The sequence below is a fragment of the Panthera uncia genome (genome assembly GCF_023721935.1).
Source record: "Panthera uncia isolate 11264 chromosome A3 unlocalized genomic scaffold, Puncia_PCG_1.0 HiC_scaffold_11, whole genome shotgun sequence".
Classification (NCBI taxonomy): Eukaryota; Metazoa; Chordata; class Mammalia; order Carnivora; family Felidae; genus Panthera; species Panthera uncia.
In genome coordinates this window covers 36,811,183-36,869,231 of record NW_026057578.1, presented here as the reverse complement: position 1 = coordinate 36,869,231, position 58,049 = coordinate 36,811,183, and the positions used below count along the sequence as shown (strand labels likewise).

The following is a 58,049-nucleotide window of genomic DNA, read 5'->3' as shown; positions in this document are numbered from 1 at the left end:
TACCTGACAGGTATGAGCTCATTGATCTATTCCTACCTGAATTAAAATAATTTTTTCTTGTGGGAATTCTCAAACATACACAAATGTAGACTGTACAACACAATGAAAGCCAAGTGTTCCTCACCTCGTTCAATGATAATGAACATTCTCTTCAGTTTTTTGTTTGGTGGTAATTCTCTAATAGCCTCAAATCAAATCCTTTTCTTTGACTGAAGGCAATGGGTTTCTTCTTGGTTTGGACTTGCTTTTCATTTTATTTCTTTATTTTTCTTTCCTTATCTTAGTACCTGAATGAGATTCATCCTTCTTTGTGTCATCCAGAATGATAGGATACGCAGATAAATAAATGCATTCATCCCACTGAGGGGTTTTCACAGCATTTGTGTTTGGCCACTTTTCTCCCTTGATTATTGCACAAATGTTTCCATTGTTAACCAGAAAGGAAAATGCTTCTGGGAAGAAATTGGAAAGATGACATCAATTTAACACTGCCTTTTGGGGTTAGCACAGAATGACAGGACAGCAGGAAGCAGTTAAAAAGCTTCCCCTGACAAGAGACAGAAACTAAATGATTCTGAGAGCCTCTCCCAATCAGGCATGGTATTGACAAGAGACCCACTCTGATAATGACCTATGAAAGACTGCATTCTGGACGCATGCAGTAATTTGTTTTTCTAACCAGGGCATCTTAGTGGGAGTTTGGGAAGACTGCACAGCCCTTGTGTAAATGGCAGTCACATGGCAAAGCCTGACAACTGGCACATGTAGGCTGTAAGAAGCCACTCATCTTTTCTTGTCTATGGGTCAGGGATTAGGTGTCTGGTGACATTCACCTCTTTGTTCCGACCTATCTTCATTACTGTGACAACATGGCACCTCTGGGCTCTTCCACCTGCTTTGTCCCTCCCTATTCCCCCACCGCCTGTTAAGTGGCCTTTTAGCTGTGAGAGGTGAACACAGTTCTGGTAGCAAAGAACTCCCTCACCTTTAACATCTTCATGAATGAATGTGGGGATAGCAGGCAGGAAATGAGATGGATTGTTCAAGTTCAAAAGCTATAGGTGGAGTCCGTGAGCAGCAGAGGAACGGTGCCTTTGAGGCAAGAAGGATAGAAAAGAAAGGATGAACACATGCATGCCAAGAAGACCTCTGGCTCCCCATGCAGGGCAGACTCCACCCAGCCTGAGGGTTGGGCACAGCAGAGCAGTAAGGAAACTTCAACACCATCTTCTGGATTCCAAGTATGTCTGAAGCTGCCATGAACCAGACGTGGCTCTTCCTGGTGAAGGACAAAGCTTGTACATCTTTCCAGCTGCTACATGGCCTGAGGGCAATACGTGATGCAAAGGAAGCCCTAGTTTCTGGCCTCACTCCTCTACTCTCAATGGTTGGTGGGTCTGGCCTGCACTCTGGGCTCCATTTGGAGGCCCAGAAGCTAAAAAGCCTCTAAGAAACAGACCTGAGAAAGTCACCCATGGGGCTCTCACAGAAAGCTTAGCAAACCCACAAAGACTCGTTACAGAGTGTGGGTGGTAGACGAGGGGGGTCTAACAGAGCCACCTCCTCTCCCTCTGGCCACCTGTCACTACTGGACATCACTCACTCACTCCACCCAAAGAACTCCTTTCCTTCTTCATCCAAAGGCTTTGTTTGCATCTCAGAGAAAATGGGGAGGCACCAGTGTACTTTCTCTCACCCCCACCCCCCATTCTGACCCTGTACTATCTTGTTTCTAGTCCCATTCATGCTCACTTCTGAAGCTTTCTTGGAGGCCAAGGTGACTTGCATATATGGAGGATTTGGTGTTATCAATCCAACAACTGTTTACCTGAAAAGGTAGGTAGGTGTTTCTTTGCCCTTGTAAGGAAGGGCTTAGTTCATTTCCCACATGACTTCTGAACTCTGAATAAATGAAACATTAAAGAATGGCAATAAAACCTACCACGAACATCTACAAAACACCCCCAAACAGAGTGTTTTTGCACACCACATTGGTCTGTGCACTGTAATCTTACTGGAAATGGCAGTAGTTCAACCTGCTTGACTCTACTCCCTTGGAAGGTACATTCTTCCTGAATGCAGTTGAGGAGGGAGGAAAGGGGGATGAGATACTTTAACATGAAAAAGTTTGTCCCAAGAGGTGCTCAAATTCAGCCAGTTTTGTGATTGGGGTGAATGACAGAGTCAGTCTCTGGGAAGCCACCAGGTGACATGATTCCCACTCACACTGAATGTTACCTCCAACCCAAATTATGCCTATAGTCTGGAATTTTTACAAGGGGTAATGACACTCTTACTGGGTGAATGTGAAAATATTTAAAGTCTATCACAATTGTTCTATTTCTGTAATTCTTTCTTTATCTAAGGCAAATAAGCCTAAACAAAAGGAATGGCATGAGGTTTCTGATAAACCTATTTGTCAAGTAAATCTGAAATTTGAGGAAGGAGTGGACCGATTTAGCAACTCTTTCAGCAATCAAGACTTTGGTTACTAGCAGTAACCAAGTATACTGTCTCTGTAGGGAATGAAAGATCTGGGACACTCCAGTAGTTAAAATTTTCTGTCCTGTAGAAGAAAAATAGATACAAAGTGGCCAGGGCTTTCCTCCAAGAGCACTGGTGAGGGAGGGGTTCTTCAGAGAAGAAAGGAATGGAAGTAGGGTCAAGGGCACTGTCATATTCCCCCAAAGACCAGAGAGTACACAGCTGGCTTATGAATGTTCACGTGAGGTGACAAAGCACTGCTGGAAAGATAAGATAAGCAAATGTTCTGTTGATGAGGCCTTGGTGATATGGTCACAATATGCAGAGAAGATTAAGCAAGCCCTTGACAAACAGACCTTAGAGGAATACAAGTGATATGCCCATCCCACCAGCTGGTGGATTCACCCTAAACAGTCCTTTCTGCTGAACTTCCCCAGATCAAACACTGTGTGGTCCCATGGGAGAGAGGCTCCAGGTAGAAAAGCTGTGTGAGGTTTCCTGCTCACCTGAGTGAGACCCCATCCTTGCTCCCTGCTCCAACCAACCCTCTCCCTCCAGTTCCTTCTGGCCCCAAGGGATGGCTGAGCTGTTGTATCAACCTACGACTTCCTCTTTTCTTCCTGACCCTGAGGGCCTACCCAGTCTCTCTCCATCCACCTGTACCTGGAAGAAGCTCATGAACCATCTAAAGTTTCCTAGGGGTGTTGCTGTTAATGATAATGAAGAAACACACAAGAGAAAGGCTCCTTCCTCTCCACCTCCACAACCTTTTTTTGCTTTACTAGGGCCTGGTTTTCGGAGTTAAATCGTACAGCAATGCTAATGGGGAAGTATACAAGAGTGGAAGTGATTTCAGTGACAATATTACATCTAACAAGGTGTTGAAGGCTCCAGTTTGAGGAGCTGGAACTAGGGGATGAGATGTGGTCTGATGAGAAGACAGTTTTGCCTGGGGAATTGAGGCCAAGAAGCAACTCGTTAGAAGAACCAACCACGTGGTGAGGACCCTTGCCAAATGGATATTTGGGAAGTATATGCTATGAGTATGAGAAAGATTCCTCCTCCTCTCCCCTATGAAATCCTCATGTTCACTTAATGCCTTTGGGGATTGTGGATTCTCTGTGGGTAACTTCAAGTGGCACTGACTCTGAGGTCCTGGTTAGAAAGGAGCACAGGGTCTGCATGTAGGTACCTCCAACACTGATGGCATAAATGGCCCAATACGATACTCATCTTTTTATCCACAGCCCTTGCTACATGACTCTGCAGCTCTTCTCAGTAAAGAGGTAGAGTCTAATTCACCACCCCTTGCTTCTGGGTGGCCTTGTGACATCTTCTGGCCAACACAACGCAGAAGTGATGGTGCACAAATTCTGAGCCCAAGCCCCCAGAGGCCAGGCACGTTCCTTCCTGTTGTAGGTAATTCTCTTGTGCCTTGGCCACTGGCCTGAAACCACCCAGACCAGCTTGCTGGAGGATAAGAGACAATCGGAGCAAAGTTGCCCCAGGGAAGACAGCCAGTACCCAAATGTGAATGAACCCAATCAAGTATGTGTCGCTGCCAAGACAACCCACAGCCGTTCTTAGGCACCAGAGCATAAATGTATTGCCGTGCACTCCTGAGGTTTTGTGTTTGTTATGTGACACTTGTGCAACACAAAGCTGCCAAAAATCTATTTTAAGTATGCCATTGTGGGGGTCTGGTGGAAGATGAGAAGAAGAGAACAGAGAGTGAGGACTACAGAAGAGGCTGGGCACAGGGCTCTGTCAGGACCAGTGGCCAGGAATATCAGCCTGGAAGAGGAGACACTGCACGCTGAATGAACAGGCTGGCACATGTCTGAAGGAAGTGGAATGGTTACAGAGACAGGACTCAGAAGTGGGATTCCAAACATGGGCGGGCACCAAGACCACTTAATAAAGGTGATTAGAACTTAAGCAGGGGGCATGGTCAAGTGGACTAGAGATGGGACCAGGACATTGCTGAAAAAACTGGATCTTTGAGCTTTTGAGGTGCAGATGGAGGGCTGTGGGGGCATAGGGAGACTGATGAGAGCAAGAATAACAAGCAGAGGTCAGTGTCAAGCAGTCAGGGAGTCAGAGAATAGGCCTTCCGATTCCCCTGGTTTACTTTATCCACTAATGCTGACTGTGGCCTTGCTTGGGGCCAGTTCCAAGATTCATTGAGTTCAGGGCATATGCATGAGACTGATTTCTGAAAGTCTGTGGTGCCAGGGTCCCCAGCAAAGAGCAGGGTGCTGAAGCTAAATGTCCATGTGGGTGTAAGAAAAGGTTCCAAGAGGCTTGTTTATACCAGTGGTTCCCAAATTTTCATGCGCATCAGGATCCCCACACACCTGCTCTGAGCTTCAGATAAAAGTGACTGGTCCCTGAATGAGAATCTCTGGAGGGTGAGGTTCCTAAAAGCATATTTTGCAAAACAGAGAATCCAGCCCTAAACCAGGGACCAAAAATTAGCTGATGTCAGGGCCCTTGTCAAATGAGGCCCCAGCACTGCCTCAGGAGGTGAGCCCACAGAACGGGGGACATTCACAGGGAGGGCAGTAGAAAGGAGGTAAAGTGCCAGCAAGACTGTGGGGGGAGGCAGGCAAACTCAAATTCTCCTGGCACACCTGTGTTTACCTGAAGAAAGACAATTAGTGACTCCTTGTGACATTCACATCACTCATCAGGTCAAACCTCCTTTCAACATGCAACAAATAATTTCAATGCTAAAAATGATTTTAATCCCCAAATATTTGAAGAAGGGGTGATATCCAAAATTGTCTAAGATTGTAAGCCAAGAATAAAGAGCATATTTTGACTCTAGCAGAACAAATACAGGGGATTTTTTTTTTTTTTTTTTTTTACCAGCAAACAGACTCCTCTTGGAAAATGTTTTCAAAGGGTCTCTCACACACCTGTTATGTACTCCCAGTCAGCTTTTACACAGCAGTTTTGAGTAATTCTAACTGGTGTGCTAGAATCCATCTACATCATTTGTCTCTCATTAGCATGACAAAGTTGAAATACTTATTAGAAATTTGGTTAAAGTAAGAGAATTCCTCAACAATACAGCTCTTTGTAGCTCTAAATACTCCTTATCTATTGACCAATGACTTGAAAGAACAACAAAATTATTTTTTTTAATTTATTTTGAAAGAGACAGAGACAGTGCAAGTGGGGGAGGAGCAGAGAGAGCGGGAGACAGAGAATACCAAGCGGGCTCTACACTGTCAGCACGGAACCTGAAGCAGGGCTCGAACCCATGAAACTGCGAGATCATGCATGACCTGAGCCAAAACCGAGTCAGACGTTTAACTGACTGAGCCAGCCGGGTACCCCCAAAATGATGCTTTTTTAATTGTCTGCACTGACAACTTATGTGTGTGTAAAATGAAAGTAAACTGGTTCTCATAAGGGCACATATGAGGAAAATGCATAGGCTTAATTTGTGGCCCTTTAGACTTTGTTTTACTTAATCAACATATGACACTTCCTGTATGCCAGGTACTGTTATAAGTGCTTTAGAAATTTTAATTTACTTAATCATCATAATAATTATCTAAAGAAGGCACTATTATTATCGCCATCTTTCTTGAGCAAACAGGTTCAGAGAGGTTAAGTGCCTGGCTTGGAGTCACATGCAGCTTACAGTCGTGGTAGTCTTGGCTCCAGCGTGTTATTAACCAGTACAGTCTGTTGACTTTTTTCCCTTCCTTTTGTTTTTTTTAAATGTTTATTTTATTTTTGAGAGAGAGAGAGAGACAGTGTGAGCAGGGGAGGGGCAGAGAGAGAAGGAGACACAGAATCCGAAGCAGGCTCCAGGCTCTGAGCTGTCAGCACAGAGCCCGACGCGGGGCTCAAACTCACAAGCTGTGAGATCATGACCTGAGCTGAAGTCAGATATTTAACCGACTGAGCCACCCAGGCGCCCTCCTTTTCCCCTCTTTCTAAAAGAATCTTAGAATCAAGAGTGGGTATCTATAAATCAATTATCTACACAGGATGGTGGAGTCAAAACAAAAAAAAAAACAAAACACTTCTTCTCCTTTAGGATAAACGTAAGGCAAGACATCTTCACCAAGCCCTCGTTTAAGTGGATGTCACAACCACCACATTTGCATTACTCACAGCCTAGCCCTAAGTACTTCTGTTTTCATTCTGAGCTAGCCTGTACTTCCCAGAGCTCAGAAAGATGTTTCGAAAACACAAAATTGTGTTCTGGTCTATTTCAAATCTTTTTAATGTCACTGCTTCATTCTGTGATAAAAGCCAGGTAATTTAGCCTAGCAGATGGAAGTGTGTGTTCAGGTCCAGTTCATTAGCTGGCTCCATACGTGGCACACAGTTAGGTGGCTTCGTTCTCCCACATGTCTCTTTTCTTAAGCCACGTGGAGCTGTCTGCCCTTCTATCTGCTCTGCTGTTTTTCTAGAATTCCCTCCCCCCCTCCCTGCTCCCTCCAACTTGCATCACACCAAGCTTCACTAGATAATTCTAATGCATCCTTCAAAACCCAGCTCAAGCATCACCTCTTCTTCCACTGATGTGGATGCCCTTTGCAGTGCTCCTGTCGTAGCCAAGGCATTTCTCTCCTGCCCTGCACAGGCCTCTCCAAGTGTGAACTGCAGATAGCAGCAGCAGAAGCAGCAGCAGCAGATATGGAAGCCTGTTGGATGTGCAATTTCTCAGGCCCCACTTAAGACCTAGCAAATCAGAACTTCTGGGGACAGAGCCTGGCAATTCATGATAATTCTTGTGCATGCTAAGGGCGGAGCAGCACTGCCCTGGACCTTTTGAGAGCACACACCGTGTCTTAATGGGTCTCTCTACTGACTGGGATGAAGCAAAGGATCAATAAATGACCAATGAGTGAATGAACATTGGGCTAATCCTTTCACTAATTAAACCTTATGTCTTTCATCTAAGAAACACTGAATAGTCCCTTGATGCCGCCAAATGTTCTTAGAGTTGGAATTTGTCTTTAATTTCAAATTGGTTAAGGCTCAGGTGTATTGTTTGTTTTGGCACTACTATACAGGACACTGAAATAAACTTTAGAGCTGGTTAAGACAAGCACAAAAATGTATAGAATCTCTCTCAAAAGTACATTTTTATGTATTCTACTGTACAGCAGAAGGTGGTCCCCTCTGCTTCAAGCTTTAAAAGATTATTTGCAGCTTTCCTTAAATAGTCATCTTTCTTTAGACTATTTTTTGAATATAGTTTAGGAAGGAAAATGCAAATTGTACAGCTACAGTAAAGACTGCTACATATCAAAATATCTCATAGACTCTTCTGGTTTCTCACAACAGTCCTTATGCTATCTGTGCTCAGAAAGCTTTACTGCAGCACTTAATGTTAAAATTAGGAAGGCCACTAGTAGGACTTATTTTTAAACGTTTTTCGGGTACAATATCACTCCTCTAAAACAAACCGATGTAAGAGATGGTCTATTAAATATGAACTGCTTGCCAACATTATAAACACAAAAAAGTACCTTAAATTTTGAAATAATTTTCTGTACTATTGCTCCACAAAGTGGAAAAGGACACCATTCTTGAAGTCTAATACAGCCCCTCCCCCTCCTTCATAGCCTCTGACTGGTTACTACCGAAGCCAGCTTAAAGGAAAATCAGTCGGAGTAAACGGACATTGAAGTTCTGGTAGTCGAATGGGTAACTATAATTGTGCCCTGTATACAGAACTGTTTAAAGAACAGCTTTGACAAAGTAAAGAGCAGATGTTTTGTTTAACTATTTATCTTGAGGTTAAGAACTTTATAGACAGAGTATAAAACAACAGCATCTGCTAGTGAAACTGCTGTCCATTGGACATTTAAGTAAACAGGCAAATAGAAAACAAGGGTCATAAGGACAGTTAGGGTTGGCATAGATGGGAATTACACCTCTCCCACCACTCTCCCTCAAAATAGGCTCAAGAGAGGCAAAAGAGAGAGATGCCCAAGTTGGAAATGTACCCAAAGGTTCTTCAGCAACTGATCTATGCTGCTGGTTAGTGTCTTATGCTGCTTGGTATTTGGCAGAGTCAACCACTGTCTTCATCTCTTCCTCACAAATACTTCCATCTCACCAACCTGACCATATCTTGAGAAGGTCTTCTCACCAGTGTCTATATTGCTTATAGAAATACATGCGGAATTTCTTTTGAAATATCTCCCCAGTTTCAGTTTTGTTGTATTTTTAAAAGTGAAGATGAATGAAGAATAAGAGGAAATGCTGAACAAAGGGAATACCTGGTCAATAAATGTAAATGGCTCAGAAATAAAAGGCTGAAATGTATTAATTAGAAATCAAAAGTGTACTCAACTTCCATTGAGGCATCTCAAGGACACCCAAAGTGCTCCTCTAACAAAGACTTAGGGTAACCACACATTTTCAGGGCCATTTGCTTGTTTCAGCCTCTACATGGCATGATTTAGGTCCTCAAGAATGCTTTCTCCCTTCCTATTTCTTCCCTTTTGTAGGCAAGCCATAGAGTCCACTGAGAAGAATGTGTAATTTCAGTGACATGTTGATCCTGGGTGCCAGCAAAGGAGCTCATTTCCATTGTTTTGGGATATTGAAAACAACCATATGGATGTTTAAATAGCGACAGAGAAAACAGATGACTTTCCCGGATTAGAGACCTTTGCAATTTAGGTTGTATCTGTAATTAAATCTGATTAGAACAAATATTTCCAGTTTCTTTATTCTCTGGAATAATTCCAAAAAATTTTTAAGAGGTATGCTTTAGCAATTGAACCCTGAGTAGATGAAGTGATGAAGCAAATATATAGGATTTCACAATCAACTATAGAAGAGCATAAGAAGGCTGCAGAGAAAAAATATAGTACACGTGTATATAATTATGTGTGAATGTGTGTGTGTGTATATTACTTGATATGGACAAATATAATTGAAAACTAGTTGAGCATGTAAAAATTATATTCAAAATTCTCACATGACATTTATTTTTTTCATTCAGAGACTTAAGCTATTATAACGCAGCAAGAACAAGCAGCACTGGTTACATCTAAAGCTAGATGTGATTCAGTATCAACACCCCCTTAGTATAGCCAGACCCACAGACATTTGAGCAACTATAGCATCAGAATGCCAGCAAACCACAAATTCCATATAGGGAATAAATATAAATGCATCCATTCACTTCCTCTCATTAAACTTAACAGTCAGGCTTTGAACAATGAGATTGATTAACATATCCATTGTTCTCCTACGCTTTTGCCTCAAATTCTTACTTCTTTAGGGATCAAAGATATCTGAATACTTAGCAAACAAATGACCCAGCAAAACCAGCTCTGTAAAATGTAGTGGCACCAAAAGTGCCAGAATGGATTTTTTACTGTTTCATGGGACCTACAAAAATGCTAAGGAAAACAAATCTATGAACCAATTTTATTTTTATTTGCATTTAACATGATTATACACATTCATGTGTCTAACAAGATCTGCACTGTTACATTAAAAATACAGTACAATAACATTCAACATGAGGTACTTCATATTTATATATTTTTCCTTCATAAATAATGCTGTAAGCTACTAAATTCAAGCACTCTGATGCACAAGTGGCTAGTGTCTTGAATTAGCTGAGCTTATTTAAACACCTTAAAAAACAAAAAAGACAGTTCAGTGCAATAATTATGTAGAAATTAGACCATTTACTTAAATACTATATTAAGATATGCTTAAAGAATGTTACATTAGAACTGCTAGCCTAGTTCCCCTTTATCCCCAGTATGAACAACAACAAAGACTGCCAGATACATTGGGAAAAGCATCTACAGAGTATTCTGTTTAATAAAGTTGTGTTTATACACTAGAGTTGCCTGCCTTGTCAGAACAGTAAAAGCTACAAAATTTGAGATTACCAAAGAAAATAAAGCAAGCACGTTAGCTTTCATTCCATGTTGTTGAAAATGCAAAAGGGAGAACAGGATTTAAAATACAAAATTTCTCAGTCTAAATACAATTTTCAAATTTAACCCACAGCTCTTGACACCAGCCAATCAGGTGGTGGATGTGTCTTTTCTTTTTAAGTAATAGTAATTAACATAAAATTAAGCGCTGACACCCCCAGTGTACAGGATCTCCCTCTGCTCTCTACCAGCTGTTCCCTACCCACGTGGAGGGCATCTTGCTAACAGGAGCACTGACAGTGAGCGTTACCAAATGAGCAATCTTCACTCTGAGGTTATCACACCCACCTCAACAATCTGAGATGATGAAATTAGTGCTAAATCAAGTTTTTTCTCCTCTGGCTTAAAAATGAGTGCCTTCTAAACAGGTACATAGTCTACCAATTTGCATGGTAGCTATGAGTTACTGAAATGTTTAACCATAATTTAAAAGCAAAGTCCTTTATTGAAGTATTTTTTAAATTGAAAACATACCTTTGTTTCATAGATACTTTGCCAAAACTAGTGTGTGTCATCTCCCTAATAAGAAATAATTGTTAGATAATTTTGGAAAGTTGTCCTGGGAATACTCATCTATAATCACCAGTAACAGCTTCTGATCATCTATGCTAACAGGCATAGGTAATGGCAAACATGATTAAAACATTTCCCATAATCCAGTGTTCTCCTCCATCAGGGAAGCCGGCCAAAAGCAACAAGCCCACGTCTACAGGGGAAAAAGTGGCCCAGAAGCACAGTGAATAAGATCAGGGTAGTCACTCACTGGGGCCTTCCTCAGGCCAGCAGGGGGACCATTTGTGTCTCACCTCTTACTGGCCAGGCAGGGAGGAGACAATTCCTGAGTCGGCAGACATACCTGCATGCACATGGACGCGCACCGACGCCCACAACGCGCACACGCCCACCCACCCCAGGACTAACCCCTGGCTCCAGACAAGCCAGCATGGGGCTCACAGAGCAGGAGAAGGAGGCGGCCAGGGACCACACTCTGGGTGGTGGGGGAAGCCATCTCAGGATCACACTGAGCAGAAAAGCTGCTCAGAAACACATGGATACTTTAGCTGGAAGTGAACACACTGGACACTCCCAGGGTCACAGGCACTAAACCATCACAAGCCGTCACTGAAGGAGAATTTTTGGATGAGCTTTCCCCTCCTTTGTTTACATTAGCCACGTACAAATAAGAGGGCTGGATGGGATGCTGATACAATGAATATTAGGTACAATCAAGTATATCACTCCAAACCTTTTTTTTAAAACCCTGCAGGCATATATTGGCACTTTAAGATGGCCAAAGGCCAAATTCTAGCAGTCTAGGAACAGGACATAATTATAACTAACTAAGAAGATAGTATGTATGTGGTCAAAGTAGATCAGATAAAATGTATTTCAGATTAAAAAAAAGAAAATCAACAAATAAAAGTATCTTATTACATTAACACGTAGTGCTACAAAACTAATTGTTACTCCATACGTTTGAAGAACTTTTGGTCCTCTTTTCATGGGAAAAGGGGAATAAGATTCTATACAGTGTGATTTATAAAAACAAGCATATGGTGACGATCAGAAGCAAAGTGGGGAGAAGACTGGCTTTTTTCAAATGGTGCAGACTACCATGCCGTCAAATAAACTATTTGTAGAACGGGACTTTTTTAGGTTTACTTTATAAGCTGTTTTAGTTTAAATTAATAGGCCTGTGATTTCTTCCCTACTGACAATAAAAATTTGTAATTTAGTTAGTTCTAAAAGAAATAATAGTTTATCTCCTAAACTAAAAGAATAAAAAACTGCTTGTAGAAGTCATGGCCCAAGCAAACATCCAATTTCCTTTGCAGTGTTTAACATTTAACAATCTTATGAATTTAGGATTTGAGAAAAAATAATGCCCAGAGTAAAATATTTAAAATGAAATAAGAGCTAAACATGACTGTCTACTTTCTAAATGTTACTTATTATGAAGCAAAACTTCTTTCAGAAATTGTACACTGAGATTTACCTATAATTTTTGCGGGGGGCGGGGGGGGGAGAGGGAGTTCTCTTAAAAATAACTCTTATCATTGTTGTTCTGGACTATTTATTTCTATTTGTCAAAATAAAGCCCTAGAGGAAATTCAAGGTGATCCAAACGTTTTAAGTGGGACAAAGCTGGGAGGTCAGTGGGCAGCTGGAAAAGAGCACAAATTCTCCCCAGGTGTATAGATGCAACTCTAAAAACCACAAAGGCTTAATAAGAACTTGGCTCTTTTAAGCATATAGTTAAAAGCTGAATGCTGCATTTTTGCCTGTACATAATTAAAAGGTTGAAAGAAATTAGAAACTGCCTACAGCTTCATTCATTATGAACTACCTGCGTGGATCATGTATCTGCAGATGAGCTAAGCATCAAGCAAGTAGGAACCAGATGTGCACCTCAGAGCTCACACTGCTTCAGGAGGTGTTTTCAAGCATAGAATATAAGTTCAGGGATCTGCCCTCCCTGCACCCCAGTGCCATTGGTGCTATCTGAGGAGCACTGGAACTGGACAGTCACCTTGCCACACTGAACTTCCGTCATGCCTTCTTGTCCGAAGTAGCTGAGTTCATTGCCATCCAGTATCACGCTGGCCGTGTAGAAGGTGTCTGGCTCAATCTGCACTGGGTACTCAAACCACACGGGGAAGGTATTGCTGGAGCCATCTGAGAAGTACTTGCTCAAGTTCTGCCCCAGAACAACGCCCTGCCGCTTGAGTTCAATCTTGGCACTGTACTCTGCAGAGCCACAGCTGGAGCCGTACAGCCCAAAGCCGGCGATGAACACTCTCTTGTCAACTGCAAACTGGATGCTGTCGCAGCGGCCCCGGTAACGCCACTGGTTGCTCCGATAGGCACATGACTGGAAGCGGTGACAGCGCTGGGGCACGAGGCCCTTGCGGGCTTTACTCACAAACTGCAACTCAGGCTTTTTGGCTGCAGTGTACCAGAGGAAGATGTCATTGGTCTCATTGAGGGTTAAAACTCCAGACTGTGCAGCACCATTTGCAAAATCATCCAGGGCCATCGTGGGTATGCGGATCAAGTAAAGCGCCTTTCCGAGGACCTTGCGTTTATTTTCAATGCTCAAAGCTAGATCTTGTCGCTGGCATTCCACTTCAGCCCAGTTGAGAGCTGCCTCAAAAACCACAATTTCTTTGGCATTCAGAGTTTCCCTGCGGAGGATACTTTCTAGAGTTTGGAAGTCAATATCGCAGAATCCCTCAGACTTGAGAGCTAACTCAGCCTGGGCATCGATCACCTCCCAGCAACGCTGGGTCAGGTCTGGCTCCTCAAACAGGCAGCTCTGGGAGAGGAGCACACAGGCGTTCTTGGCGCTCAGGCTGGTCTCCAGGAAATTAACGCAGGCTCTGGCGAGGTGAGGGACAATGTACTTTTTGGCAGCATAAAGAGTGGCCAGCACTGTGTCAGCAGCCAAGTCAATTTCATCACAATAGATATATCTGAAAGACAGCGCACAGCATATAAATGGAATTTTCACAAAATGAGCATGTCCAGCAAGAAAAGATGCAACTACTTTCAAGTTAGTTCCAAGAAAATTGTCTTATGTGATCGTTATTACAAAAATGATTAGGGATTAAAGAAACCTCTGAAATATGTTCATAAATTATTAATGTTTCAACTCAGGAGTAACTTTGTATAATTAAAGACATTAACTTTGTGTTACCATTCTAGCCTCTATTTTATAACCTGCATTCAATGTCTTCAAAAAAAAAATAGAAGATATTAGAACTGTTTGAAAAAGAACTGCATGTCAGAGTTAATATTAGCGAAAAACAGCAAAGTTTCTGTTATATACATCATATTATATTTAATCAAAGAATAATCTCCCTATGTTCTAGATGCTATATATATAGTTTTATTTTATAATTTTCTGCATTCATATAGAAACAAATGCCTTCAATACTATAATGTTGGCAATGACTGCATCTTAATGCTATTAACAAAGTATGACTTGAATTTTTCCTAAACACAAAATAAGACCTGAAATTAAACAAGATATTTTGCAAGTAGTTCTAACCTCAAAAGATTATCAAACGTGGATTTCAACAATATCTTCCAGTTGCCTTTACATAGAATCCAACATACACTTTGTATCTGGCTTTTCTTTTTTTAAACCCTGAATTCTTTCCTCTCTCCCCCACGCATTTCTTCTACCTTCAGAATTAAAGAATATATTGTTTCCAGATATATTTAATTAAAAGACAAAAGCAAGAAGGCCCAAATATGCACTATTTTTAGGATTCTGTGAAGCATCCTTATGTCAGAAGATAAAACACTTCTTGGTGATTTGGGGGGGATGGTGGCAGTCTCTCTAAATGGTATGTAAAGGTAAAAAAAAAAAAATCACCTGCTTCTCTTAGATTGCTATGGTTGAGTACAAGAGTCAGTGAGAAGTACGTATGGGTGAAAAATACAAACTGATAACACTTAAATTTTAAAATTTTTCTAGCTAAGGTGTTTAGCTACTTGCTGTGAAGTTTTCCTTTCATTACTATATTTTAACTTCATGAAACACTTTTAACAAAAGATTAGCAATGGCTTCTGTGAACAAAGTAAAAAAAAACCCACAATAATGACAATAAGTAAAATGCCCACAACCACAAATGAAACCTCCAGTCTTGCTCCCAGGAAGCTCTTTTTCTTCCGACAGGCTAAGCCATGTACCACCACTGGCAAGACAGATTTCACAAAATACCGGCAGCTTAGTGATGCTCTGACCTGAGAACCAGGACCTTGGGGAGGAATCTGGAACACAGTCAGCACTTTGTAGTTCTTACCCTGAACACTGAGCAGTAAGCAGTGTTCCCTTTTTCTTGACAATTCCCTTTCTAGGAATACTGGCTACTCAGCCACACAGTGCACTTGTCTGGAAGACCTGGCCTCCACTACTCTGGAGACAGTGCAGTACTGATCCAACAGTGGCCCAAGGGCAAACAGCACCCTACTACATTTCTTATTCTTACCACTTTTGGTGGACTGCATGTATAATTTTAAAAAGCTGTATTGAGATATATTCTAGGTAATACATCTGTAAGAAAAGATGCTTAGCAAATGACTTAGGTAAAATGTAATTTTGTAATTTCTTATTCATGTTTCCTAATTATGTATACATGTGGCTGAATCAACAACACAACACTACTGGACTGCAGTGCAGTCAAAACGCTGAACTCGTGTTGCCGTTCTCCTCCGCCAGAGACAATGTCAAATATACAAAGCTGACTTTACGGGGAAAAACAAAACAAAACAAAACAAAACAAAACAGAACAAAACCCTTTCCAGGTAAAACTGGTTTCTGTACACATCCCTCGTCACTAACTGTTGGTTGTTAAAAAGTGGTGAATTAGTTTCACCTTTTGGTAGGTACTTCATATGCTCACTTATCTTTAATTTCCCTATTTCCCATTGTCAAAGTTTCAGTTAGAAGAAATTAGATTTCAAAACTACAACATAAATAGAGAATTGAATACTTCAAGTGCTAGAACTATAGTACTTATTTTTCAGTAGAAGCAGACAATAAATATATTGCAACATTTTAACTATTTGTGGGATTATTGTCCAACTTGTTGACACACAGAATATTTTTTTTCAACAAACCTATTTATTCCAGTGAACCAAAATCCCTACAGCAGCAGATATCCTTGAATTCCTGATATACTTGGTGTGCTAGAATAAGGATTTAACACAAATCATTAAGTATTATTTAAAATTATCATCAGATTTTAACCACACTGTCTAGCACCAATACACATCAAAGAAGCGGATTCTATTTAGCTGATGAACATGTACTGGATTCTGAAAAGCACCATGAGACATAAAAAAACTATTTTTTAAAGAAGTATGTACCTTACAGCTTTACATTTTTATATTACCCATTAAATACATATAAAACTATAGAAAACTATTCATCTGTCTCAAAAATGTCTCCTCTGCTACCAAAAGCAAATGCTTCTTATCCTTGAGAAATGGTATGTGATTTTATGTAAGAGTATGTATATGCATGTATATATAAAGATCAGATTAGTTCAACACAGTAAGTTTTACATTTGTTGACAGAAAACAGTAACTCCTGGAAAACTCAAAAATCTCCTAACTGGTGGTACTTAAATGAGGTATACAATTTCTGGAACTGTGAAACAAAAATATAATATATGTCTCTAAAGACTTCTTCATACATGATGCTGTTAGAGATAATATGCTCTATTAGACAATGCCTACTCTAGGAAGTTATTTTTCTTTAAGTCATTAAAAATGAAATCACTGTACATGCCACTTGCTCCCAAAAATCTCAGGCCAAAGTGTTATTATAAATGCCTGCACCATTCTACATGCTTTCCACCGAAAGATGCACAGCAGTTTTCTCCAAAAACATTTACAAGGTAAGCAGCTCCCTCTTTCTTCATCATTCTCCCTTTCTGTTACACAGAACTTACATTTAACTGTGAAACCAGCGGAGTACAGACATGGCATAAACAAACTCTAAACAAACGAACGGTGCTTACTTCAGCATAGCGAGAAAAGCAGCAGGCTCGACATCTGGTATACGGATTTCATCTTTGTCCTCAGCAAGTTCTCCGTAGAACATTGCATGGAACACAGAGCTCCCAACAGCTAAAACATACTGTGGAGAAAGGGAAATCTTATTTCATGCACTAAACTATAAGCATTTTCAGTAAATCAATCCAGAAAAACAACTCTAAGCAATCAGGTTCAGTGGACATAGAGCACCTACACCTGCTCTTTTTTCAAAGCCAAGGTACAGTGTATCTTGCCGTGAAAGCATGATAGATGTTCACGCAAGCCAGTCTTTACGCTGCTAATTACCTCAAGGCTTTAAGAGATTAATGGACAAGTTCCCTCATTACAAAATAAATAAATAAATGCATAAATAAAATAAAAATGTATCTAACCAATTTCTAAGGGAAGAGTAATAAACATGACTTCCCTAACCTGTCCCAACAACTTTCCATGACTGGAGAGTTAAGAGGGCATGTTTTTGTGTGGGACGTAAAGCAGGGTAGAGAGAAACAAAGAAAAAAATTAAGCGTGGCCAAGACCCTTTGGAGAGGCTGTGCCTTCTCTGTGATGGGTGAAACACACACTGCCTGCCATCGGCAAGCTGCCCACCCCAACCAAGTTTCATTTCAGGCTCATGGAAAGGGTCCCTCTTTGTAAACCTCAGGACTAAACCAGTAATGCAGCTGTTGCTTACTTTGTGTCCTGGCAACCGCTGAGTCCCACCTGGTGGCCCAACCACAAAATGTACATCTGCCATCAAATCATTATTGAACATCACTGCATTTCTATAAACAGAGGCAATTCATTAATTCACAGCAGCCGGCATTTTTAAAACCCCTCCCCAACATACAAAGCCCACAAAAGAGTCACAAGCTAAAGCAACAGTTTAGTAACTTCGGGGTAAAACTACAAATAAAGATTCCAACTAAACAACTCTGTGATCATTGCAAACACATGGGAAGTAACAACAACAAAAAAAAGTTACACAAACTTTTCATCAGGCTAAGGACAAATAAAAGGTTTCTATCTTCAAACCTTCTGTGGTCCACAGACACAATCTTGTCACTTAAATGTTACAGCTTGCAAAAACATTTTTATCTAAGAGGAAAACAGCTGTACTGTTTTGGAAAAGATACAAGGCAGTTTTCCATTACCAGTAAAGCTTCTGGGAAAAGAGGAAACACAGATTTACGTTAAAATCCATTACATGTTGTGCAAAAGCAGAAACTTCAACACAGGAAAACTTTGCAAGTAAATGTGCTGGCCCGGCACTTACCTTTCTCGAATGGTAGGATAAAGACCCTGCCAGTTTGGGGCCGGAATAAGGTTGTTGTTACTGAGGTTCTGCTGGTGGTACTGCTGGACAGTGGTGCTGCTGGAGCTGGCTGGTTTTTTACGAGGGAATATATCAGCAGCCATCTTCTTCTTCTTTTTAGTCTTCAAGGTAATTATTTCATAACAAACTGGGGGCAACTTGCTGTTACTGCCGCCGCTGCTGTTGCCACTGCTGCTGCTGCTATTTGTTTTCTTCGAGCTTTTCTTGGACCTATTCTTTACCGTCTCTGGAAGCATCAAGAAGAAGGTGAGACATTTCATGTTCTTTTCCTTGTCATCTACCATGAGTACAGTGTGTCTCTCTTTACGGCTAGAGATCCCAAATTGGTGTAAACATCAAGGAAAGGAGGCTAGCACGAGCCAAGATGTTAACAGAAACCAACAAGCTGATGCTTTGCTTCTTTTCTCAGCCGGACAAGGTGACCTTTTCACTATGTTGAATAGAAACTGCCTTTAAGTTTTATCCAGTACTGGGTCTGCTAAATACATCTCCATCATGATTCCTATTTCTCTTATTTGCTCATAAAAATAACCCAGTTTCCTAGATCACCTGCAAATGCTACAGTGAGCGAAGATGACAGGCAGAGAGCCGCACTGCTTGTTCTCTGAATTAGGTTAGCAAGATGTGCTGGAGCCGCGCGAGTCTGTTCAGCCGGCTGAAGTTGTGTGGTGAATGGATCGGAGGAGAGTAGGTATTACAGCCCTGCAGATGGAGTCAGACAGCCAGTGCTCCGAGCCAATAGCTGAAGTCACCAATCATGATTGGACCAAGCAAAACAGTGACACCTATTGTAACGTGCATAGCTCTCATATTAAAGGAACAGCAGTTGCATTCTGTTGCCTCCTGTATTATTGCATATTTAAATAAGATAAACAACCTATGAAATATATCTGCAAACCGGAAAGGAACAGTTTGTGCCCACGGATTTCCCTTCAGTAGACATACATTTTAATTTCCCTAGCTAAATAAGCAGGATCAATTAACAAAGGGTAGGGACTGATATGTACTCTGTATTTCTAGTAAAATCTTCATCCCGGCAGCACTTAGTTTCAAATACTTCAAACAAAATCCTCCATTCTTCCAGCTAAAATGGATTATTAATAGCAAAACCATACTAAACAACACATTTATTACAGCTTAATGGAAAGGAATGTTGTTTTTCTTTTTCCAGTCTCTTTGAATGCAAGTTATAGTCTAGTGCAAAATAAGAGAGATGAGGTCATGTGTTCATTTTACCTCCCAACATTTTCTAGTTCCTATAATGATCTTTGACAGGAGTTTCAGGTCAGAAAATACTTTTAAATTAGTCTAAGATTATACCAGTAGGTTTAGCAGCACTGAAACTACAGACAAATAAAAATAAGATTCAAATGAGACAAGTCTGCTAATCAGTTTTTAAAGGCTGTAATTCACTAAAAATATGTCAGATGGGGGGCCCTGTTCAGGACCTCAAAATCCAGCCTAAATGTTATGGCTACATTTAATTTGTCATAATTTTAAAGAATATAATCCACATCTTCTAACACAAAACAATAATAAGGCCATTCAAGATGATACATGTTCTGATGCCGCCTAGTTAAAATGCAAACAGGTTCTCTCTGCCTGGAATCAGAAGAACATAAACTACTACCTATATGGTTTTCATAGATGTGAACCCCTCAACAATTTCTAGCTTTGTTGAACAAGAAAAAACAAAACACCTGCTGTAAGATCCACACATGTTTGTTTATTTTTAAAGAGGGACTAATGAGGAGACTTAATCTCACCCCTAGCTATCTGGACTACTCTCATTTGTTCCAGGTACAGCCGCTATTTGCTACTCCCCCCCCCCCCCCCCACCTCCTCGACCCCCGAACGCAGACTTCATGGCCATGGTCCTGCTTGTTGCACAGCATTCATCTGAATAATGAGTACCTGACAGAGTGAGGGCTCAACGAATGGAGCTATGATGATGATTATAACTAGTAATCTGCTGCAGATAACACACCGAAATCAAACTTTAATCCCTGGGACCCTTGGTCATGAGACTGAGCCAAGGAATATCCTCTGTATTGTCATCATTATTACCCTTAAAACCCTTACATCATTATTGCAAAGCCAGTGCAAGGCAGACTGTGTATGTAGGACCACAGCCTTTACCACAGGTTATTCACCCCCATTTTAGATGGACCCTGAAGTGCTGCTTATTTATTACAATTATTGTGTTCCCGATCACAGGGCTACCACAAGCATACATATATATATATATATATACACACACACACACATACATACACACATACTTTCAAATCACACAACGTTACAGGAAGAGAGCTCTAGAGACTCATTTTTAAAGCCCATGGTGAAAGGTATAAAGAAGGAACAAATGAGCTCCTATTTGAACTAACTCCCAGACTGACATTAAAATCAAAGGATTTCTCTCCTTGCTGGTCGGCTACAGAACTTCCTGACAACAACCTCCTAGGAAAGCCCCCATGACGGGATGACAGGAAGGTCCTTGGTCCTTCTGACCAGGATAGTCCCACACATACCTGGCTTTCAGGTCTGACAGTAACCAATTAGAATGGAAAGGGAAACGAGCTGTTACAAGACAGACTAATAATTGTTAACTGGACAGACAAAATAGAAAAAGCACAGGGGCACCTGGGTGGCTCAGTTGGTTAAGCATTTGACTCTTGGTTTTGGGCTCAATTCATGATCTCACGGTTTGTGGGCTCCAAGCTGCTAGTGTGGAGTCTGCTTGGGATTCTCTCTCTCCCTCCCTCTTTCTCTCTGCCCCTGCCCTGCTTGTGCATGTTCTCTCTCAAAATACATAAATAAACTTAAAAAAAAAAAAAAAAAACAGGAAAAGCATAAAAAGTAGAAGACTTCGTGGTTTTTACTCATTTCACATGTTGTTCAACACCTTTTACCAAGAAAGCCTCAAACAAACACTGCTCTTACACCACTAAAATAAAAAGTGCACCTAATAGTTTGAGCGAAAATTACAGAATATTTTAAAAACTGCTCTTTCTGAAATTAAAGGCTTCAGGTATTTGGACAATTAAGTTCCGTGGAAATATTTTGTGAATATACTAGTTACAAGAAGCAGTCCTAAACTGGAGTCCCCTAAAACCGTGCTGCAAAGAGGGTGCTGCCCCTCATGAGGTGTGGGGGCTGATGAGCATGGCTGTGAAAGATGTGTTCTTCACTACAAAAAAGTAATCCAATTAAAAAATAAAAATGCCATTTCAATTTTTGTGGCCAATCTGAAAAGCATGAAAATGATAATAAAATCAAGACATGGAAAACTTCTTAAGAGCTTCATTTTCCTACCACGGTTTAAAAGACAGGTAGTATAAAGTCCTTGCTACTACAAGTGTGGTCCACAGAACAGCAGCATCAGCAGCAACACCATCTCCTGGGAGCCTGTTAGAAATCCAGAGTCTGCATTTTAATAAGACCCTCCAGGTAATAAGTATGATGTTCAAGTTTGACAACACCTCATGTAAGATGAAAATAAGAGGGTTACAGGGTCTCCCAAAGATCCAGTATCAACACCTGGTGCCATGTTTTGCATTCCATTATCAAGTAAATGGAGAAAAAATACAAAATGACTTAATTTGGGTTGGTCATAAAACTTAACCTTCATGTCTTACTCTGAAATTCTTCTGATTAGGCCCAAAATGTCAAAATTCTAGGATTCACGTGTGTGCACAGCCAACTGAGAGGCTTCAAAATATTTTTCAATGCTCTGGAAAAGCTCATGTCCCGATTATTTTACAGGACAACGACAGAGACCATTTTAGTCAGAAACATTAAGGATTAAAGAATGCCAAGATGAACGACTTAATATTTATACAATAATCTACTTCATAATTCTGTTTCAAAAAATTAGTGTTGTGACACAGCAAAACTAGTAATCAAATAATGTGGTTCAGTCCTGGTGCAGCCACAAAAGACTGTGTGTATGTGTGCTGAAGGTGAGGGGTGCCTGAACAAATCATTTAGCCTTAAAGGGCCTCAAATTCCTCAGCTACAATATGAAGAGGTTCTCTAGAATAGATGACTGTTTTTCAATCTGTACCTTCAATCCACTTTAGTAAGAAATGCGTTTTATATTCAGACTCAGTATTAGCACAAGTGTGAAAACACACACAAAAATGGAAAGACCGTTCACAAAACAAAAACTCTTAGCATGTTACGACAGTATAGATATTATCTTATTTTTCTCTTTTATTTTTATTGTTGGTCTTAATTCATTCCATTGATTTCATGACCACAGTTTAAGTAATAATGGTCTAGCTTTATTTTTAATAGCTTTCAAGGTTTCATATTCTAGGGTTCTTTTCTATCAAGAGCTTGGACTTGAAGGAGGATATGGCAGCTCAACAAATAACATGCACAACTGGGAGTGTGCATGTATTTTTCTAGAAAGAGAAGCCATAGTTATCATCTGTCCTTCAGAGTAATCCATGATCCAGAACACAATAAAATATTATGAAAATCTAAGACTGATGTGAATATACAAAGTATTTATATCACTTTCCTCTCTGCTTTCTTTTCTACAGTCTAGTTCATTAAACACAAATTATAGCTTCTTTTTCTCCCTTGAAATTAAATGTAAAGAGTTCAAACTCCATCTGTTGAATCTACAACCCAGAAACATTACCCACTATGTTGAAGAGTGAATAAATCAAGGATATCAGCTCGAAATCTATGGTCATATTCCACCTCTAAAATTTCCTTACAACAACTAGCGTTACACCTCCTGAATTTTAAAGCTGTTATGAGACATGGTTAATCCGCCCTAATATATTGGTCAAGGAGCCACCAATCTTTTATGAAGTATACGCAGGTATCTCCCACTTTTCAAAAGTTCACATTATGGACTTCGCTCTTATGAAGGACCTACATTAATACATGTTTTCACTAGCCAGAGGAAATACAAAGAGAAATTTTGCTTTTATGAAAAAAAGCACAACAGGCCTTCAGCATTTGTTTTCCAGTGAGCCATTCCAGAGGCAGTACACATTTTGAGAAAAGTGGCACCACCACTCCGCCTCCCCAGGAACTCTACTCAGCATCAAGCTCCATAGCTCTGAACTCTATGAGCATCTGTGCTTTACACCTTGATTTATTTTGTGCATCCATTAGCAACATGTGTCCTAAAGTATCAGAAAAGCCAAAGAGAGGTTATTTTTGGGGGTCTGGGAACACTCAAGACTTTTTCCAAATAAACTAATGGTAATTGCTTCTTCTTTGTGCCATTTTGGCCTACGAAAGGTTTCACAGGTACACTGTACTTCTGGATAGTAGGGGAAACATGTGCTCTTAAAATACAACATGCTAATCATGTAACATGTTAAATGACTGGCATACGATAGTGAGCAAGATTACGAACCAAACAAGTTAGCTAGTAAAAGTGGATTTTAGATAATTTTTACAATTGTCAGAAAGTTCAATCATCTTTCTCTCTTTTCATTCAATTCCCAATAATAACAAAATTATCAACAGAATTTAAGTTCACTTAGATCATCCTCTTCACCACTGGAAGGTTTGCCAGACATCCCTCTTTATTTAGTAGAAACCTGTATATTCAGTTTGGGACCTGAATGAGATTTGGAACAGAAAGGGACAATACAAATTAATACATTTAATGCAACTCTATCCACAGATAAAGTGACTAGGTGTCCAGAAGATTAAGGGAGTTGTGAATAGTTAGGGAGGGGGGGGCAATGTCTGGACTAGAATAAAGATTTCCAGACTGCTTGCCTAATGTTGTCTGTTCCGCTCTAATTTCCATCCACAGTTAATTATATCCACATTTTTACATAATGCTTTATTTTCATATTTTTATCTACTTTAAAAGAAAAAAATATATGCAAAAATTACAGATATGAAAACCATGAACATGGTTTTATATATATATATATACACCACACACACACACATACACACACACATACACACACACACATACATACACACATACACACTCCGTACCCTGCAGAAAGAATTCTAGGGCATTTTCTGGAAAAAAATGGAGAGGAACTCTAACAGGAAGGAACATAAATGCCTAACAGCCATGAGGAAGCTGCTGAAACACACAGAAGAGGCTCTCCAGGTAAAACGAAAGTTGGAAAAACCAGGCACTCGTGGTCTACCCCAACAAATCCTATGTCAACAACCAAGAATGCTGGCAACTCTTGTTTAACTTGCTCTAACTCTGGACTCCTTGTCTGAACTTGCATTTGGTTTACCAGAAGATACCTGAACAGCTACAAGTGAAGTTAACATGGTAAACTGTGGAAAGGATCACTTCTAAAAATTACTGATAGACCATCACAGAGGAGAGAAATTTCAATCTAACCTGATTAAGTCACAATGGAACAGGGTATTGTTTTTGCTTACTTTTCAATACTGAGCAAAAAATACGCTTGTGATATAAGAGATAAAAAAGATAAGCAGCAAAATGTTGGCAGTTCCTAAAAATAGCAACAGCTGCTGGAAAATAGACGATATACTTTCTAAATTTAGAAATAAATATGGAGCCAAGCATTGTCAGCATGGTATAGTGAAAAAAGCAAGAGCCATCAAGAAGTGACCTTAAGGTACTGAATATCCTTAAGTCTCATTTTATTCATCTGCTAAATGGGGTAATTATACCCATTCAGCCCTCTCAGGTTTACTGTGAAGGCAAGATTACATGTTTGTGAAAGCGTTTTGATAAAAGTCTAAAACACTTCCCAAAAGGTAAGCTTTCACTATTAGTAACAACTGTACCCAAAGCAGGAAATATTTGTGATACAATCTTCCAAAACAACAAAAACCCAAAAATTAATCTGGCTCCCTGCCCTTATAATCTTCCAGGCCTCACAACTAATGACATTCCATCCCCATCTGCAGGCTTGCTCTAGCCTCACTCACAGGCCAAGAGGTCCTGGGTTGCTGAGGCTCTTGTGGGGATTTTGCAGGTGAGGTTGTGTTGTACACCGTGATTAGGTCCCCACCTGATGCCTAAATCTACACCTGGAACCCATACTCCAGGCTAGATGTCCCCTGGAGTTCATGTCTGTGAGACCGCCTGTTGGCAGATGCCCTGCTGGACCCCTTTTCTGAGAGGGCCCAAAGCTACAACTTACCCATGTATGAACTAGCAACTCGACTTGACCTCTCTCAGCCATGACCTAGTTTGAATTATAGCACCAAGGGTGAGAACACAAGCATTTGGGCGAAGCATACCTCAGTGTGGCTGGAAGGATAAGGCTCGTGGACAGTTTCATTAAGTTATTTCCTTCTCACCACAGAGCTCCAGTTAACCTTCACTTGTTCTTTAAACTTAGAAAATATGCCCAAAGGTAGAATGTGACTATCTCTGAAGGCAGGAACAATGATTTCTTTTTAAAATTTTGTTATGATATTTAACATGATATTTGATGCTTATATAAGCTATGTCTGTATACACTTGTTTGGAATACTAAACACCTCACTGAAATCCCAAGTCATTCTCTATCATGTTAAATGAGGTGATCTTGAGAAGAAACAGTATATAAAATTTATCATATGAGATACTCTAAAGATAACTACTTTTTAAAAATTTTTTTATTTATTTTTGAGACAGAGAGAGACAGAGCATGAGCAGGGGAGGGGCAGAGAAAGAGGTTGATACAGAATCCGAAGCAGGCTCCAGGTTCTGAGCTGTCAGCACAGAGCCCGACACAGGGCTCAAACTCACAGACTGTAAGATCACGACCTGAGCCGAAATTGGATGCTTAACCAGCTGAGCCACCCAGGCACCCCTAAAGATAACTATTTAAAGGACTACTATCATGAGTTCTTTTGTAAGTTTAAGATACTTTGGTAAACAAGGTAATCAATTCCTTATTTTTATATACTCTGGATGATCTAGTAAATTTCCTCATGTGTAAAAGTGTTCACTACCTAATCTCTTATTTTTTCCCAATTCTAGATTTCTAGGATTAAAGAATCTGTATGTTTAGCAGAAATACTGATTTATTTAATATATTTTCTTTACATTTTAATATTATGATTATGACCAGTACCCAACAAAAACTATGCACATACATATGTCATTATTAGAGAGAGAGAGAGAGAGAGAGAATCCCAACCAGGCTTTGCACTTACTGTCAGTACAGAGCTCAATGCGGGGCTTGATCTCACAAAACTTGAGATCATGACCTGAGTCAGACGCCCAACTGAATGTGCCATTATTTAATTATTAAGACCTCCCCTGTTTTTTTTTTTTTTTAATTTTTTTTTCAACGTTTTTTATTTATTTTGGGGACAGAGAGAGACAGAGCATGAACGGGGGAGGGGCAGAGAGAGAGGGAGACACAGAATCGGAAACAGGCTCCAGGCTCCGAGCCATCAGCCCAGAGCCTGACGCGGGGCTCGAACTCACGGACCGCGAGATCGTGACCTGGCTGAAGTCGGACGCTTAACCGACTGCGCCACCCAGGCGCCCCAAGACCTCCCCTGTTTTAACATCTCTGAAATTGAATTTATCTTATAATTGATGGCAGCTAACAGTACAACTAGTAGGACTTTTTCTTCCCTTTCTTATTTGTACATAAAATAATACCATGTCTTACAGCTGATGACACCTTATAATCAGTGAAATAAGGTAAAAGATACACAAGTCAATGGAAAGAAAGGATTCTCTTTAGATTGGTTAATCATTCCCCCAACCAGGCAAGATGGCCTCTCAAAATTCTGGCTCAACTACACTAGAATAACTGAGCTTTCATCAAGAAATCCTTTGTTAAAGTTTATAATCACAATTCTCAATTGAGTTTGCTACTTTGACAACCGATAATATGCAGAGAGTCTAGATGGAAATTCCAAAATGAGAATTTCCATCGGTAAGAGATCCAGCATTAATGCAATGCATTTCTCCTATTTTCTCAGGGCACAACAACTATGCATGTACACAAACCTCGTTAATAGAAGCCTATTAATTCTTTGGGTAATGTTTACTAAAGATATTTTACCAATCAATGTAAGATTAACTTACAACATCATTACACATAGATTAAACCTGGAGCTAAAGGGAGTCCTTAGAAATCATTATTTTCAAACAAATAGAATCTACATTAAAATGTTAAAGAGGGAGACATATTGTTACTATAATACAATGATTCTACTCTATGTGTTACTTTCACCTAGGTACCTAAAAACAATTTATCCAAAGAAAAGTAAAATCAGGCCTCAAGAAGTCTCTTCTGAGAAGGCCAGAAAGAAGACTACAGTGATCCAACAGGGGACATTAATCCTACTAGAAATGCTGGAATGGAACAATCTTGCTGTGACCTTCTGTAGGTTGGTTGTTGGCTTCAGTTCACAGGAAGAAAATCATGTGCTAGTCAAAGAAAAACATTTTTTCTTAGTTTTTTTTTTTTTTTTAACTTCAGTGGGTGATTTTTTTTTCCTGATATTAGGAATAACTAAAAACATTTCCATAGTCAGATCATTAAAATAAAATCCAAAGCCCTTCTTCATTAAGGCCTAACCTAAACTTAACCAAAGAATGTCTTGCTGTATTTGGGAAAGTCACTTTTCCAATAAGCACATGGAATGGGACAATGCTCTAATCATCAGATACTGTATATCAATACTGGTTATTAATGGGGTAAATATCGCAGACCAATTTCCCTAACATTCACAATTCTACTGGTAAAAAAAGCTCTACAAGATGAAAAAAAAAAAGATTACCAAATACCAGTCATCTAAATAGGTGTTGTGCCCTTAGTCACTAAAAGATGCTTAGAAATGAACACTGCTCTCCTATCATTCAATTTACCACTACCTCCTAAAACACCTGAAGTAATGATATACATGATATTAGGTTTAAAATTTTTATCACTCTAAAGTGAACAGAATTAGGTTTGGTAAAGGCAAGGCCGAGGTTGGCAAGTGAGCGTGACTTTTATTTCTTATTTTAACAAAATCACATAGAAAAAGACTAGTTACCAATGTGGTGATTATGTCATCATAATAAATACATCGACAAGGGTCTCAATTAATTACTATTTAATGAAATGCCTTCCTTCACTTTTACAATGTATGTGGCTGAAAGGAAATATAGTTATTTTAAGCAAACAGTGCAAGATCTAAAAATAAGAAATCTGCTCCACTGAGATAAATTGTGCCACGGGAAAATACAAACATATGTGAAGTTATACAAGGCATCTTCACACCCAATTTCTAACCTATCTTTTCTAGAGTAGGGACCACCAAATGAAAATGAAAAAGGCACATACATTCTAAACTAAGCCACAAAAATGTTTCCTAACAAAAAATTCAAGTAGAATTAGAAGCCTGTGACAGAGGATGATTATTGAAACCAGCTTCTGGCAAAAACTCACAGTAAAATCTATCCTAAACCCAAATTTAAAAAATAGGTTTTATGCTACTTTTAATTAGCTGTTAAGTACACAATTCTCCATGACTGTTGTGAAGGACACTGTCCTATAAAGGTTGGCAAAACCCTCACTATATCAACACCAAGTAACATTCAGAAATTGCCCCCATTTGCTGCAGAAAATAATAATTTGGCACTGATAAAGTATTCCCTTGTTGTTTCCATCCCTCATGCTGCTGTAATTGGAATAAAGTTGAGAGGGTTCTGTACTTAGTTTCACTGCATGCACCAGAAGTAGAAAAATAAGGTATTTCAAAGAAAAATTCAATTGTAATATGTATTCAGCAAGCATTTCTTTTTTTAATTAAGAGCTACTATATAAGTAGGTCAGTACTTGAACTGCCCAGAGGTACAGAATAAAAGAAGTTAATTTCTCATAAAATAATGCTCAAATGAGTCTCACTTAGAAAGTCAAAAGTATTCATAAGAATATGTTTTTAAATTTGGGTTTCCTGAATCTCTGCATCACAAAACAACAGGTAGACAGTGTTTACATGTGTACGTTAACTATAGTGCAATTAAAGATTAATGAACATTCAAATCCAAATATATCCTCAACAAGTGGCAATTCAACTGTTTAGTTCTGTTGTTGTTGTTTCAATAACAGAGAAACAGCCAGTTCACCATCATTCAGAGGTACATGGACCCATACATGGGTTTCAGACCGTCTCTGAAAATGGTGATCACAATTTATAGGAGTTAGGTCTCTGCATATGCATTCTAATAGCCAGCTATAGGGAAGCCGTGATCCACTAAGACTTTAGAATAGGAAACGTGGTTGATATCACTATTTAAGGTAACATTCTCTCATAAAGTTTAAAATATAGCATCAAACAGGAAACAAAAAGGAATATTAGGTGGCATGTGGCCAAGTGCATGTCAGGACTGCAGACCAAATATCTCTCCAGGAAGAAATGAAGAAATTCTGTCTTCTCAGAGAGAGGAAGCCTCATGTTTTGCAATGCATTCTGAATCGCCATGACATGGCTGTGAGCTAACTTGTCCTCTTCATGAGCTCACTTTGTAAACAAGACTATTCCCACACTGCAGATGAACTAATTGTCTCCTGCCATCCTCACTGCTCTTTCTTCCCTACAAATCTACCCATCAGAAGCATATCTATCCTTCAATGTAGTCCAAAGACACCTCAACAAGGCAGATTTTCTGGTGCTTAGAGACTATCCATGCTGTACTTTCTCACATTCCATTTTGCCTTATGGTGTCTGATTAGAAGACGTTCTCTGAGGGCTGCATCTCTGCATCTCCCAAAGAGAGCTAACAGCACCACACCCACACCAGGCTTTCAATCACTTTGTAACAGGAAGGACCTAGTCCAACACATCCAAGTCCATCTAGAACCCTAGATGGCATTTGTGGAGTACAACTGGTCCTGGGCTTAAAATGGTCTGAAACTAAGGTCTATGATGTTTCTAGCTGCCTGAGCTGCAGGCTTATGCTAGGTACAGTGGTAAAGAACCTAGACATCTATTAAATGTGTCCCCAGGCTCTCCTGAACATGTCTAAGCATAAATGTGGTTTTGTAATATCACATTCATCTTGCAGCTAGGCCAACTGACAATACTAAAGTTCAACTTAAAGCATGTCCCCACATGTGCTTAAAAAGCAAGGCTTTACTTTACCAGAAGTGTGAAACTTACTGCAGTAAGGATATTCACATATTCAAAGTGTGAGTTAACCACGGCAAGACCCAGTTACTAGGACAAAGCTGCCTTTATCAACTAGTCTCAATTCATGGTCTGGCATATTTATTTATAGCACCAGTAGAGAATTTTAGTGATTTAATGAACTGGAAAGGATAATAAATTCTTGGCAATTCACATGAAAGGAAGAAAGCAGTCATATGAATAATCTAAAAAAACAGATAATTAAAGAGACTTTTCCTTTGAAACGTATTTCGTCTATATTTAACATTGAATGGATAAATTTCCACTACATTAGACACACCCAATCTTCAAACAAAGTAATAAAACAGGCTTGTGTGTACAGGGCTCGGTATATGAACAGTCTGGAAACTCACGCCTACATGGCAAACAAACACAGTGCCAGGGATGGGCAATGCCACATTAAGATTACTGCGGAGCATGAGCACAAGTAGGAAAGTACACTTCTTACACATGTCTCCACACCATGCTTTACAAAGAAGAACCAAAGTGTTAGGTAAAAAAGTATTTGTTTTTTTCCCAAAAAAATAAAGAATTCTCAACTTCCGTCTATATATTCTCTTACAATATTGGAGTAAGAATAAATGGAGATAGTAATATCAATAGTGGAACAACTGAATATATTAACTGTGGCTGCAAAAGCTCTTGCATGTTTATAAAGGAAACTTTTACCACCAGCAAGGATTTTAAAAATCATTAGTAGGGTTGACAACATTAAAAAACTGTTATAAACCAATGGCTTGAATTGTGTGTTGGCAAAAAATAAAAAACAACGTGGATTTCTAAATAAGTTAAATTTGTTATAAAAATGTATTTTTTGGAAGGTGGGATAAGGTAAATATATTGTTTTGTGCCTGCTGTGTAAGTATGCATGATTTTAAAGTATTAAATAGCATTGTAAGCGGTTTTGAAATGTACTGGTGAAGAAAGTATTTGAAGTAGGTACAAGTGACTGAAGCCCTCTGAACCCCCCTAGAAACATCTGGTAGTGGCGATGCATAACCAAGAACCCTCATGAGAGGAGCCATCTGCTCCAATTAGAAAAGGGAAGGTTCTGTCCAGAAGCTCCAAAGAACTGGTCCATAGCCTGGCTGTGTGACTCTTTTCACTACTGATGCTGTTAGTTCTGAAGCCACCTAAAGATCAGTCCAGTGAATCCTGAGCAGCCAAAGGACAAGTCAAATCACCCTTCTTTCCCTATTCTTCCCTGCCCAAACCTGGGGAATGGGAGTATTTAGGAATAGTGGTGAAACAGCTTGGGCAAATGCAGATTAGCTACTGTGCATACCTTTGCCTTAATCAATGCAGTTTCATGGGGAATCTCTGGGAGATGCAGCAGTAAAAACTGTTGATTTAATTACGCCTTAACCCTTGAGCACACATCTTTTTAATATTCTGTGTGATGAAATGGGAAGTATGCTTAAAGCATTTCTAGTGAAACTGAAATAGAATGGTTGCCTTGAGGGAAAAAAAAAAAATACTCCTGCAATTGTTTGTGTTAGAGCTGAACCAACCACTTCTTCCATGGAACACCAATGAACTTGAGAAAATTTGCCAAATATGCTTATTCACATTTAAATATCTAGCAGACATTTTCTCAAAAATGAAGTGAGACTGTCACTTCAAACAAAACAAAATTATTGCCAATGATAAAATTCAAACGTTCGAGCAAAAGTTAAAATTTTGGAAATCTTGATTACACCACGGTGAGTTTGAGTTTGATAGCTTCCCAATACTTAAAGATTGTTTCTAATGAGATTGGTGATGCTGTTAAATGAATGTAATTTTTTTATATTGTATTATGAAACATAACATTTGAAGGATTTGCATAACACACTGATCCAATGTTTTCTAATAATAATGCAATTATAGTAAAGAATCATGCACAGGGGGGAAATGGTCCATTCAAAGTAAAAGACCAATGAATTTCAGTATAACAAGAGTACACTGATGGTTTTAACATTTCACATGGCAATTAACCTTTAAAACTACCATTCAGGGAGGCCTGAGTGGGTCAGTTTGTTGAGGGTCTGACTCTTGATCTTGGTCCAGGTCATGATCTCCCAGTTTATGAGTTCAAGCCTGCCATAAGGCTCTGTGCTGACAGCACGGAGCCTGCTTAGAATTCTCTCTCTCTCTGCCTCTTCCCCACTCATGCTCTCTCTCTCAAAGTAAATAAACTTAAAAAACTTTTTTTAAATAAAAATAAAAATCTACCATTCAAATTTTGATGAGGTATCAAACATTCACAATAATCTGAAAAGGGTATTAAAATGTCTTTTCTTTTCCGGCTACCTATCTATAAGACCAGATTTTTGTCATAGGATTCAAACCAAAATATTTATTTTTATTTTTTTAATGTTTATTTATTTTTGAGGGAGGGAGAGAGAGACAGAGAGAGAGTGCGCACACACATGAATGCGGGAAGGGCAGAGAGAGAGACATAGACTCTGAAGTAGGCTCCAGGTTGTCAGAAAGGAGCCTGACACAGGGCCCGAACCCATGAATTGTGAGATCATGACCTGAGCCAAAGCTGGATGCTTAACCAACTGAGCCACCTAGGTGCCAGAAAATATTTATTTTTAAACATGTAAGTAAATACATAAAATTTATCTTTGCTTTCATTTCTGCACCAATAAATAACAACAGATATAACCCCTATAAACAAAAGTTCTCTGATTTCTCAAAATAAGAGTAAAAGAATCCTGAGACCAAAAAGTATGAGAACTATGGATGCCTGCCTAGCATCCTAAGGAATTTGGATTTTACTGTAAGCATATAACGTGGTCAGTCATTAGAGGTTTTTAACAGAGTCTTTTAAAAAGGTGTTTATACATACCATCTTTTGGTTTTACTCTTCTAGAAAACAATAATCCTCGAAACAGAATTCTCAACTGCTCACTCCCCAAAAAATTTTTTTTTGTAGATAGAGGACGCAAGAATAACATGACAATCTCTGCCACAAAAATTAACAGCGAAGAACTATTATTCTATTTTTTTTTTAATTTTTTTTTTCTTCAACGTTTTTTATTTATTTTGGGGACAGAGAGAGACAGAGCATGAACGGGGGAGGGGCAGAGAGAGAGGGAGACACAGAATCGGAAACAGGCTCCAGGCTCCGAGCCATCAGCCCAGAGCCTGACGCGGGGCTCGAACTCACGGACCGCGAGATCGTGACCTGGCTGAAGTCGGACGCTTAACCGACTGCGCCACCCAGGCGCCCCTATTCTATTTTTTCTATGACAGTTTGGCAACTTAGCTTTGCTCCAGCCTCCCAAAATTCACAGAACATGAAGTGCATGATTTATTAATTGACACCTTCATGATATTAATTGAGATCTTCTAATAAAAATAGATTTTGAGCAGACAACTGTCCCTAGAAACTTCACATAAAGCAGTAAGAAAGATGCAGATATGTCTCCCCAATAATCTACTTTCTCCTATATTACATTCCCTTAGGAGAATTAGAAGTAGCAACCTCTGCTGTTTCCCGATGGGAAGCATGGCTGCCAACGTTAAGAGAATTTGCTGTTCAACTTTTTAAACCATGTTTATTTTATTTTTGGGAGACAGGGGGAGTGGAAGAGAGGCAGAGAGAAGGGGACAGAGGCTCTGAAGCAGGCTTCATGCTGACAGCAGCAGGTCTATACGGGGCTTGACCTTAGAAACCGAACCATGAAATCATGACCGGAGCTGAAGTCCACCACTCAACCAAGTGGGCCACACAGGAGCCCCCCCGTTCACTTTTGACCTTCATTTAAAGACAGACACATTAAGTTACAACATGCCTCTCTCACACTAATTTAATACCTTCCTATATACTACAGTATTTGAGGTTATAGAATATCAAAATCTGTATACGTATTAAGTAGTAGAAAAGTTGTTGGAAATAAAATTTAGGTTAGGACTTTGATGAAGTCAAAAGGAAATATTTAATCTACCATCAGTAACTTTTCATTTAAAAATAGCCTTTTCTAGGGCACCTGGCTGGCTCAGTTGGTGAAGCACGCGACTCTTGATCTCAGGGTTATGAGTTCGAGCCCCACGCTGGGTGCAGACCTTACTTAAAAATAAAATCTTTAAAAAAACCCAGCCTTTTACTAAAGAGCTGGTGTTCAAACACCTTCTTAGCTTCACTCATAAAAGGATTTCAGGGGTTGTGTATGTTGGTAGAATTGTGATCCTCATAATTACTCTATACCCAACAATTATATGTTATTACAAAGACTGTAAAATCAGAATACAGGTTGTCCTGAACTTGAGCATCTGATTTTCCTATAACTTAAGACAGGTACCATTATATATTGACATCCCCAACCAATACTCACCTGGTAGAATATATCACTGCCTGGTGATGATTTTAAGTACCTGCCGGCAGCTGTATGCTAGCAAGAACTCAGGATCAAATTTGGCATTTTGAGGAGTCTTTCATGGCACTGACAAGAGAAAGTAGATAATAAAGTAACCTAGAATTTCAGGTAAGCATGGGCTGATCTTGTAGGTCCCAGAGAAATACTGTTGAATAGTATTAAGTTAACTAGAAAATCTACTAATTCACATAAAGAAGTTCCACAACACTTACTGAAAGATGTGAAGCCATGTGGGGGACAGGGTGGGGAGTCCACCATAAGAAATGACCAGCAGGGACTGAAGTGACTGACTGCACACTGCACACTATCCCTCCAGTGCTGATTGCCTGCTCTCCAACAGATGGGTGCTAGCTTCTAGCACGTACTTATTACCCTGTCTCCTAAGATCCCAAAAGAAATCATGGGAAGGGAGGGAGCACTCTGCGATGCACCCATGGAGAATGGATGTCCCACGTGGGAGGTGGGGGTAAGGCTATATGCAAGAAATAGCAACATTCAGCAATAGCTGTTTGGAGCCTGAACCTGAATCTTGAGCAGGAGGTACTTCTGGGTAGATTCTCGCCATTTTTAATGTTGACAATAAGATTTTGGGAAAAGAAGCCTGCTGTAGGTCTAACTTAAAATATTAGAAAATCTTCTAGACTTTCCAGGAATATAGATCATTCCCCAAATAAGACATCTAAATGTAGTTTGACTATTACACTTGACTTTTTACTACATTTTCCATGAACAAGGATATGAAAATAGGTGGGAGTCTTGGTAATCTCTTATCTGTCCAGAGACCTAAAGTAAAATAATTAGTCCCTCACTATAGAGTAGGTATGTTTGCTGGTGCTGAGTAGGCAAGAGCACCACTTCCAAACAAAACAAAACAAAACAAAACTGAATGCATATAAAAGGTGGCAATTAAAAAAAAAATCTTTAGAAAGAAAACAAATGTTTACATATGTTCTCAAACCAAGTGTAGAACTTTAAAAACATGGCATGTTTTCTAACTGGGCTATCAATTAATAAATAGCCTAAATTAAGAGTTATTTTGTGATTCAGCAACAGAAAGGCAGGTCAATGCTCTCCATTCAGACTTGGCCAATAAGACCTTGTTTGGGGTTCAAAATAAAATAATTGTAATAAAACCCAGATGCTAATATGAGTTTCAAAGGCAGAGCAAATTTATCAGGCAGATGCATTCAGAACAGTGTTGCTTCAGAAATTTTATTTCTAATGTGTAAAGATAATCACGGCTAAAACGTTTACGCCCTCTGAATATGGGGATTGCTCTTGCTCATATAACTACAGAAAAATTAGGTAGATAAAATACAAGGAACTAGATATGCCTAGGGAAAAAGAAAGTAAAGACTGAAGAAACATTGCACATTTTTGTATTTAGGTAACAGCTATTGGGTTTATGCATTTCTGGAGATACATTTTGGTTTACTGTCTATTCTTTGGTTGCTTATATGATCTCTAAAAAATCATCTTTTTCCTGCACATGACATTTATTTGCACAGCAAATGTAACAGGATAAACCATACAAACACTTCCTGCTCTATCGAAAGAGAAGTGAAGGGAGTCTGATGTTTTTGAGATACTATGGAATTGGAAGGACATAAAAGGAGGCTCTAGAAACACCGTAAGCAAAACTCTAAAATGACTGCTATAATGATTGCTGTGGGGATTGTAGTCCGGGAAGCTGAAGGTAAAGGACTTGAGATGCTTTGATTCTGTGGATTCAATATCATGTTCAATTATGTGCTTCTCTGTGGCTCTGAGTGGTTTCAAAATCACTTTATAAAAGAATTTATTTCAACCTTAAGGAATAAAGTTTAAAGGGGACATAAGAGATAGAGAGATGTCCTGAACAGCAAGAAGGCACAAAAGGAGAAAACAAAAAATGGCTACATTCCATTTTAACAGATTGGTTAAAAAACAAATATAGTAACAGTTAATCACTGATATTTACCAGGGAGTTCAGACAGGTAATTTGAAAAGTTCCCAAAGTGAGGCTGCTGCCCACCCTTGGTTAAGAGCTGAAATCCGAGAGCAGGTTCTAGAATATAATTCACCTGATTCAAATATGAATAAAGGCTGTTGGCTAGGCTTTTCTGACAATTAAGAGACTTGTCCCTACACATTGGCACAATTTAGCACTTAACAGGCAGTATCCTACTTAATCCTCATAACCAGTGTAGTATTATATCCATTGTAAATTATACATGTTCTGGAACTTCTCCATTGCCGGTAGGGTGGTAAATCATTAATGTTGGACCCAATAATGCCAAGGACTATGCTACTTTATAAGAAAATCACTGAAAAAGAAAAAAACAAAACAAACCAGAAGGCAGACTGCATTCATTCATACAAAAATATTTACTGAACACCTTCCATGTACTGGACGCGTGTGGCACCTTAATGAACAGACATAAAATATTTGCCCACACAGAACTTACAGCCTAGCAGGAGTGGGGAAAGACAATTCACCATCAGTCAGTCAGTCAGTCAGGTTGTATTTTAGAAGGTAATAGATGCTACAGAAAAAGGAAATGCAGAGCACTGTAAGAGGGATCCAGGCCATAACTTGCAATTATATATAAGGTAGACCTCACTGCTAAAGTGATATTTTAGTGAAGACTCACTCAAAGGAGGTGAGGAAACTGGCCATGAATGTATCTGGGGAGAAAATATTACTGGCACAGGAAAAACCCAACACAAAGACTTGAAAGTGGGATGTGTTTCAGGATCAGCAAGGAGGTGAAGATGACTAGCATGGAAAGCAAGAGAGGGAGGGAAGTGGGGAAGAGGTCAGAGTTAGGGTAGCCAGATTGTACTGGGCTTTGTGAATCATTATGAGGAAATCTTTTATTCTAAGTAAGATGGAATGCCATGGAACGGTTTTAAGTGTAACCTGACTTCTGTTTTAAAAAGATCGCTCTGGGGGAGCCTGGGTGGCTCAGTCGGTTAAGCACCTGACTCTTAAAAATTTCAGCTCAGGTCATGATCTCCTGGTTTCTGTGTGTTTCCGAAGTGTAGAGGTTATCACGTTCGCCTGACATGATCTCCTGGTCTGTGAAATGGAGCCCTGTGTCTGGCTCTGCACTGGCAGCACAGAGCCTGTTTGGGATTCTCTGTCTTTTCTGCTCCTCCCTCACTAGCACTCGCCACCCTCTCACTCTCTCTCAAAATAAATAAACGCTAAAAAAAAAAAAAATCACTCTGGGTGGCTCAAACACTCTTGACTTCGGCTCAGGTCATGATCTCACAGTTTGTGGGATTAAGCCCCATGTCAGGCTCTGCACTGACAGCACAGAGCCTGCTTGGGATTCTCTCTCCACCAACCCCCATTCATTCTCTCTCTCTCTCTCAAAATAAAATAAACTTAAAAAAAAAAAAAAAGATCACTCTGGTTGTTATTCGGATAACTTGTTAAAAGGAAGCCAGGGAAGGAGAAAAGAGAGGTCGCTGTAATAATCTAGTCAAGAGGCCTGGAAACTTAGACAAAGATGCGAACAATAAAGGTGAGGAAAGGGGCTGAAATCCTGGATTTACTTGGAAAACAGCATTCTAGATACATTTGAAGATAAGTAGAATTTGCTGGTAGTCTTGATGTGGAAAGAAAGAGAAGAGTCAGGATGATTCCAAAGTTTTTGGCTTGAATAATCTGAAAACTGTACCTACCACCCACCAAAATGGGGCAGGCTGCAAGGAGAGTAGGTGTGTAGAGAAAAACAAAAAATCAGTTTTAATCCTGTTAAAACGGAAGTACCTTTTATGTATTCAAGTTAAGAAGTCAAAAAGGTAGTTGATATGTGCTCCAGAAGTTTCAGAGCACTATCCCTGCTGGAGATATCCACTGGGGAGTCTTAAACAGCTACGTGGTATTTTATTGAAGTCTCCCAACTGTTTATGACAAGAGTCCTACAGGAACTGAGCCCTGAAGCATTCCAAATTAATAGGTTGGTGAGGAAAACCCAGTGCAAATTTTAAAAATGACAGAAAAAGTGAAACTAGTGGTCTAGTAGTTTAAGGAGGAAAAGTAGCTGCATGTGGAATCTTTAAAATCAGATGACATATGTCAAAAGAGAGGGGATGACCAATTGTACCAATGCAGGCAATAGGTAAAGATGAGAACTGACTGCTGGATTTAGCAACTTGGAATAGTTTCTTTAGAAAAAGTCCTAGTGACTCTATCCTCCCTCACCCCAGAGGACAATTACAGATTGAATATGATGTTATAGTTCAATTTGCTCATGAATTGAATTTGTTTTTCTAAAGAATTATCCAAAGGAGGGGAGCCTGGGGGGCTCAGTCAGTTGAGCCTCCGACTTCAGCTCAGGTCATGATCTCATGGTTTGTGGGTTTGAGTCCCGCATGGGGCTCTGTGCTGACAGCTCAGAGCCTGGAGCCTGCTTCGGATTCTGTGTCTCCCTCTCTCTCTGACCCTCGCCCGCTCACGCTCTGTCTCTTTCCCACAAAATAAATAAACGACAACAAAAAAATTATCCAAAAAAAAGGATTTACTGCAATTTAATATTTGGGACTCAAATCACTTGATCCATTAAGAAATACCAGTGATACGGGCACCTGGGTGGCTCAGCAGGTTAAGAGTCCACCTCTTCATTTCGCCTAAGGCCAAGATCTCATGGCTTGTGAATTCAAGCCCACATCTGGCTCTGTACTGACAGTGCAGAGCCTGCTTGGGATTCTCTCTCTGCCCCTCCCTGCTCACACTCTCTCTCAAAAATAAACATTAAAAACAAAAAGAACTACCAGTGATAATCTTTAACTACTAACAGTAATTTGTTAATATATAATTCCTATCCCTTCACAAAACAAGACAAAAGAAAGCAACCTCTAGGCAAATTGGAAATAGGATATATATTTCATTTCTACTGATGAGGAATTATGATAAACCAAAAACCAGTATTTTACTACTGTTTTTCCTATTAAAGAACACAGGTTTGCACATTACCACCATTACTATTGATAACGAATGCTCCAGAAGCATTTTATAATGTTCCAGAATGTTAACATTAGTCAGCATGCCATAAAACCAAAATATAAGGTATAATTATTAGAAAGAAGTAGACTCAAGTATCATTATCGGTAACTGATTATATAACGAGGAAACCCAAGAGAATAAACTGCTCTTAGATGAAAAGCTCTTAGAATAGCCAGCTATAAATAAATACACAAAAATCAACAACTATCTTATACTAACAATAACCAATTTGAAGAATCCATCACAATGGCAACAGAAAGATAAATACTGAAGAAAAACATTAACAAGAAATATCAGGACTTCAGTGAAAAACAAACAAAGAAAAACCCTGTTAGGACAGCTAGAAGGTCTGAATAACAACTTTTCAGGTCCCTTAATAGAGACACTGACTACTGTACATGTAGATGAGAGTCCTCACCAAAAATCAAAAATGCACCTAACTGTAGTGGAAAACTGCAACAAAATCACAAATGTGGATAGCAGAAAGACAAGTAGCAACTTACCTGACCTAGAAGAGTGACATAGGGTGGCAAGCTAAAATTAGGTTAATAAAGTTTGTTTAGGAAGCTCTACATCCCTGGATGCCCTTCCAACCCAACTTGCTGCAAAGGTCTGGCTGACAGTCCCAGAACCCATCAAGAATGGAGATGGATTCCTGACAAAGTAGATGAAACAGTTAAGTCTTTGGGTTGTAAACCCACAGGAACCTTCCCCAAAGTGACCTCTATACAAAGAGGATTCTGAAACCTCTGACAGATCCCTCCGGGAACACTAGCAGCTAGATCCTTTCCTCAGCTCAGGATGCTGGAAGACAATCCTCTGACCAGACCAAGTGGAAAAACCCTACAGTAGGCCCCAGTGAACAACTGAGAAGAAACAGTAAACAGTCAAAAGGCTGCCACTGGGGAGGAAGACTCAGGGGATTGGGGCTGGTGGGGAGAGGGGCAAGGGACCATTTATTTTACAGTAAGCCTTTTGGATTTAAATTATGTGCCTGTATTAGCTTAAAGACAGCAAGATGACAATCTTTATCTGAAAGGACAGATGAATGTGCTTCTGATTTTTTTTTTAATTTTTTTTTAATGTTTATTTATTTTTGAGACAGGGAGAGACAGAGCATGAACAGGGGAGGGTCAGAGAGAGGGAGACACAGAATATGAAGCAGGCTCCAGGCTCTGAGTTGTCAGCACAGAGCCCGACGCGGGGCTAGAACTCACGGACCGCAAGATCATGACCTGAGCCGAAGTCGGCCGCCCAACCGACTGAGCCACCCAAGCGCCCCGTACTTCTGATTTTTAAAAGAATATTGTGACTTGCTCTACCAGGTATTTTCATGTATGCTAAATCCACAGTACAAAATATTTGGCATTAAGTTTAGAGATCAGTGCATAGATGAGTAAGACCTAAAAGAGAAGCAGACACAAGATTAAGTCAAGATCTTAAAGGAAAGACCATAACCAATGAGGAAAGGATGGACTTTTAAGAATTGGTGTTGGGGGGTGCCTGGGTGGCTCAGTCAGTTAAGCATCCAACTTTGGCTCAGATCATGATCTTGCAGTTAGTAGTTACTAAGTTCAAGCCCAGCTTGGGGCTCTGTGCTGACAGCTCAGAGCCTGGAGCCTGCTTTGGAATCTGTCTCCCTTGCTCTCTGCCCCTCCCCCACTCATGCTCTGCCTCTCTGGTCTCTCAAAAATAAATTTTAAAAAAAACCTTAAAAAAATAAAAAAAAATGGTGTTGGTAGAACTAACTGGTAAGGAGGAGGTGGTATAAGACAATTCATATACATACATCAATACAGAATTAAACCTAAAAATCTAATATATTTCCAAAATTTCAGTTACATTTACCTCACTTCTGGGTTTTTCAAACATAAATGTGTAAAAGAAAAATCATAAAAGACAAGACAAAGCTTGACTACATTAAAGTAAAACTATTTTGCTGTTTGGAAAACACCATTAAGTAAATTAAGAGACAAACAATGAGCTGTGGGGGGAAAAAAATCACTGCAAATATGATAAAGGCAGAATACTATATAAAACAGGTATTCAAAATTATTTTTTTAAATCAACAACTAAGAGTGAAGAGGGCAAAGTACCTGAACAGACAGCTTTGAAAAGGTAAACAAGAAGCAAATCACCAAGTTCACTACTTACCAAAGAATATAAGTTAAAATAAGATCACATTTTTATAGAAAATTAGGAAAGATTAAGCACTGGAATGCTGACACAGTGGGAGACCATTAGGTGCATAAGGGAATCAATGTGTCTTAGCATAAGCAGTTTGGCACTGTGCCTCAAGAGTCATAAAAGAGTTCACCTCTGCCTCAGGAATTCTGCTATAAATCCAGTCCAAGCAAGTCAGAGACCCCAAGACTTTCAGGCATAGGCATTTTATCCCAGCTCTGCCTCCAAGTCTGTTCTTACTTTCTGAGCCTACTTCCTTTGCCAGACAGACTCTGTTGAAGGCCTTCCTCTATGATTCATTCCATCTCTCCAAATCTCTATGCTGTAGGCATTATTAGGTAGAATTGGGTAATTAATAAAGTTCACTCCAACCCAAAGTGATCAAGGTCAGATTTGCAACCAGTATTTCATACCAAATTTTCAACCACTAAAATGGAAATATGTCAAACAACAGAAAACTCATTAAATAAACTTTGGCATATCCATCATTAGAAAATCTTACGTTCAGGGGCACCTGGGTGGCTTGGTTGATTGAGCATTCGACTTTGGATCAGGTCATCATGTCGTGGTTCCTGAGTTTGAGCCCCGCACAGGGCTCACTGCTATCAGGGCAGAGCTTCCAATACTCTGACCCCCTCTCTCTCTGCCCCTCCCCCACTGGTGTCCTCTCTCTCCAAAATAAGTAAACAAAAAAATATTTTTAAAACTTATGTTCAAAGATTTAAAGGCACAGGAAAGGTTAAGCGAAAAGGTCATATTTTAAACTACAGATGAAACTGAAATGCCTTTTTTTTTTTTAAATATGCAGACAAAGAAAAAGGGACAAATGGAAACATACCATCACATGAACAGTTTTATTTCTGGATGATGTGATTTTGAGTTTTATTTTCTTTGTTTTTTTTTTTTTTTTAATTCCCTAAATGTCTACAGCAAGAATAATTTATTTTAAAATGTTTAAAAGCCATAGAAACAATAGATCCTCTCAAATGGGAGTTGCTTAGAAGCCCTCAATTTTGAAGCATGTGATGCAAAAAGGAAAGATTAGGTGACAAGTTACTATCTTAGCAGAGCATTACTGTTGAACTACAAGGTCCATCAAATGAGAGGGATTTCCATCATTATTTTCTCAGAGTAAAATGGGAAAAATCAGCCTTTCAGAATCTGCTTGATAGTCCAGTTAACAGTTTAATTACCACATAGAACAGGGGATAGTTGCAAGAGAAAACCTCTTCAACTCTCAACGCATGCTCAGAATCACTGGCCTACTAAAAGCATTTTGGAATTGATGGGATTGAATTCTGATATTTACACAGTAAAGTTTGAAAGGTTTCAAAAAGCAAAAAGCCTAAGATATGTAAATGATATTATTTCCATACTTTTTTGTTCAGAACTGTTTTAACAGTTCCTTGAAAGGCAAACTGGAATTCGATGGCTATAGGATACCTGTTTTGAGCATAAAATTATCTGTTTGGATGTGTTTTCTGTGTTGGGGAAAACAGTGGGCAAATTTGTAAACAAACTGTGTCTTTCCTTTGTTAAAGTATAACACTACAATTGGTTTAATTTATGTAAAGAATCTAGGCAAAGCACTTTCTAGGAACCAAACTGTTTAAAGGCTGATAATGACTTTTTTTTTTTTTTGCCACAAATTACCAGAGATTTTTTGCATGACTGTAGGATTATATTTCACTTTTAAAATTTCTTAAATGTAAGATGTCTTAGGACTTTGGAGAAATGATGTATGCAATTCTTAGGTCTGTGTGCCCCAAAGGAAAAAACTGTTTCAGAAAACATCGTTTCCACCTCATTTTGGGACTTTCTTAAACAAGTTCTCAGCGCAAAAACAGGGAAAAATGAATATTCCTCATAGCTGCTAGCAGTATTAATGCCAAGCAACAGCATTAATAGTTATGTAATTACTTAGAAAGAAAAACTGGAACTGTATGAGCTCACCCTTACCTGCGCTGAGGCCAAGAACTGAAAGAGTGATTCAAATTCTTCAGAAAAGGAAGAGTCCTATTCTGAAACCCAAAGGTAGGAGGACCCGCCCACTTCCCCTGGAGGACTCGTTGCTATAGGAACCCGCAGTAACCCTTCAGAGCCAGAACAGTCCGGGGGAGGGGGATCCTCCCAGGGATTGGGGGATGGTTAAAAAAAAAAAGGGAACGGAGAAAGGGTAAAGATGGGGGGGGGGTTGAGAGGTTAAAAGACAATGAAACCCCTTGGGTATGACAGGGTCTGAGAAGGAGGGCTGAGGAGCCCCAAAGGAAACTCAAAACATCAGTTAGAACAATGTCCTGGACGCTACAGTCACATTATAGTTAAGTTTAAGTTTGAACCATTAGAGACACTTCCCTCCCTCCCCGGTGGCAAACAAACCACCCTTTGTCGATTCCTGTGTTTGGAAAATGAAGCTAGACTTTTATCTCCTCCATTACAAACTGAATGCTACTTCGTAAAATTGAAATCTTGACTTTCTTATATTAAACCACCGGTTCCCAAACTATGCTTGCACATTGGAATCACCTAGGGACCTTTAAAATATACGTTGTTTTAATTGGTCTTGGGTGTGCTACTTGAGCATAGTTTTAAAACTCTCCAGTGGTTCTCTTCTTCAGCCAATTTTGGGAACTACTGTACTCCGTGATTTGGTGAGGTAGGTGGTAAAGAGTATTTTTAAAAGAGGGGAAAAAAAGAAAAAGAAAGCACAATTATCTCCCTTTGTCTTTTTAAGGCTAATAATAGAATTATTGGCTTTCCCCAAGCACACACAAGGACAATAGGTTTCTTGATAAATAGGAATCCCCAGAATGCTCTAACAATACTTTCTTTGAGATAAAAAGACTAGGCAGCATAATCTGTTTCTTCCCAAGACAGCAAACACCGTTCTTACCGAAACACCAAACTTACACACCTATTTTAAGAGCGAATCGGCCATAAATGACGCTCACAACTTGGGAGTACGAGCTCCAGCACCAGAAGAAAACCAGACCCCCAGTAGCCCACCATCATTCGCTGGGGTTCTGCGGCGACCAGGGCTGGGCAAGGACGGGGTGTGGGTCCCTGAAGCCCCCAATCCGGGCCCCGCTGGCAGCGCCTCAATAAAGTTTCTCAGGGAAGTTTGTTCGCGTTTCCAAGCAGGCGCCTCCCCGGGCCAGGGGCGCGGCCCCCGCCACCTGCTCGGCGCCAAAGCTCTCCGGCCGCGCCCCCTCCCTGGACCTCCGCCACCTCCGCGGGTCGCGCACACTGCGGGCGCCCGTGTGACCGGCTGGTGCCCGGGTGGGCTCGCTTCGCCCCCCCAACCCCCGCGTCCCTCGGCTGCAGCTGGCCCAGCCCCTCGGGCCACGGCGCCAGGACCTCTTCTCGGGCCCGGCACCATCCCGCCTGGAACCCCTCGGGAAGGCTTGCCGCGCGGCCAGCGTTTCCCGAGCGAAGGCGGGGTATCCGGGCACCCCGCATCCCGGAGCCCGACGCCGACCGGAGGACCCGTCCCAGCCCAGCCGCGCACGGCCCCTTCGGCCCGGGGCCGGGAGCGCGCCCCTGGCCAGGCGGTCCGGTGGTGCGCACGCGCGGAGGCGCCCGCCCGCTCACCCGCGGCGCCCTCACTCACCGTCCGCGCTCTTCGTCACCTCTGGCGTCGCCGCCGCCTGCGGTGCTTGCTGCTCGCCGCTCGCCACCCCGGCCCGGTGCCCACTCCTCAGGCCCCGGCCCGGGCACTCGGGGATCCAGCGCCCGGCGGGCTTGGCGGGCACCCGCACGCAGGGCACGCTCCGCGGGGCCGCGCGCGCGCGCCCGGGAGCCGGGAGGGGGTGGGGCCAAGCTGGCCACGCGCCTGGAGGCAGCCCTGGATAAATAAGGGGCATGCGCACTGCCTGTCCCTTCCTGGGGTCCTGTTTCTGGGAGACTGGTGACCCTGGACCAGTGAAAGGGAGAAGAGGCGAAGAAGGCCAGGAGACCTCCTCACTGTGAGGCGCATTCGCCCTTGTCCCACAGACTGCAGGTGTTTTTCTCGGGTGCCTTCATCAAATGTGTTAAACATTTATTGAGCACCTACTTTGGCAGACCCTTTGTGCAGGACTAGGGCGGTCTCCATTAATGGGGGAACCATTGACTTGAGATTGCTTTTCCTGCAGTGATTGCATCCTTCCCTTTGAACAGATAAGGCAAGTGCACTACACTCTTCGGCAGTTTGGGGAAGCAGAGTTGCTGCTGGATCGGGGTGATGACAAAACTTCACTGAGAAGCCTGAAAGAATAAGAGCTGGAGTCAGAAGTTCACCTGGAGAGAAAGGTGAATGAATACAAAGGAATAAGTGGAAAAAAATTTTATATGTGTGTATACATGTGTATACATGTATATGTATACACATATATATACGTGTATATGTATATATACACACACACACACACATACACACCGTGCACACCCTGTTGGGGGTTAAAACCTGAATGTATCATTCATAGAGCCGAAACGATGGGTGGAAGAGTAGTTGAAGCTCCTCTGGAAATCATTTTTAACGCTTAACCTCAAAATTTTGCTTTTTTTCGTGAGTACTTGAAAAATGTTAAAAATGGGGGGAGAGGGGAGGCGGTGGTCTGATTAACTTAAATATATAAAGACTGGAGACCTACAATGTAGTATATATTCTGGTACGAAGTGGTAGTGTCCTAAATTCTAGTGTTGGCACCAGGAATGGAAAGCACGGAAAAGTTTTCAGAGATTGTGAAGAACAAGATTCCCTAGCTTTTGTCACTGCCTTTTCGGGGATATGGAGCTGTTTATAATGACAGACACCTACTTCATTCAATTAGATCATCATCTTTGGTAGGTATTTATTAGTGGATAAATTAGACCTCTAAGATATACAGCCACAGTTACTAAATGTTTCTTTTAACATGAGTTGAGCCCTGGAAAAACTTAGTTCTACTCAGTTGAAAAACATGTGTGTGTGTGTGTGTGTGTGTGTGTGTGTGTGTGTGTGTGTATACACATACACGTATGCATATATGTATATATATGTATACATATGTGTATACATACATATTGTGTATATATATGTATACATATGTGTATACATACATATTTTATATACATATATGTATGTGTATATATACATATATGTGTATATATATGTGGGTGTATATATATATATATATATATATATATATATATATATAGGCTTTGGAAAACAAAAACCCCTTTTTCTAAAGCCCAAATGTTTCATAACAAACTGCTGATACTGTGCAAATTACTAGTGTCTCTGAGTCTTACTGTGCTCATCTGTAAAATGGAATTATGATGGATATGGAATTAAATGGAATAATGGAACACATTAATTTTAATGTGTTACTTGGGCTCTGCCACAGTACTCAGATAGTCGGTCAAGTATATTCTAGATGTTTCTGTGAACAGGTATTTTTTCAAGGTAAGATTAACATTTAAATCAGTGGACTTCAAGTGAGGTAGATTGCTCTCCATGATGTGGGTAGGGCTGATACAATCAGTTGAAGGACCTAATAGAAAAAGACAGACATCCCCTGAATAAGAAGGAATTCTGCCAGCAGAGTGCCTGTGGATGTGAGCTGCAATCTTTCCCTTGGGTGTCCAGTCTGCCAGCCCACCCTCCAGATTTTGGACTTGCCAACCTCCACAATCATGTGAGTATAAGTCTCTCTCTCTCTCTCTCTTTTGATAGGTAGGTAGGCAGGTAGATAGGTAGACAGCCATGTTGGTTCTGTTTTTCTGCAGAAACCTGACTAATATCCCTTGCAAGTCTCTGAAGATCACGTAAGTTAATTACCATCTGAATCTGAAAAAAAGAGATTATAATCTTTAATTTGTGAGGTTATGAAAAATTAAATGAAAATAGGTAAAGCATGCAGCATATATTAGGGTCTGAATTACTTATAAATGAATAGCAGAGGCAAAACCAAAAGAGGAGAAAAGGTAGATATTGGCACTGTGATACCATTTCCTCAGTTCACTGAGTAATAATTTTAAATTTAATAAACGGACTTTAGAGATGACAGAAAATTTTGGTCTTCCTAACTCTGACCTGCTAAAAAAGTGATACATATGAATATTTTAATTATTTGCAAGTAAATGCCAAATGAGCTATTAAGATAGACTTTAGTTATACTTTTAAAACACTGGACATGCAAAGCAGAGATATGAATTCACATCTGAATATTTTATTCCAATTTAAGTGTCAGTTCAATTCACTCTACTTTTTGGAAGGAGAAATCTAAGAAAAGTTTACTTTTGAAATAATTCCCAGTCCCAGAGTAGTGCATGATACAGTATTGAGTGTATTATTGAATTCCTTTTGGGGCAGGCCCATAGCTATTGCGAGCTTGCAAAAATGGATAAAATATTCCATTTAATCTACAAATATTGCCACTTATTATGTACTAGGCAACATCTCTGCCCTCAGGGAATTTATCAAACAGCCCAGAAAAAAATGAATAATCATAACTAAAAGGCAGAATGTGGCAAATTCTTTAGGAGGAACATAAATGAATGGGTCAATCTTACCTTGTTCAAGAGATTGATGCTGGGGGCTCTCTCTCCTAAACCTGCCTCCGTTGTGGCCCCCAGCTTTGTGCTGTTCCCTGTGGCGCAAGCCAGAGGGGCACAGCAGCAAGCATCTTTTAAAATTGTTTTGAGCAAAGTTGATAAATATCAAATAAAATAACATTCCACATTCCACTTACTCACTTGCTTCTGAGCTGTCAGAGGTGGTAGGGTTGAAGAGACATTATCACTCATTCAGGTTGTGAGAGCTCCTGTTCTCTTTGTTTTCTCTGTATTGTTGTGGCTGTTATTTTGTTTAAAGGAGAATTTAACTTTAAGTGAGAATTTAACTTTGGAGTTAAAAAAAAAAAACATAAATTTTTCCTGGCCTAATGGAGATTTATGAGGAAAAACAAAAACGAAAACAACCTAAAATGAAAATAACAAAAGGTGGGGTTTGGGTTCATAAAAAGATAAGGAATGATTGAGTTGGAAACTATTACACAGGTTGACAAAGATGACCCTACTGTTTGTCCGATAACAGTCCTGTCATAATGTGACCTCCTTTTTCCTTTTGGCTATAAATGAAATATTCCACCATGGGTGAGAGTAAACTAACTCCAGGATTTACAAAATGTAATGATTCTGGGGAAACTACCTAGCATTTTAGTAATCATTAAATACTGAGGATGGAGTGCCTGGGTGGCTCAGTGGGTTAAGAGTCAGGTCTTGATCTCATGGTTCGTGGGTTCGAGCCTCACGTCGGGCTCTGTGCTGACAGCTAGAGCCTGGAGCCTGTTTCAGATTCTGTGTCTCCCTCCCTCTCTGCCTCTCCCCTGCTCATGCTGTGCCTCTCAAAAATGAATAAATGTTAAAAAAGAAAAATTTAAATACTCAGGATATTTTATTTTGAGAGTTTGTGAATATATTCATTTCAGGAGCTTTGCCACGGTGAATGCGAAATAAATTAATCTGGGATTAAAGAAAACCCTATACTAGAAAAGGAAAGAGTTTTAATAAAATCGAAAGGAATGGCCTCCAGCCATGGATGTTAATTATCATCTGATGAATAATAATGATGATAATAGGAGATGTGAAATAAGTTAAAATACATCCTGGGCCAGATTTTTTTTTTTTTTAATTACAAACCCTGGAATGTTGCCTTATAAATTTAACCAGTGTGCTAGCATTAAATGGTTTAAAATTAGACTTAAAACACAATGAGCTCTGTGCTATTCATATGTAGCACTCACCATGCGATTTTTTAGTAACGCTATTCAAATGAATTCAATTTTGATCAGTATCACAAGTAGAATGTCGATCACCCAGTAGAGAGAATGGCAGTATAAATGTTTCTTCCTATAAGCATATTTGATCATGAGAAATCAGAATTTAATAATGTGGCACAATATTGGTTATTCTTTACAGGCTTTAACTCCCTCTTTAATATTTTATGCCACTGATAAAATGTGATCAATTGACACTTTTCAATATGCTGACTTTTGCACATTTTAATTATACGTTTATTTTTGAATATTAAATAAACTTTATATCAGCATGCCCTTTAAAATATTAAATTGAGGGGCACCTTGGTGGCTTAGTTGGTTAAGCATCTGAGTTTGGCTTAGGTCATGATCTCGTGGTTTGTGGATTCAAGCCCCACATAGGGCTGTGTGCTGACGGGTCAGAGCCTACAGCCTGCTTCAGATTCTATGTCTCCCTCTCTCTCTGTATCTCCCCTGCTCACACTGTCTCTCTTTCTCTCTCTCTGAAAAATAAATAAAACATAAAAAAATTTAATATAAAATTGAGTATAATCATAAAAATTAAATGCATATAAATGATTTTGCATAAGCAATTATAAAAACACTGTAATAAATGCAATATTGGGTTAAAGAGGATTTTTTTCTTTAAAAATGAAACTCCTACAGAACATTATATCCAGTTTTGTGAAATGTAAACCTATTCTTCATTAGGGAAGGTTTTGTAAAGTCATATGAATATTAAAATAATTATTTCCATACCTTATAGTCTAGTTTAGTGGGACAGTCTAGGTCAGTGCTATCTAACAGAAAAAAAAAGCCACAAATGCAAATACATATGTAATACTAAGTTTCCTGGTAGTCGCATTTTAAAAAGTAAAACCAAACAGGTGAAATTAACTTTAATAGTATATTTTACTTAATCCACATGTTCAAAATATTATCATTTCAGCATGTAATAACTATAAAAATTGTTTATGACATATTTTACATTTGTTTTAATACTATGTCTTCAAAATCTGGTGTGTATTTTCCACTTTCAGCTCACCTCTATTTAAACTAGTCAAATTTCAAATAATTAGTAGCCACATGTGACTAGTGGCTATCATATTGGACAGCGTGGATCTAGGACTAAGGTCACTGGTTCTCAAACGTGGCTCCACATGGGAATCACCTGAGAAGCCTGAAAAAACTTTTGATGTCTGGGTCACAGTCCCATGATCCTAGTGTATTTGCTCTGGGGTGTCACTTCGGCATTGGGATTTAAAAAAAAAAAAAACTCTTCAGGTGATTCTAATACACAGCAAAGTTTGAGATTTACTAGTCTTGTTTATTTTTTTTTTAAGTATTACCAAAACAATATTATGAAAGCAATGGCAATTGTACTTTACTTGAAATCAATAGCATTTAAAAATCATGCTGAAACATACTAACGGTGTAACATATATAATAGCATAGATGACATATTTACATTACTACTATTTCTAAATATAATTAATAATTGCTAGTAAAATTCCAAAGCTTTGATTAATTTGGCCAGGAGTTCAAATCTAACATGAAGATTCCAGGTGAGGATTTAATCTCAGTACTGAGTGAGATTTGTTGAATAGTGGCATTTCTGTATGTCTTCTCTGAATTTTTTACTTTGTGTTTGTTTAGCAAATGTCCTAATAGAGAAATCACCTCTGACAATGGGGTCATAAAAACTTTCTGTAATGGCTACATTTGTTTCATATGTTTAACTCTTGTGTCCAGTATCCTATTGTTAGTATAAGAGCTAACCCACACCCATGACAAATATTTCTCCTCTTGTTTTCTATTCTAGCAGTCTTTGTCCATCTGTACTTAATATATTGGTACAATTAGTATTTCTCAGTGACAAACCATCCTAAGACTTAGTGGCTTTAAAACAACAACCTTTAGGGGCGCCTGGGTGGCTCAGTCAGTTAAATATCCAACTTCGGCTCAGGTCATGCATGATCTTGCAGTCTTTGGGTTTGAGCCCCGGGTCAGGCTCTCTGCTGAGAGCTCAGAGCCTGGAGTCTACTTTGGATTCTGTGTATCCCTCTATCTCTCTGCCCCTCCCCTGCTTGTGCCGTTGTCTCTCTCTCTCTCTCTCTCTCTCTCTCTCTCTCTCTCTCTCTCAAAAATAAACGTTAAATTTTTTTAAACAGCAAAAAAAAAAAAAAATAAAATAACAACCTTTATTACTTCCATTAAGTCTGTGGGTCCACTGTGCCATTCTGTGTCTGGGCCAGGCTTGGCTAACTTCTCTGAGCTCTCAAGCATCCACATTTAGCTAGTGGGGTACCTAGAGGCTGGTCGATCTAGGATGGTCTCAGCTAGAACAGTTCAGCTCTGCTCTTTGTGGTCTCTTATCCTCTAGCAGGCTAGTACAGGTTTGTTCTGAGAGCAGTGGTGGCCCTGCAGAGATGGTGTAAAACTACACAAGCATATTTTCAAGCCTCTGTATCAAGTTGACACTGTTTCACTGGCCAAAACAAGCCACAGGGGCAAACCCAGAGTCAGTGCAGGAGGGTACTACCAAAGGGCACAGGCATTAGTACAGTCAGTCTGCCATGTCTGGTGTTTGATTTGATTCGTTCTATCATATTTATTCTGTTCATTGCCAGTTGTTCTTACTCTGCAATGTTTTTTTGTTTTTTTTTAAACTATCTTAGCTGCAGTGTTGAATATTTCTACTTGTTATAAATGAAATCTTTCTCTCAAAGTTTACTTAGTATCTGCCTTTAGGAACTTTCCTTTGTGGTTTAGTCATTTTTATGCTTTTAAAGCCTCTTTTTAAATTTGATTGTGTAGATAAATAATGAAAATAAGTATGATCTTTGATCAAGTAGACAATCAATAAATAGATACAATGTGTTTAAAAGACTTCATGCATTATCTTGAGATCAAAAAAAGTTTTAAATGCTTTATATTTTGCCAAAGTTCTAAACCTGATTTCAGAACAATTAAATAAGTGAAAAAATGTTCATATGAATAAAATATTGATGCTCACTTCCTGCTTGTCCATTGTCGACTTAACACTTGTATTTCAGCATGCATTTTTCACTGCATTTCTTTACAATAGATGGTTTAATTCATCATGTAAAACCATTCTGATTGAATTTTGAGGAAAATATACTAAAGGGTTATATATGGAGAGCTTCGTAAACCCAGACATTAAATAAAAGACATCATATTTTGTCAGTTGGGGATGTGACTAAGCTATGTTTTAAGAAATAAAACAAGTACATTTCTGTCTCTGGGGTTACTTATTTGGTGGAGGTTCAGAGTCCGATAGAAACCTTTTTTTTATTTTTCCCTATAAACAAGCATTATAAATTGTTTGTTACTAGATTATAACCTTGTAAGAGTAAATTACAGTTGATAGAGCTTTGAATTACCATGCAACATTTTGTGCCTACATGAGTAAATGACAAAAAATAGACTAAGAAAACACCACATACTTATGTTGTGCTGTTTGCCCTTTTAAAAAGGATGATTACTATGTAACTCCTCATAAAGCTGGAGAATATATTCTTTCTTGGACCAGGGGAAGCCTTATGGATTCTAATTTTCCCAAGGTTAGCTTTGTGGGTTTGGAATATTCTGAAACCTAATGTGACAGCATTAAACTGTATCTTACCAGACTCTCTTACACTGATTTTCCTTAGAATCAAACTTCCAAACAGGATTTGGTACAAGTAGTTTACTTGGAGGTGATCCAGGGAAGCACTGGTTGTGAAGTAGGAAAGGAAAACAATGAAGGGGAGGCAGCCAAGGTACAGGCTGGAGTTCAGTCACACAGGGAAAACTCGGAGCCAGCATGGAACACGTACCTCAGAGATATTCCAGTCAAGGGACCAGGGAGCTAGGATCATTATCTACTAACCCCCGTTCATCAAGGGATGAGAGAGCTGGAATCATTATTTACCCATCTAGTCTATCAGAGACTGAGGGCTGCTCCCAAGGAAACCCTTCCCTGCACTTTGATTTAGCCCTTGCTCATAAGCTGAAGGTGGTTTTGTGGCCAGAAAAAAAGGCAAAGAATGTCAAGTGCTACCAGTTGTAAGGCATCTTGCACCAGTGAATGTAAAGAAATACGAGCATGGCAGCACCAGTATGCACCAGGTACAGGGGGACACAAAGTGGCATCATGCCTTCCCAGGCAGACCTGAATATCCTCTCCATCCTCTTCAACGATTACCTCTTTTTCCATGTTTTCTGTTTTCTTGTCCTCTCTGATCCTCTCAGAATTCAATACCTTCAATAATGGTATGCTCTAAAGAAATGCATACCACACAGTGACCCACTGTGCCCGCAGGACAATAGGGTTTGTCAACCCCACAGGCTATTTTCACATCCTTGGTGCACCTTACATCCAAACTGTATCTAGAAAGTTTGGAAGAACTTGTATAAAGGCATAGACATCTTGGAGAAGACCCAAAGACTGAAGCATTAGCAGCTATTCCATCTGAAGCTCAGTTCTCAACTGGAGTTAATCTTACCCCCCCACCCACTTCCCTCCTTGGAAATGTTTGGCAGTGGCTGGAGACATTTTTGCTTGTCACCACTTTGGGGGAGGGTACTGTTGGCCTCAGGTGGTTGGAGGTCAGCCACGCTGCTAAATAACCCCTTCCACCCAACAAGGAATTAGCTATCCTAAGAGTTCTGTTGTGATGCTGTTCAGACACTTGATCTAGAGAAACATCAGTGGGAAAGGAAGACGCTATAGGTCATGCTTTCCAATTTCCTTTCCTAATCTTTACTCCCCATTTTTACTCTGACAAAGTTTCCATTGATTTGTAAAGGTGTTGCTAAGCATGTTGGGAGGCACAGAAAGGAAGCTCATTATGCTTCCTGAAATTTTGCTAAATTGAATAAGGGAGTAGCAATCTGACCTTTTAAAATGTTTCCAGATGCTAAGCCACAGATTGAAATGCTAAACCCAGAGAACCAACTACTACTGATTAGTAGTGCTGTGGCAAAAAGGGCAGTTTTCTTTTGACAAACCAAGTCATGAAGGACGGAAAGATACTGACACTCAGTGATTAATTTCTGGGAATGTGTTGAACGAATCAAATTATGTATCATTTGATGCCATTAAATTTGAGTTCCTGCATTATACGTGGACCTTTTGCTTTTCAAACATTCTCAGTGTGTGAAATTGAATGTGCCATTTACAAGCTATCATGTAATTTTCTGTTTTCTGAAACAAAAGCAACAATCTGGGTACATTAAAGACCATTATATAATTGACAAACCTGCTTTTTAAAACTTGACCCAAAACACTTAAAATTACTATCATTTGTCAAAGGGAGTTATTCTTTAACAGTGCAAAATCATTTAAAAATTAGAATTAAAACCTCCCTTTGCTTTGTTCCAACAAGAATACCTTCCATGTGTATACATTTTCACAGTTTACAAAGTTACTTTTCATGCCCACTAACTCACTTGATGTTCAAATCAACCCTATGAACAGGTAGCATTTTCCCTATTTTTAAAATGAGGAAGGTAAAACTCAGAGATCATAATTTATTGATTCAGTTATGAAGACAGAATATCCACTATTTGTATTATATATATATATATATATATATATATATCACTTTATATTACTTTGACTTGATGTTTAATATCAAGATTTAAATGTTTTATCAAAGTAAAACATACACGTAAGAAAGCATGCAAATTATTAGTATTCAACTCAATGAATTTTCCCAATTTTAAAACATCCAGGTAACCAGCACTCAGACCCTCCCTCTTCCCAAAAGTTTACTTCATGCACCTTGTGAACACTACTAACCATTTCACCCAGGATAACACTATCCTTTATTCTGACAGCATTCATTTATTTTTGCCTGTTTTGAATTTTATGTAAGTGAAATCATGGTATGTATCTTTTGTGTCTTCTTTTGCTCAATGTTAAGTTTGTGAGCTCCATCCAGATTATTCAGTGTGGTTGTTAAGTTGTTCTTTCTCATCATTGTATAGTATCCTGTGTGTGACTGTTTCAAAGTTTATTCATCCATATGATCATTGATGGGCATTTTGGTCCTTTCTAGTTTTTTTTTCCTATTACAAACAGTGGTGCTCTGAATTTACTTATACATGTCTTTTGATGGCCACAGGTACATATTGCTGTTGGACTTAAACCTACATGTAGGATTGTTGGGTCAGAGGATATGCATATACTCTGCTCTGGTACACATCTCCGAACAGTGGTTGTATACATCTACAATCCCACCAGCATCATGTGAGTTGTCATTTCTCATCCTCACCAAAGCTTCACGCTGTCTTTTCCATCTTACTCATTCTTTTAGGTATGGTATTATGTCATCGAGATACTAGATTTCAATTTTAATTTTATTTCTTTTAAAGTTTTATTTATTTTGAGGGGGCAAGGAGAGGGAGGACGAGCTGGGGAGGGGCAGAGAGAAAGAGGGACAGAGGATCAGAAGCGGGCTCTGTGCTGACAGCAGAGGGTCGAATGCGAGACTCCATCTCTCAAATTGTAGGATCATGACCTGAGCCGAAGTCGGATGCTTAACCAAATGAGCCACCCAGGTGCCCCTCAATTTTAATTTTAATAGTTGGAACCTGAGCCTCTTGGTATCACTAACCTGTAGGTTAAACACTGATTTTTTTTTTAATTTTTTTTTTGAAGGTTTTTTATTTATTTTTGAGACAGAGAGAGACAGAGCATGAACGGGGGAGGGGCAGACAGAGAGGGAGACACAGAATCGGAAGCAGGCTCCAGGCTCTGAGCCATCAGTCCAGAGCCCGATGCAGGGCTCGAACTCACGGACCGCGAGATCGTGACCTGAGCTGAAGTTGGACGCTTAACCGACTGAGCCACCCAGGCGCCCCTAAACACTGATTTTAACACTGAAATTTGCTTTGTTTTCCCGTGTCCCCAACTACATAAATGCAGGGCCTAAGCACACTTCACAACAACCCAATTATTTCCAACTGTCCATTTAGCCCAGAGGGACTTTCTTCTGGATTTTGTCTCTGACCACTCATTAGTGTTTGGTGCCCACAAGGTGTGTGGCAAGTGGTTTAACCAGTACCATGGATACCAAGCCCTTTAGGTAAGTGCTGTGTCTCCACCGAGAGAGATTTTGCCCAGCATGTCAGATGCCAGAAAGTTCAGTGCGGCTGAAGAGCATGTGCTACGTTCCATTCTGTTTTCCCTGTATGGGAGTACTATTCCACGTTCCACTAGAAAAGTCTTTGTTATCTGGTCTTCACAGCGTTGTCTCTGCCTCAGCTTCTATCCCCTTACCTTGATCCAGGTGGCCAGTCCCCATCCCAATCCCACATTCCAGCTCATGTCTCATGGCTTTCCTCTCTTTCTCTTCGGGGTCATTATACTTGATTGCTAGAGAGAGCTTGGAAAAAACATCCCCCCATTGACCTTTCTACACATCTCTTCATCTTTCCCATTTCTGACCCAGGAACTCACAAACAATTTCAATCTAACATAATCCCCTGCCTCCCATGAATGGGTGCCCTCATGACCAGTCACAACTGGTCTCCACATCACAGTTTAGCTTGGTCTTGGATAATGTGCTATAAAAATATTTTTTTTCATAAGAAAGACACTTTGGAAGTCAGAAAATCATGAGCCATTCATGATAAAAAGAAGTATCTCTACACTCTCCCTGAGAAGTCACAGAACTACTCAGGGTGGATAGTCACTTAATCTTTCTAAGCCTCAGTTCCCTTCTCAATAAATTAGAGATGATTATAACCCAGAACCCTCCTCTCAAATACTTGTAATGATTTAAAATGTGATAAATAGCTTGCAAACACCTAAGTGCTTCACAAACTGTTCAGTGATGTATACATATAAGAAAACATAATTATTGTGGACATTATTCTCTTTATTATGTTTACATGTTGGCCCTAATCATTGGCATATGTTGGCCCTTAGCAGAATTCTGACTTGGCTTTCAATGCTTCTGGCCCTGATGAATGGAGTGGCCTTCTTTTTTTTTTTAATGTTTATTATTTATTTTTGAGAGACAGAGTGCGAGCAGGGGAGGGTGAGAGAGAGAGAAAGACACACAGAATCCGAAGCAGGCTCCAGGCTCTGAACTGTCAGCATGGAGCCCGATGTGCAGCTCAAACTCATGAACCATAAGATCATGACCTGAGCCAAAATCAGAAGTTTAATTGACTGAGCCACCCAGGTGCCCCTGGCCTTGTTTTTTATTAAGCCTCCCAGGGGTTTCCATTACAATAGCCTATCCATTTTTAGGAAGTACCCAATGAATGAATGAATGAAGTTTTCAAGGA

General features: G+C 39.7%; 1 protein-coding gene across 1 annotated transcript; it reads right to left on the bottom strand.

The window, feature by feature from the left end:
- Window positions 1-9,889: 9,889 nt before the first annotated feature.
- BTBD3 (BTB domain containing 3) lies at window positions 9,890-45,840 on the bottom strand. The gene is made up of 5 exons (XM_049651142.1): window positions 45,578-45,840; window positions 18,253-18,538; window positions 17,671-17,761; window positions 16,961-17,079; window positions 9,890-13,900 (listed from the first exon to the last, which is right to left on the bottom strand). The coding sequence occupies exons 1-5, from the start codon at window positions 45,828-45,830 to the stop codon at window positions 12,868-12,870; spliced, it is 1,782 nt and encodes a 593-aa protein (XP_049507099.1). The 5' UTR covers window positions 45,831-45,840; the 3' UTR covers window positions 9,890-12,867.
- Window positions 45,841-58,049: the final 12,209 nt, after the last annotated feature.

Bases quoted from the DNA above. Each gene is read 5' to 3' on its own strand.
- BTBD3 (XM_049651142.1), bottom strand. From the start codon at position 45,830: ATGCCCCTTATTTATCCAGGGCTGCCTCCAGGCGCGTGGCCAGCTTGG. The intron at 17,080-17,670 runs GTAAGCAACAGC...CTTTCTCCACAG, and splicing joins AGCGGTTGCCAGGACACAAA to TATGTTTTAGCTGTTGGGAG. The intron at 13,901-16,960 runs GTAAGCACCGTT...GCTGTCTTTCAG, and splicing joins GCTTTTCTCGCTATGCTGAA to ATATATCTATTGTGATGAAA.